This window comes from Lytechinus pictus, chromosome 13 (assembly GCF_037042905.1).
Source record: "Lytechinus pictus isolate F3 Inbred chromosome 13, Lp3.0, whole genome shotgun sequence".
Taxonomy (NCBI): Eukaryota; Metazoa; Echinodermata; class Echinoidea; order Temnopleuroida; family Toxopneustidae; genus Lytechinus; species Lytechinus pictus.
The window spans coordinates 17,406,241-17,469,113 of NC_087257.1; the positions used below are offsets into that span (position 1 = coordinate 17,406,241).

Genomic DNA, 62,873 nt, shown 5'->3' on the forward strand with positions numbered 1-62,873 from the left:
TGTTTTAATACTTCTCTGGCGTGGACATTCCGGGCTGGTGTTAAATCATTTAACATCGGAGTCTTTGCAGTGTACGAGTAAATGGATCAATCGTAAGGTATGCATCATGTTATAAGCACACACAAATCTTGATTCTGGCAAATTTTCCATATATATATATATATATATATTGTAAAGAAATGGATGAAGAGAACAAAGGTAGACGTAGCTTAAATCAAAGTTAGCAAGAGCTATCTACCCTTTGGAAAAATTGGTGATGCCCACATTGAACCATTCCGAGAAAAACCATGTTTTTTATTCTCACTTATTGCAATATTCTTATGAGAAACTAAATTGTCATGGTGTACTAACCTATCATGTGAACATATATATGGGTATAAAAGAAATCTACCTGTCTTCATTTTTTTCTATATATTCTTAAAAAAATTATCATCGTGGACCTAACCCCTTTTGCAACTAAACTGAAATGAATCCAATCTCTTTTGATTAAAAACGTGATTTTTCTTTGCCACTTTCATTCACGTTTTCATTTGAATTTGAAATTTTCTTTGGTATCATCTGAGTGACTAAAATTTAGAGGTTTAGAGACAAAAAACAATAAAAATTTATGAAAAATGGACCTAACCCCTTTTGACAAATGAGTTCTCCAGAAGACTTTAGTTGCAAAAGGGGCTAGGTCCACTCCAAGAAAATCATTTTTTTTAATTCTCCCATATTGCAATATTTCTATGCGAAACTGAATTTTCATGATATCCTAACATGGGAACATAAAATTGGGTACAAAAGAAATTTACCTGTCTTCATATTTTTTAAGATATTCTTTTCCAAAAAAATAATCTGTGTGGACCTAACCCATTTTTGCAACTAAACTGAAATGGACCTAACCCCTTTTGAAAAAAAGGGATTTTTCTTTGCCATGTTAGTTCACTTTTTAATAGAAATTTCAACTTTTCTTTGGTATCATCTTATAGAGCTACTAAGAATCTATGAGACATAAAAATCAAATTTGATGAAAAATTGACCTAACCTCTATTGCAAGTGAGCTCTTCATATACGCCTTATTTTTTCTTCATCCCCTCACGGACCTTATACATAGGCGGCGGAAGCGGGGGGGGGGGGGACAGGTCCCTCCTAAATTTGAGGTGGGGGGACGGTCACCCCCTAAATTTTTAGTTGAGAACCTTTTTTTTTTTGCTTGTCAAAAAAAATTGGTTCCTTCCCTTCCTTCCCTTTTTCATTTCTCTTCTCTTTTTTCTCTCTCTTTCAGTTCGCTCTTCCTTTTTCTCCCCTATTTCTTTTTCCTTGCCTTTGAAAAATTTTAGAGGTTCGATCGAACCCTCGACCCTCTGGCTATACCGGCTTGATTATCATGATTATTCTGCGTCATTTCTTACCTAGAGTGTGGCGTGACTTACATACTTGGGATTTTTAGAACGGAGTAATATGCAACCATCACCCCTCCACCGTATTTGGGATTTTCTCATTAATTGTAAAATCGCAATCGTTGGTCTGAATACGGTAAAACATAGGGCTTTATAAAAGAACCATATCTACTTCGTAAGTTTCATAAAACTAATTTTGATAACAAGTTTGCAACAGGTAAAAAGCTACTGAAATAATTCAGTTTGATTGGTTGATATGTGCATTTGCTATCAAAACAAGTTTTTGTGAAACATGACCCTGGATCAATTGTAATTTATCAAGCTGTTTGCAATTTACGGATGACTTACACAACCGGTGGACCTTTTTTTCTTTGGTGCTATTAGTCAATAGCGTACAAATGGAGTGGAGGGGGGGGGGGGGGGCTTGCCGAGCTGATGTACGTCCCCCTACCCAAAGTCTCATGACCAAGACAAAAAGCAAACAAAGAAAAAGGGTGAAATCTTATTTCATTTTCTAAATAGTACATCAAATCACAAAATTAAATTTTGGATAAGGTGAATCCAGTGTTTGGCTCACTCGCTTCGCCCTCTTGCAGCTTTAGAATTTTTGCCTCGTACGCCATGTCTAGACCACCTCAAATTATTTTGTTGGCTCCTTATTACCCACCCTCTGCCCTCAGATTATCCAACATTTTTATTCCCATCAGCCACAGTTAAATCCAATCTTTGAAGATACAAATTGATGTCGTTAAAGGTCAAGTCCACCCCAGAAAAATGTTGATTTGAATAGAGAAAAATCAAACCAGCATAATGCTAAAAATTTCATCAAAATCGGATGTAAAATAAGAAAGTTATGGCATTTTAAAGTTTCGCTTAATTTTCACAAAACAGTGATATGCACAACTCAAGTGTCATGCGAATGAGTCAGTCGATGACGTCCATCACTCACTATTTTATTATTTGAATTATACAATATTTCCTTTTTTACAGATTTGACAACAAGGACCAAGTTGACCGAACCATATTATAGTATTAAACAATGTTAATTCTGGGAGGAATTAATCGTTGTTTCACTTGACAATGAGGAGAAAATTTTAATATTTCATTTTTCATGTAATAAAATACAAAAGAAAAAGTGAGTCAATGACGTCACCAGTCTCCTCAATTGCATAAAGACCATGATGTGCATATAACTGTTTTGTGAAATTAAGCAAAACTTTAAAATGTCATAACTTTCTTATTTTACATCCGATTTTGATGAAATTTTCAGTGTTATGCTTGTTGGATTTTTCTCTTTTTATTCAAATCAGCTTTTTGTTGGGGTGGACTTGTCCTTTAAAAAGCATTATTTTTGTCAAAATGGGATCACAGTTACCATGGTTACACCAAAGTCACGGGCCCGTATTCTGAAGTCGGGTTTAACTTAAACTCAGGTTTAAAGTTGTGGTGTAAGTATGGACAGCCAATTGTTACATAATCACTAACAGTAAAGATATCATACTTTCAGCTCATTCAGCTCTCAAATCATTCATAATTGTGTAGGAAGTATAAATAGATGATTGTCTTCACCATCGATGAATCAGGAAAGAGCACAGTAAACATAAGAAACATACAACTTAATTAAAATTTTGATACTTTTGGCTTCCCATACTTAAACCACAACTTTAAACCTGAGTTTAAGTTAAACCCGACTTCAGAATACGGGCCATTCAGTCTTGTTGAAATGTCAGTGAAACCTCGGGTAGGGGTCTTACCTCATAAGCACAATAACAGGCCACCATTCGTGCGTATTCGTAACTTCCATTATCATGATTATATGACTACCCTGTTTGCAAATTACCGGTTTTGATTTTTACCCCGATAAGCCAAAAATGGAGAGCTTGAAAAATGTCAACTAGAAGACTAATTCATTTATTTTTAAGGAGGCTGTTTATTTGCATAATTATATTCAACAAATCATAGACAAAGCGACATTGGGAAGGCCATAAAGCTTTCAATATTGAAAAGGAACATCAAAGTCATGTTTAGTTATGTTTCATCCTTGCTATGTGTGCTAGACACATAATGCAGCTATGTTATTTTTTGTAATATTTTATCAGATTGTATGTTTTTTAAATGAATGATCAATAAAGACTCTTAAAAAGAAAATATATCTTAATAATAAAACAATGAAAAAAAAGTTTTCCATATATATTACAAGACAACATATTCGAATAGTTATTTCTAAAGTATTATGATAAAACAAACATTTTAATCACAAAATTAAACAATTAGCATATCAATGAAAAGATCTATATGCTCTCTCCTCAGGTTATAATCATTTATAATTTTAAAGAGCTTATTGAATCAAATTATAATCCAAAAGAATCTCGATCCTGGCTTCGGTGATACTTTGCTTTGATATAATATTGAGCTTTGTTTTTACCAAATGAATAGATTGTTCAGTATAGAGTCCAAGCCTTGTAAAAATCTCAGTATCGTAATCAATAATTTTACCATCAACATCTTTCTGAGTTTATATTTCCTATGAATAGAATGGCCGTTGGAATTTTCCCTCCTTCATGTTCTTTGCACATGTTTAATGAAATATTCTATTGCACCTTTAATTTTATTTGATTACAATGTAAGGGGCAGTTTTTTACGATTGATTGCATTGACTACAAATCAATCGTGAAAATCAAGCGTACGATTAATTATTGCTAACGTTTGTGTTACGGGACCCAAGAATTGTGTACAAATAATGCACAGTTGTGGTGTTCGTGACATGCATACAACATAAATTTAGATGGTATCAATGAAGATACAAGAATCACGAGGCTTTATTGCCGGGTGCATTCGCACACTCACATTGAAAATACCCAAGTCGCCTGCATCGCCACTAATATAAAACTAAAAACAAACTTCTAACGGTGAATGATTTGTTTCGTCGAAATGGGTGGAAACTATGAATAAATGGCAATTAAAGGAACGTTTGCAAATAGTTCAAATGTTTTTTTTTATGGATTTTTTCCCATCAATTTATTGCTACGTCTGTGCATCATTCAATTTAATATGAAATTTAACAGATATGTAGCACTAATGTTACTGAAGGTCGGAATTCAGTAATTACAATTATTAATTACTTTCTGTGACAGTGTTTATCTACAGACTGTTACGACATAATTGAATGGCATCATTTAGAATGAACATCAAGCGAGAAACAAGATCTATATGGACTACTTCTATTTGCTACAGATCGAATATGAATTTGCAGATGATCCAACTCTTGTTTAATAGCCTCCATGAACAATGTCGAATCACGTCTTGGGCGGACAAGTCACTCTCCTACTTGCGGTAGCTGCCCTTGGTTCCGAGGGACTGCAGCCGGGAGACGAGACCTCCCTTTGGAACTGACCCGCCGTGTCTCTTGGCGGTGGATGACATGTGACCAGCCGCGAAAGTACCGGATTTGACCCCTCTCGGGGTGTAGCCCAAGCGGTTGGCTCCTGCGCTGACCTGTGAACTCGGTTGGCTTCCAGGAGGCATATTTGTATCTGTCGAAATAATTTCAAGAAAATTAATTAATTAGACCTGTAGTCAGTGGCGTACCTAGGATTTTCCACAGGGGGGGCAAAACCGTCCGCCAAAAAATTTGACAAGCAAAAAAAAAAAAAAAAAAAAAAAAAAAAAGGTCTTCGATCACAAATAAAGGATTTCGTACCAGAAAAAAATTGACAAGCAAAAAAAAAAGAAAAAAAAAAAAAGAAAAAAAAAAAAAAAAAAAGGTCTTCGATCACAAATTAAGGATTTCGTACCAGAAAAAAATTGACAAGCAAAAAAAAAAAAAAAAAAAAAAAAGGTCTTCAAGCTCGTCAGGGGGGCATTGAAGGTCTTAAAGCTCGTCAGGGGGGGCAAAAAAGTTTTTTTCAAGCCCGTCAGGGGGGGGCAAAGATACGTTTTTGCATGGGTTGTGACTCGTCAGGGGGGGGGGGCAGAGTGCCCCCCCTGCCCCCCCCCCCCCCCGTAGGTACGCTAGTGCCTGTAGTGTTGCTTGGCCAGCTCGGGGAGGTACATTTTAGTACTAGGTTTGCTAATTCTCCCGGGGGGGAGTTGATTCCAGCGCGACCATGGGGTCTCGAAAAGCTGCGCAGCACCCTAAACACGTAATTTCCATATTCTGAAATTGCACCCCTTAATAAGTACTGGTGTGTGAAACCCTACCCTTAACAAGTATTGGAAACAAAACGATACTCTTGACAAAGGCCTGAAATGAACCCCTAAAGCAAGGTTTCCACTTTGGCGAGTTAACATCGCGAGTTATGGCGAGTTATAGCGAGTTGCCAAAATGAGGCACTCGCGATAACTCGCATAAAGCTCACCATGAAACTCGGGATAACTCGCGACAACTCGGCATGGCTCGGCGGAGCTCGTTCAAGCTCGGGACAATTAACTCTCCTTGAAGTCATGAGCAGTTTCAAAATTTTTGAACATGTTCAAAAATGCATGTTTGCAATGAATCACAATTGGTTTCCAAGCAATAGATCTCGGTGGATCATTATTATTTAAAATTTTGGTTACGTTCTAAAATTGCTCTTGCGAGTGAGCGAAGGGAGCCAGTAAACTTACCATATTTTATTAATGATTTTTTTTCTTTCGAGCACTCAACGATTTTCTAAATCAAATATTTTGGTCATGCACCGTCGTATAAGTTACTAAATAAGAACCTGTTGTGTGCCTGGCATTCCAGTTACTAAGTTTCATCAAAATCAACAATGGTTGTATTAGATATCCAAATTGCATATTAGCTCCTTTAAATGAATAATAACAATACTTTGGTAATTTTGCCATGACTACCCTGAACTTGCTTGGGTGCTGTGCTGAGACCATTATCATTTTCATGGTGGTTGCCATGTTTGGCTTTACTTGCTTCCTTCTCTCGTTTAAAAATCTAAGAACATTCTCCACAAACTCCCCAGCAATTACTATACATAGATGTTTCAGTAAAGGTTGAAACTACTCAAAGACTGCTTTTATTAGAGACAATTGCTAGACCTTTGTCTGTGTTTAGTAAATTTCTTGTAAAAAAAAAAAAAAAAAAAAAATATTTTGATTACGATACTCAGATATCAGAAAATGTAGCAGAATTAACAGATTTTAGGCATTGATTATTCATGTTACTTTCGCTCTATTTGATTTAATTTCCACATTCCAATAATAAAAGACAAGTATAATAATTTTTTCAGCATTACATAACAATAAGCAAATAATATAATGAATAACATATACATATATAACATTATTCCAACTAAAATATAATATATTTGAAAATTTCCTTTTTTTTAATTATTGAAACATGTAGCAGATAAAATATAAATATCGACACAAAACATTCTGAAATGTGGAAGACTGTCGTAATATTAATAATAATGATGATAATATTAATAGGCACTTATAAATAATACTTTAGAAATAACTATTCGAATATGTTGTATTGTAATATATATGGAAAACGTTTTTATTTCATTGTTTGACATGAAGGAGGGAACGGCCATTCTATTCATAGGAAATATAAACTCAGAAAGATTTTGATGATAAATCATTAATTACGATACTGAGATTTTTACAAGGCTTGGACTCTATTCTGAACAATCTATTCATTTGGTAAAAAACAAAGCTCAATATTATATCAAAGCAAAGTATCACCGAAGCCAGGATCGAGATTCTTTTGGATTATAATTTGATTCAATAAGCTCTTTAAAATTATAAATAATTATAACCTGAGGAGAGAGCATATAGATCTTTTCATTGATATGCTAATTGTTTAATTTTGTGATTAAAATGTTTGTTTTATCATAATACTTTAGAAATAACTATTCGATTATGTTGTCTTGTAATATATATGGAAAACTTTTTTTTTCATTGTTTTATTATTAAGATATATTTTCTTTTTAATAGTCTTTATTGATCATTCATTTAAAAAACATACAATCTGATAAAATATTACAAAAAATAACATAGCTGCATTATGTGTCAGGCACACATAGCAAGGATGAAACATAACTAACCATGACTTTGATATTCCTTTTCAATAAGTGGAAGCTTTATGGCGTTCCCAATGTCGCTTTGTCTATGATTTGTTGAATATAATTATGCAAATAAACAGCCTTCTTAAAATAAATGAAATCTTCTAGTTGACATTTTTCAAGCTCTCCATTTTTTGCCTTATCGGGGTAAAAATCAAAACCAGTAATTTGCAAACAGGGTAGTCAATTCTTAATGGAAGTTACGAATTACGAATACGCAAGAATGGTGGCCTGTTATTGTGCTTATGAGGTAAGACCCCTACCCGAGGTTTCACTGGCATTTCAACAAGACTGAATGACTTTGGTGTAATCACGGTAACTGCGATCCTATTTTGACAAAAATAATGCTTTTTAACGACATTATAATTTGCATCTTCAAAGATTGGATTTAACTGTGGCTGATGGGAATAAAAATGTTGGATAATCTGAGGGCAGGGTAATAATGAGCCAACAAAAATAATTTGAGGTGGCTAGACATGGCGTACGAGGTTAAAAATTCTGAAGCTGCAAGAGGGCGAAGCGAGTGAGCCAAACATTTAATTCACCTTATTTATCCAAAATTTAATTTTGTGATTTGATGTACTATTTAGAAAATGAAATGATACTTCACCCTTTTTCTTTGTTTACTTTTTGTCCAAAGAACAATGTAAGTCATCCGTAAATTGCAAACAGCTTGATAAATTACAATTGATCCAGGGTCATGTTTCACAAAAACTTGTTTTGATAGCAAATGCACATATCAACCAATCAAACTGAATTATTTCAGTAGCTTTTAACTTGTTGCAAACTTGTTATCAAAATTAGTTTTATGAAATTAACTTACGAAGTAAATGGTTCTTGTATAAAGCCCTATGTTTTACCGTATTCAGACCAACGATTTCGATTTTACAATTGATGAGAACATCCCAAATACGGTGGAGGGGTGATGGTTGCCTATTGCTCCGTTCTAAAAATCCCAAGTATGTAAATTGATGTCACGTACGCCACACTCTAGGTAAGAAATGACGCAGAAGCCATGTTTTCAATCCGAGTTTAATCTAGACTAGTTTTGAGTACGGTATGATGATTTCCATTCTCCTCGCGCGAATTTTTTTTACCGTGCGAGCGATTTTTATTTCTCTGGAGGAAGAGTAAGGACGATAATAAGACCTGTATTAAAACTGGAAACGAAAGGGATTCATATGACATATACGACTTATGATATACTGGAATATTGGTATGATAATTCTGTCTGATTTGCATTTTTTTTTCCTTTCGAAGAAGAAAATACCGTAGACCTTAGAACTTGTTTGTTACCAATAACTTCAGTTCAGTACCTCACGATCGAAATCGAGTGAGAGAGAAGTACATGTTGGAGTAAATGGGAGATAACGATGTGGGATTTACATACAATTCAACAAAAATCAAGTCAAATATGTGGAATGTGATTATGTTAAAACAGAAGTCAAAATTCGCTTATGTTAAAAGAGTAGTCCAGTACATTTTATTTAAGGCACTTGCCGGCTTAAAAACTCAAATTTCAATTTCATTTTATTTTCCCAGCATGTTTATCCCATTGAAGACATTGTTAGAAAAAATAATCGCATCGAAATAAAAAAAAAAATCGCCCAAAATCCAAAACCCGAGTGATTACGCACGCGCACGCGACCCGACTGATTAGTGTAAACCTTCTAAATTGACAAACATGTACACATGATTGGCAATTTTCTTTGTTGTTTGTTGTTGTTTCTTTGTTTTTTTTTACTCAAAAGAAAAAGATGTTATGAACTTTATAACATCAAAACAAGAATAAATCCTTGATATCTACTCAGAGCAATTAAAATCGAGTCTGATCAATAAAATCAGGTTAATCTTGCAAAACAATAATAAAGTATGTTCATGTAGCCTATAAGCGGTTAAACACCTATACCATAAGTGGACGTACAACATTTTCCCTGTGATTTTTTTCTTTGTTGATTGTAAAACAAGGTGTGTTTTATTTCTTAATGCCAAAATCCAAGTGTTTTTAGAGGACAGTTTTTAAGAAAATATAAAAGTAACAGGTCATTGGCAGTTCTTCTATTGTGATCATTCACATGAACTAATACATATTGCTCTACAACACCAACAACTTGTTCGTATCATATCCATAGCAACGGCACTTCTGAACCAAAAATATGTAAAAATTGGAAAGGAGGAATTTAAAAAAGAAACCCTGAACTTCGGCTGAATTCCATGAAAGATTTTTCGCAGAGTGGGTTTGAAACAAAGCCTGTTCAGACTTTTTGTATATGATTGTGATTCATTTAGCAGGTACCCTGATCAAGTTTCAGTAATACATGTATATACATAACAAAAAATGTATACATACAGGGGCCGCGGAACGGTTTTCAAAGTGGGGGGGGGGGGGGCTGAGTTAAAAGTGGGGGCTGACCATGCAGAAAAATCACAATCATATGGTCATTTTTGCGTTTTTGTACACGGTTTTGGAAAAAAGTGGGGGCTGAAGCCCCCCAGCCCCCCCCCCCCGCTTCCGCGGCCCCTGCATGCTCTTGGCAAAGGACACTAAATCATGACAACCACTGCCCTCTGCCAAAAGTGAGCATTTAGTTTTGTACATGTATTTCTCAGTGAATATGTTGAATTGAATGCAATATACAGTATTTGTCATTTTTTCAAGCAATCTGCTTATAATGACAATCCTCCTGCAAACTGTGAATGTTAATTTTTTTGTAGTAGTAGATCATATATTTGTTTAAATTTACTTTTTATTTATTCATTTTTTGTCTTTATGATTCATGCCAAAAAGCAATAGCCAATATATGTTTATCATGGAATGAAAAACGTATTATATACGAATGTTATGAATGCAGAAGAAATCAATCAATCAAATCAAATCAAATCAAATCAAATGATACATAAAATCTTCATTGGGTGATTTCAAGTCCGGTGATGGCCTTGGTGTTGGTGTTAGTGTTGAAATTTAGTTTGCTTCCCCTAGCTCCAAAACTAATTCAGAGTTTGTAAAACTTATCCAGATCACTTGATTGACATCTCAACAACGAGTGAGTGACTTTTCGGGACCGTCCTCATGTTATTTTTGGTGTTATAATCGTGTAAAAATTGACCTAACACCAACACCAAAACGTCAACACTGAACTTGAAATCACCCATTGTCACTGCATGGCAACCCATAGTTTAACATTTTATTATTTTACATGTATTTAAATACATAGGCCTACACTCTAGTACTGTTGTAGCTGTAGAACCTGTTTTCTTATTTTTTAGCAAAACTGCTAACTGTCAAATACATGTTCTAATATTCAGGGTTATACTAAAATAAATCATTCAAACAACTTGCAACTTTCCCCCCAGTCGGTCAGAGCTTTGCAGGTCAATACCTTGAAACAGTCAGAGTTCCAACTATATGGCTCAAAGAACAAAGGAGGTGTAACAAAAAAAATACAGGTTTCTTAAACATATGATCTTCAGTCGTGGGCTTGAAAAAAGGGTTTTTATATGAGAATGTGAGTCTATAGGCGTCTGTAGAAGTCATGGAATTCTTCAAAAGAAACCGATCCTCATTTCATGTTAAGAGCTTTGAATAGGAACACCAACTATGCAGCATTAGCTGTACCAAGATAGTTCATCATCTTGGATTGTCAGTACACACTTAAAATGTTGGGCAACATACTGTCCACTGTGTTGGGTAGTGTAGGTTGGTAAATATATATATATATATATATATACAGTATATATATTTTGGGAAATTATTATCCAATTGAGCAAATCTATCAACCAATTTTTAGTTTTTATTACCCAATTTGGACAGATCTTAACCAATAGGTGTGTGGACAGTGTGTTGCCCATGCAGGTTTGCTTAAAAGCAATTTCTACACAAGAGGATGCAGACACAGCAGAAAATATCAGCATCTTCATGACGTTAATATTTTCTTTAAATTCAATTTTGACTTTTGACTATTTTGAGTGAATCATGAAATAAAAAGCCAAGAATAATTTTAGTAGTGAAATGAATTATTTTAAAATTTATGTTAGTGTAAAGGACTATATTTTGGCTGTTTGCGCTTTGTAAAATTGTAAAAAAATAAAAATAATCTGATTTAAATCAAATAAATCTGATTTTTTGTTTAATAAAAAAAAAAATAAAAAAAAATCGACAACGCTGATAATTATCTCGGCAACAAGTTTACTGGTAGAATAGTTCTCCTTAACCCCCCCCCCCCAAGATCATATAATGCAGAGTCTCGAGAACATAATCTTACTGCATTAAAGGTAATTTCAGATGAATATTGTAAAATTACAGAAAATTAATTTGGTATTTCGTTTATGAAAGTTTGCAAATTGCCTGTAATACATCCCTTTTTTCTTTTTTAAAAGAGACCTTTTTTGTTAAATTGCTGAAAATTTCCTGTTTCAAGAATTTACAAAACGATTCGGTTATTGTTCTGTAAAATGTTCTGTCTCTAACTTTGTGATGGGCCTGAGAAAAGAAAACAAAATAGGGTTAAGATGAAAAATAATAAAATGGTAAAAGAAAGAACAGGAAAGGAAAGTAAATATTTATTACGTACGTCTTCTGTTCTTTCGCTCCAATCATTTATGTACTTTAGCCTTTATTTTCATTTTATTATAATTTTAAGTTTTTTCCAACCTTACACCACCCTTCTCCCACTATTTATTTTATCATATTTTTATTTCTGCCGACAGGCCAATTGCGGGGTGTCACACCCTAACCTCCACGGCCCCTCTCGAGTTGCCCCTGTCTATGTTACCTGCTCCAAAAAAAATGCCAAAAATTTCTTACCTGTTCAAACAACTTGCTCCAGATTATGCCACAGAAATCTAATAAGACTTCTTTTCTTTCAAAATAAGTTCAGTATTGTTGGTAGCTTAAAAATAATTTCTTAAGAGACGAAACGGCTGATATTGGCAAAGCTGTAACTTCGTAAACTTGCGAACTGTCAAACTAGTTTGTTCAACAGAATATGTTGAACACATGCACTAGTTTGATGTAGATTTACATCTTTATAGGTGATCTGTCTGAAACGCCACGCCCACTCCTGGGGAATTCCAGCCTAACCTGGCCAATAAAAATGACTTACGTACATGAAACAGGCTGTTGCTGCGCTAATCGAGAATTGCCCCACCAATGAGAAAGCTTGTTTCGTCAACACGTGATCACCTGATTATGACGTCATTCTGGAGAGAATGATGTGATTGCATGGAGCGGCGCTGTTATCATGGCTGACATTAGTCGATTGCCCAATCGATAGTGAAAGTCCCTGCTGCCAAATCAAGATTTCAACATGTCTCTTAATCATTCGGGGTTTGTGTTGCAATGAAAATTATTACCCCCCCCCCCCATCCTCTAATATTCAATTCAACCATCTTATATGATGAATAAGAATAAGGCCCCTTATGATGTGATATGCGTCGAGTCTGAAGGATGGAGGTGGATAGAATAAGTTATCTAGAGCAAGTGGCGTAAATCCGGTCCGAGCAGGGGGGGGGGGGGGTGATAGCAATATATTGACCTGAAAATTTAAACATTTTGGGACACCCAAACAATGATGGTACATAACTATATAACCGTATACATAATTCTACTATCTATCAGTCAAAGGCCTATCACGATATTTTGTCGTTGGCTATATTCAATTTATTATAATGATTTTATGTCATATAAGCTATACTAGCTGAATTACACTTAAAGGAGAATGAAACTCTTTGAGCAAGTAAGCTTTTGTGAAAGCAGAAAAATCAAAGAATAAGATCAACAAAAGTTTGAGTAAAATAGGACTAGCAATAGAAGAGTTATGAGCATTTGAATGTCGAGATCACTAATGCTATGGAGATCCTCCCATTGGCAATGCAACCAAGATCCATGATATCACAGATGAACAACTCTCCCCTTTTGGACACTGAAAATATACCCCAAAACATCTCTTTTTGCTCTTTCTAATCATATGACAAACGATTCATCAATGATATAATGTTGTGAAACCTCTGTACTTGTCCTCTCATAAAGAGAACACCTCACCTTGTGATAGATTCTATAAAAGTGAGAATATAAGTGAAATAAGTACTAAAGCAATGAGGGAGTTGTACGTGTGTGACATCACAGATCTTGGTCGCATTGCCAATGGGAGGATCTACATGGCACAGTGATCTCAATATTCAAATGCTCATAACTTTCTTATTATTCATTCAATCTTCCTCAAACTTTCAACAATATGTTTCTTTGATTTTTCTCTTTGATATGGATTCAGCTGGTTTCAAGGGTTTCATTCTCCTTTAACATCAATATGCGAGAAACAGAAGCAAGCGAGCAATTTTTCAGTAGTTGGAAGACAAATTGGTGTCCAAAAACCTCTTGCAAGTGGTGTGTAATCATCGCATCAAGGGCTATGTATGCGGGGTATATAAAAATGTACATGATACTACCATCTATATCACCTGTATCACTTTTGATGATGACAGTTAAAAGCCTATTACGATTTTTTTTCGATGACTATTGTAATGGTTTTGTAATATAAACTAATGATTTAAGATCAATATCCTCATGTGAGCTACCAAATTTTTAGTAGGAAGACAGAATGAAAACAAAAATGTCTTTCAAGGGGTGTTCAATTAAGGGAAATGCGGTGAGCGAGCGCAGTGAGCAAGCCTTGAAAATGTTGCTTCAGCGGTTTCAGAAAAAGTGCATATAGCATATAATACGTGCATATAACGTATTCATAACGGATACAGCGGACAAGCAAAATTTCGGGGTGGCTCCACCCGTTTCATCCGCTCCAGACAATGGACAAAATGGGCAAACAATGAAATCACAGTGGAGGAATGCTCGATGGATGTAGACAATGGCAGCGAAAGCCCCAAAAACTAGGGGGGGGGGGACCAGCAAAATTTTTTGACAAGCAAAAAAAAAAAGGTTATCAACCAAAATTTTAGGGGGGACCAACAAAAAACTTTGACAAGCAAAAAAAAAAAAAGTTGTCAACTAAAATTTTAGGGGGGATCGTCCCCCCACCTCAAATTTAGGGGGGGGGGGGGCAATGCCCCCCCGTCCCCCCCCCCCCGCTTCCGCCGCCTATGGATGTAGAGCGTATGAAACATGAATGCACAGGTCCGTATTCTGAAGTCAGGTTTAACTTAGACCATGGTCTAACTTTGTGCTAAAATTATGGGAAGCCAAAAGTGTCAAATTTTTCATTAAGTTGTATGTTTCTTATGTTTACTGTGCTCTCTCCTGATTCATCGATGGTGAAGACAATCATCTATTTACAATGCCTAGACAATTATGAATAATTTGAGAGCCAAATGAGCTGAAATATGATATACCCATACCGTTATAGAATTATGTAACAGTTGGCTATCCATACTTAAACCACAACTTTAAACCTGAGTTTAAGTTAAACCCAACTTCAGAATACGGGCCAAAGAGTACACAACGGATACACTATGTTTAATTTCCAACGGATGGCAAGATTCTTTTCCGTTTTACATCCTCTCTGCATCCGTAAGTGCAGTGGGACCGATAAGTGTTTCATTAACACGGTATTTTGATCAATGTCATTCGTTATAGGCAGTATATATATATCCATTTTTCAGATGGGGGGGGGGGGAGCTGGGGCAAATCATGAATCAACGTTCCAAAGGCGTTCGATCACACAAAACAAACAAACTCTTGCACGTACATAAAATCAGGCTGTTGCTGCATATAATCGAGAATTGCCCCACCAATGAGAAAGCTTGTTTCGTCAACACGTGATCACCCGATTATGATGTCATTCTGGAGAGAAGCTTAGATGTGATTGTATGGAGCGGCTGATCAGTCGATTGCCCAATCGATAGTGAAATTCCCTGCTGCCAAGACAAGATTGCAACCCCGATTTCAACATGTCTCTTCATTTTTTGTTTTTGTTGCAATGAAAATTATTACCCCCCACTCCTCTTATTTTCAATTCAACCATCTTATATGATGAATAAGAATATACGTAGGGTCTGAAGGATGGAGGTGGATACAAAAAGTTATCTAGAGCAAGTGGCGTAAATCCGGTCCGAGCAGGGGGGGGGGGGAGTGATAGCAATCAGGGGCGTCGATCCATTTTTCAGATTGGGGGGGCAAAATCATTAACGTTCCAAAGGCGCTCGATCGTACAAAACACCCACCCACCCACACACACACACACACACACACAAACATATATATATATATATATATATTATACACACACACATATATATATATATATATATATATAATTATATATATATGACTCATGAGACACAGACACGTATCTCACCAACAAATTAATGCGAGCGCGAAGCGCGAGCTGATTTTTTTTAGTATACTGACAGGAAAAGCGTGCCTGTTTAGGACTGTTTGTAGTAACTCATGAGGAGGATACATATCTCACTACACAGATAGTACGAGTGCCGAGAGTGCGGCTCAAATTTCTTTATATTCTGAGCTGAAAACGTGATATTCTAAGCATTTTTGGTACCAATGATTAAGATTTGTATCTAAAAGAAGAATAGATGCGAGTGCGAAGCGCGAGCTGAAAATTTTGATATTTCGATCTGAAAAAAATGACAGTTTACTGGACGTTTTTGATAAAGAACAAGCTATATATCCAAGAAAAGATGATTGCAAATTGAAGCAGTTCTTTTGAGGCTTAGAACTGAAAACGGGACATTTACATTCACCAATTTAATCATGAAAAGTATGGGTTTTTGCTACAGAAATAATGCGAGCGCGAAGCGCGAGCTGAAAATTGTTATATTCCAAATCTGAAAAGCGGGCATTTTGAGCACGATTTTAAATAAAGAACGAGTTGTGTATCTCAATCTCGCTTGCTGAACATTACAATCTTGTTTTTTTTTTATGCATATCCGGAATTATTGGGGGGGGGGGGTAAAATGATATGTTTGCCCCCCCAATATTTTCATTGGTGGGGCGATCGCCCCCCCTGCCCCCCCCCCCAGGATCGACGCCTCTGATAGCAATATATTGACCTGAAAATTTAAACATTTTGGGACACCCAAACAATGATGGTACATAACTATATAACCGTATACATAATTCTACTATCTATCAGTCAAAGGCCTATCACGATATTTTGTCGTTGGCTATATTCAATTTATTATAATGATTTTATGTGATAAAAGCTATACTAGCTAAATTACACTTAACATCAATATGCGAGAAACAGAAGCAAGCGAGCAATTTTTCAGTAGTTGGAAGACAAATTGGTGTCCAAAAACCTCTTGCAAGTGGTGTGTAATCATCGCATCAAGGGCTATGTATGCGGGGTATATAAAAATGTACATAATACTACCATCTATATCACCTGTATCACTTTTGATGATGACAGTTAAAAGCCTATTACGATTTTTTTTTCGATGACTATTGTAATGGTTTTGTAATATAAACTAATGATTTAAGATCAATATCCTCATGTGAGCTACCAAATTTTTAGTAGGAAGACAGAATGAAAACAAAAATGTCTTTCAAGGGGTGTTCAATTAAGGGAAAATGCGGTGAGCGAGCGCAGTGAGCAAGCCTTGCAAATGTTGCTTCAGCGGTTTCAGATAAAGTGCATAATACGTGCATAACGGATACAGCGGACAAGCAAAATTTCGGGGTGGCTCCACCCGTTTCATCCGCTCCAGACAATGGACAAACAATGAAATCACAGTGGAGGAATGCTCGATGGATGTAGACAATGGCGGCGGAAGCCCAAAAAGTTAGGGGGGGGGACCAGCAAAATTTTTTGACAAGCAAAAAAAAAAAAAGTTATCAACTAAAATTTTAGGGGAGGTCGTCCCCCCACCTCAAATTTAGGGGGGGGGGGGACATGCCCCCGTCCCCCCGCTTCCGCCTCCTATGGATGTAGAGCGTATGAAACATGAATGCAGAGAGTATACACAACGGATACACTATGTTTAATTTCCAACGGATGGCAAGATTCTTTTCCGTTTTATCCGTAAGTCCAGTGGGACCGATAAGTGTTTCATTAACACGGTATTTTGATCAATGTCATTCGTTATAGGCAGTATATACATGTATATATATATCCATTTTTCAGATGGGGGGGGGGGGGGGAGTTGGCGGGCAAATCATGAATCAACGTTCCAAAGGCGCTCGATCACACAAAACAAACAAACTCACACACACACACACAAATAGGCCTATATATATATATATGTGTGTGTGTGTGTGTACGACCCATGAGAATTATAGAGACACATATCTCACCAACAATTAATAATGCGAGTGCGCGAAGCGCGAGCGATCGAGCTGAAATATAACATGAAAAATGTTCTTGTTTAGGACTGTTTGACGTCGTACCTCATGAGGAGGACATATATGTCATTACACAGATAATGCGAGTGCCGAGAGCGAGCTGAAATTTCTTTATATTCTGACTAGCTGAGTTTGATATTCTAAGCATTTTTTGGTACGTTGATTGAGATGGTGCGCGAAGCGCGCGAGCTGAAATGTTGATATTACGATCTGAAAAAATTGACAGTTTTTGACGTTTTTAATAACGAACAAGATATATCCAACAAAAGATTATTTGCAAATCAAAGCAGGAGTTCATTTGGCATAATGAGCAAAAAAAAAATAATAATGAGGAGGCGAGATATGGCGTATCGTCAGGCAAAATTTTGACATTTTTATAACCAAAAAAAAAAATCAAATTTTGTGATAGATTTTGACTTAATATTTAGAAAATAATGTCAAATTTAACCCTTCTCTCCTTCATTTCCTTTCATTTTTTTTCTTGGTTTTGATTAGCCCCCCCCCCCCATCTGTGCGCCACTGTAGAGTAGGCCTATAGTTTTTGTATATAATTAACCCCGCTTCCACAAAGATAAAGATATGACAACCCCTCCACCGCCGGGAAACACTTGCCATAACAATGAACTCAAGACTGTAAGCAACAAGGCGCGGGAAGACAAGTCAAAATAATGAAAGTTTTTCCAGAATATCGCCGTGCATAGTCTAGCGCCCATTGGAGCGTATGCAGTGGCGTACCTATAGGATTTTCCAAAAGGGGGGGGGGCAAATTCGTCCGCCGAAAATTTTGACAAGCAAAAAAAAAAAAAAAAGTCTTCAACCACAAGTAAAGGACATTTCGCACCAGAAAAAAAATTGACTAGCAAAAAAAAAAAAAAAAAAAGTCTTCAAGTTCAATTAAGGAGGGGGCTACTTGTTGCTCGTCAGTTTTGGGATCAGTTTTGACTCGTCAGGGGGGGGGGGGCAGGGATACGTCCTTTGCATGAGTTGTGACTCGTCAGGGGGGCGTATGGGCTAGACTATCATCTCAGAGTAGTAGGTCACCGCGGGGGGGGGGGGGCACTTCCATTGACAATTGGATACCATGCGCGACCATGGGGTCTCGGAAAGCACCCTAAACACGTATTTTCCATATTCTGAAATGCACCCCTTAACAATTGGCGTGTGAAACCCTACCCTTAACAAGTATTGGAAACAAAACGATACTCTTATTGGCAAGTATTCCCTGAATTGAACCCCTATATAAACGTGTACAGCGATATTGTTATGTCACAGACGTCGGTCGGTTTTACCTTCACCTATATCGCTACATCATTTGGTTTAGTACGGCCCCACCTCCCACACCTCGCGCAAATCGTACTCTAAACACGTATCGTTGACTGTTGGGGCAAGTTAAAGTACATCCTTAATTTATAAAACATTTTTTATACCCTCGCAAATTTGACCCTAAAAATACGTAGAGCTCCCTAGCGAAATAGATACCCTTTAAAAAGTGTTTTTGACATCCCTATATTACTTTACGTACGTAACGTGCCCTATATTGAAAAAGATATCCTTTTTATGTGTTTTTTGGGTCGCGCATATCCACTCGTCAGTGGCCCCCCCCCTCCCGGTCAAATATATTGCTGTACACACGCGTGACCAAAAAGGGTATGTTTTTTCCCCGGGGTCATATTCTGGCGACAACTTGTTTAGGGGCCAAAATGTGTAAATAAAGCCCGCGAAAAACTTGATTAGGGGGCTGTTTTGCACACAGAGAAGAACTCGTTTAGGGGGTTTTTGGAAATAATTTGGCCATGCGTGTGTACAGCAATACATTTGACTGCCCCCCCCCCCCCCGGGCTCTGGCATTCACAAACCATATATTCAATTATCTATTTTTGAGTTTTTAATTCATAGTAAAGTATTTATTCAGTTGATATGCTAGTGATATCTGAATGTTAGCTAGGCTGATTAAGAATTAAATGATAAATGATGCAGGCACAGGGAGAGAGAGGGAGAGAAGAAAAAGAGAGGGGGGGGGGGACTGAGGGGGAAGTGGGTGGGATGACATTATTATCATAGTCAGTCATCCAAGTTTTAAATCCAGCTTTTAGTCTCCAACTACAGGGGTGGCCGGATTCACCTCACAGTCAGAGATCACCCTTTCACTCTCCTCCACCACTTGCTCTTTCCATGTCTTCTTCAGTCGCCCCCTTCCTCTCTAGCAAAACTTAATACCCCCGCCCTCCCAAAAGCAAAACAAGCACAAACATGCACGCTGATGCACACACACACAAGTAAATAATAGAGTAGGTTTCAGTCTACTTTATTGCATTTCAAAATTGTGAATTGGCAGCCAGCTGCCAGGTGGGGGAAAAGGTTAACTTTTCCTGGTAAAAAAAATACATCTATAATATTCCAGACAATATATTAGATGAATGTCCACATGCAATTACATTTATAACAAACTATTAGCTCATATCCACATGGTTTATGAATTAATTTGTATTCCTATCATCATTTCTTTAACAGTTCAGAAAATACTGGTACATTAAATTGTTTTAATTTAATAGCAACATGCAAGAGTGTACAAGATTTTTTTCCCTGGAGGGGGGGGGGGGAGGGTGAGGAATGAAATATTACTTAAATCATGGACCCAATGCAGAATGATCCACGATTACATACTAGTATTTGAGACATGCTACCAAGCAGAACAACCGTAAGAGGGGCTTTTATATTTTAGGGTTAAGAATTGCAAAATACGGCACAAGCTTTGGTTTGAATGATTTTGAAAATGCAAAGTAAGATTTGCTTTCCTCAGATTCAAGAATGTTAACTAGTGTAGAGTCCCTCCCCCCCCCCCAAAAAAAAGGGGGGGGGTCACTGCTCCCTGCCTCATCTCAGCACTGTTTTATGGATGAATTTTATAAATTTCAATGACTTTTCATGTTGACATTTTTCCAATTCAGCCTTGGTCTTTAAATGTTGTGTTGGAAAGGAGAAAAATTAACAAAACAGAATGGTGAAAATTTGACAGAAATTTGACAAGCAATAAGAAATTATGACTGCTTTAAATTTGAGATTCCTATTATATGTAGATTTCAAATTGGCAAGTGGGTACGTAAATTATGACAAGGGGCAAGGAAAACTTATCCAAAGGCCATGTACTTAAAGGGATGGTCCGGGCTGAAAATATTTATATCTAAATACATAGAGTACAATTCACTGAGCAAAATGCCGAAACTTTCATCAAAATCGGAAAACAAATAATAAAGTTATTGAAGTTTAAAGTTTAGCAATATTTTGCAAAAAAGACTCGTCATGAATATTCATTAGGTGGGCTGATGATGTCACATCTCCACTTTCCGTTTTCTTATGTTATTACATAAAACCATATTTTTTTCATTATTTCATACTTGTGTGAATAATGTCTCCCTTATAATGAAATAAGTTGCAGCAATGAATATCTAATGCACTATTCAGTTGTCAATCCAATTTTTCTAGTTCTTGGAGGAACAAATTTGAATAAACCTAATTTCATATAATAAAATACAAAGGAACAAGTGGAGATGTGACATCATCAGCCCATCTAATGAATATTCATGACGACTGTTTTCACAAAATATTGCTAAATATTGCTTAACTTTAAAATTCAATAACTTTGTTATTAGTTGTCCGATTTTGATGAAATTTTCGGCATTTTGCTCAGTGAATTCTAATCTATTTATTAAGCTATACATACTTTCAGCCTGGACCATCCCTTTAATTATCAGGGATTTGTGGTTTTCTCATAAAGTACACTTTCCCCTGGGGCAGCAATCTAAATATAACCCAGGTAGTATATTGTTTTATGTCCTCATGAAAGAAAATATAATTTGAAGACTTTTGAAAAAAAAAATGAAATTTTAGTCATTTTATTTATAGGAATACATGGAAGAGCAGTCCTTGCCTTACATTACTATGACATCACATATGCAGAAAATTTGAAGTCTCCATGGGCACAGTGACTACCAATTTTTACAACTTAAAAAAAAAATCATAACTTTCTTATTGTTTGTCCGAGGTTGTTCAAACTTTCAACGATCACCTTCTCTGATTTTTCTATTTCCTCTGGAAACAAGTTTTTATTTAGGTTAGATTCCACTTTAATGCTTCCAGAACAAAACTTGTAACATTCATAAGAACTAGCACATTTTTTTTCATGAATGTGTAGATTTAACTATATATCATGGAATAAACTAGCAAAATAACATAATGTCTGTGCATTCATGAAACATTTGTTTAATGATTAATGTTAACGTTTCTTTAATGATTAATTCAAGAAATTAAAGTATTGAGGATGAAAACACCAGATAAATGGAAAATAGCTATCGAAGATCATTCTGACAATTGGGGAAAACCATAACCCTCATTGTACATATTTGTAAATTGCTTACAGACGTTGTTCAGTGCTATAAAAAGCAGATTATTGTTATCATCATTGTCATTATTAAACATATGAATGAGGTTGGATTACCTTTGTGACGCACCCCAATCCCAAAGTGGGTTTTAAATTGAATTACCTGGGCAAGCATGTTATCAGGGTTCCGTCTTACAGAGAATTACGATTGATCGAATTAATCTAATCTGTACGGAAACCCATCCATACCATAATTTTTTTTTACAGAAAATTTGCACAAATTCCGTAGTAAACAAAGAGAATCACACTGAATCTTCAAGAGAACGATGAAAGTATGAATATACATCATATCTGGAAAATATTTTAAACAAACATGCACTTTAGATGTCGACGTTGCTGGCTTTCCTTAGTTGTTGTTGATTGGATCAATCATATCTATTTGTAAGACGGGGCCTTGGTATTATATTTGTCATTAAGAAATCCAATTCATTGGACCTGTGTGAAATTAGTAGGGGAAGGCGGGGTAAGTTGAGCATAGGGGCAAGTTGAGCCACCAGCCCCAGGCCAATAATGAATGAGTCAGACATTATGGTGGTGTCATGTATTGATGACCCATTACATAACCCTTAACCCCACCACATTGCTTTCAACTTTGAAACAAAAAGTACTTTTTTAGAGGGAAAAATACAAATTTCAGCCAAAAAAGTAAAAAGGGTGTGAAATAGATAAGTGTGTTTTACACACATACGTCTTTATATATAATAAAGACATAAGAACAACATTGTTAGTCCAGGTATGGATCTTCATTCTTGTCACAGTCTTTTACATGATGGATGCATAAGAAATGTGTGGATGCAAAATTATCGCATAACGTTCGGACTGGGGTAAGTTGAGCCAGCCAACATGGGGCAAGTTGAGCCATGGTAATTCTTATGGTAATGTAAATTAAAAAAAAAAATCAAACCTTAAAAAGCCATTGATATGCAGGCAGAAAAGAGCAAATTCACATGACAGTTCTTTTCCTTTTAGAAAATGTTAGTATTTATAGAGAATTAGCAAGTGAAAAAGACTTTAAATAAAATATTGACATGCTGGTTCTTCCCGCATTCATTTTGTACATAGTTTTTGTGGCTCAACTTACCCCACAGATGGGGCAAGTTGTGCCACTTGACATCGTTTTTTTCAAAGGTCACAACAACTTTCAGAGTGGGGGTAGAAAATTGTATATAGGTGAAAAAGATTTCCCAATAATCATATTTAAAGGCAAGGTACTTATTTCTAAAATATTATTAGTCATATCAATTCTATCATGCAAAATGCAAAAAGTGTCACAACTTACCCCGCCTTCCCCTATCCTTCTTCTCTCAAGTGGATCAATAAAGAACATTGCAAAACAAATGATGCACAGTGACAAAGTGTACAGGAAGTATCTAACCATGACCAACATTGAGAGAATACAGGTAAAAAAATGAAAATGTATCATGTTCATTCAAATATGACGAACACTCTTTCATGCATTACAATTTATATGGATTAGTATGTTAATTTACAAGTAGGTAAAAAGTGCATATGCCTTCTTGATGTTAAATTATGGCACCAAAGGCCCTTCATAATAGAGATGAGATTGATTTGAAGAGTCACAACTCTTAGTAATGCTACGGTCACTAATACCTTTAGAAAAACCGTACTACAATTCTTATACACAGCAATAAACCACATAAAATCATTCATACGGTGAGGTGTTTTTGTTAATGTCCATTGGCAAGAGAATTACAATCAAACACAACTCCAAAGAATCGAACTAAACCTGTTTCAACCGATCATTAGCATCCACTTGCATTTGATCTGTTGAAATGCAATCAAACAATTCTTTTCGCAAAACACCCTGGATCTTGTTGAACTAAACTGACAGTGAGTGTTTGTCACAGATCATGAAAAACAAATCTTGCTTTCACCAACAGATGATCTGAGGGAAAGATCTGGTTAGGGCAGGCCCAGTAGGGGGCAATCACTTCCTTCCCGACGACTTCCTCTACCCCGAGGCACCTAAGCTTCTCCGATGAATACCAGATGTAATCTAAGGTCTTTATGCTGCGGGGTGGGGCAATGCTTCTGTTGAGATTTGAATCCATGACCTTCAAGGGAAAGTGCCTTGGTGTTGGGGAATCGGTGGCTTCTTCTTGCTGATGAGCAAGAGCAAAAATACAGTGATTAGTAGTGCTTACTGGATTCCTATACAGTATGTGTAATACTCACTTGGTCTACTAGGAGATGGTCTAATTCTTAGAAATCATCAACTTGCGCTCGCGTACACATGGGGGGGGGCGGGGGGCATGGACAATCTAAATAGAGTACATAAAGAACATAAAGGGAAAAAAGGGAAGAAAATGAGAGTAAAAGGAGAGAAATATAATATTTTTTAACTAATATGTCAAAAATGTTGGGGGTTGTGGTCTAGAGGTTACAACTTGTCTTTCAATCAGAAGGACATTGGTTCAAATCTCAACTATGGCATGTTTTCCTTCAGCAAGAAATTTACCCACATGGTGCTGCACTCAACCCAGGTAAGGTGAATGGGTACCCGGCAGGATTAATTCCTTGAATGCACCAAGCGCCTTTAGCAGCTGGAGCTAAAGCCAGGGTAATATATAGTGCGCAATTGAATAGGCAACTAAATAATCTGCGCCCCATAAATGATATATTTTATTATTATTATTAAAATCCTTCAGAAAATTAGATTTGTTAATACAAAAGTTTACAAATTTTGCTCGCTCGCTTTGCTCAGTACACAGCTTTTCAGAAACTTTGCCCCAAATGCCTCGTCTGGCCCCCTCAAAATTTTTGGCTCGCTTCACCATGATCCACACATGGTCCAGTTGCTACTTGGTCTCACCATCACTACGTCCAATATCATTTAGTCTAATGCCTAAAGGTCTCATTTTAACTTGTCTACTTACTTGTTCACACTTGTCATATGAATATCTGGTTTATAAACAGTTCATCTGGTCATACAAAGTGGTGTTAGACCATAGACGAAATGGGAATAGCCTAAGCTTTAAATTCAATTCATTTTAATGTAATATGATACATATACACAGAAACATTTCCTCCAAATAATACTGAACTAATAATAAGTCAGCAATAATGAATTTTTATATTCCAATATTTTGCAAAATCTGATAATTACCTGTTAAATGCTATATAACTTGGCAATATTGATCGACTAGATCAAATACATGTATGCACTACACAACTAGACTGAGGGAAATGGTACTAACCTCTCCTAAAAATCCTTCCAATTTGTTGTGTTTTGTGTATGCTTCTATCCACTTAAGTCCATAGTCATCTGTGTAGCAAGTGAATGGTGGTTCCTTTCCCTGCAAAAAATTAAGTGGAAAGATATCAAAGAATATTGCACCAGATAAATACGCATGAAAGCTGAATACTACGAGTCACAAATATGAATATGCATCTACATAGTTATGGTATTATTAATGGGATGGATGATTAAATGAATATTTAAGTTTGTACCCAAATTTTAGTGGAAATTACATTATCTTTATCAAGACATATCCTTTCCAAACCTTCACCTCTCTTCCACAATTAAGTGAGTGCACTGCACCATACCAAAGGGAAGATGACCAATATCTTAAGAAAATTTTGTTGTTTGAGCAAAACAATATAAACAGTGAAACATTCCGAAGATACGATTTGCACTTACCCGAATCTCTGCATATGAACTCTTCAAATTCTTGAAGCTATGGCAAAACCAGTGAGGAAGGACGTCAACCAGACAAGATTCCTAAACAAATAACAATTTGAAAATAAATTGTAAGGGCAATTGCATAAAATGAGTAGGTCTGCCCCCTCAACTTGGGATCTTCAAGAAATGATTTGTGTCCGTTTTCCAGCTCATAAGAAAATGTGTTAACGTTGGGTTATTAATAAGCTACAAAGCCTCCCAAACCCTGCCACACTAATATCTATTTATGTAAAAACAGAAGTGTGGCGATTCAAGGTATGTACAATGTATGATCAAGTCATCTTGGTCAGAGTATAGAGTCTAGTTCATGACAAGTTAAAATTTAGAAAAATTGAGGCTGGACATACAAATAAGTTGACTCAAGGAATTAAGGGTGTGAAAATTATGGCAAGTCAGAATCTCAATCAAAGCGTCTACTGGTTACTTGAAACTTGACCTATCGACCAGATGGCGCCTGAAACACAGAATTAAGTAGTCAACAGATTAACCCATTGCCTCCTTAAGCACCAGCACCAGTGACCCCTATAGAGGGTTCCATCATGATGCCACAAGCAGCCATCGTAGAGGACAGAACAATGGGACACATGTGCATTAGATCTTAAAAACAATGATTGATCATGGTTTGATGCAAAGGTTTTCATTATTTGTTCTCCAACATGGCTACCTGAGGGAACCATGCATCAATATAAAGAAAAAACTGGATAAAGCATCAACACGCTCATTTGAGGCAACAGGAAACACTACTCTTTTCTCTCGGGTGCATGTGTGAGTGTTGTTTCTTATGTAATGGTATAGCCCCATGTACTATAAATTATGTCATGGAGTACTTTTCCTATAGTTTCAAGGTCATGTGTGCAGCAGCATACAACAAGTGCTATCGATTTTTTTTATATCGGTGGTGGGAGCCCTCTATATGGAGGCGACTGTACTGCTATACCACACAGCGACTTTACCTTTTCATGTCCTTCATCATTGGTCTTTGAATGGAATGGATATTTCCTTAGATCCATGCGACTCTTGTCGTCTAGGCGACCGTCTCTGACGAGTTGATAGCCGGGCATGTCCGGCCGATGATTGAAATCACCGCACATGATGCAAGCGCCCTCTGGTGGTGAGAATTCTTGAAGTCTTTGAACAGCAAGAGCAGCCTGTAAATGTGGGATAATATCACATATAAATCTCATTTTAAAAAATCCCCAAAACATTCGACACATATTAACGAAAAAATTAAATCTTCATCAGAAAATAGACCAAGATATCAACTGAAAGATAAGTAAAATTATTTACTCAGGTCAATTAAAGGTTCAGCAATCTCCATTCAAAAGAGATGATCAAAAAAATAAATTTGGAAAAGTTGTGATCAAACAGATAAACAAGAGGACATTCTCCTGTGTGATCAAACTTTTGAGTTTTCATTCCATGGGAGAAATGAAGCAATTAATTGAATTATACAAAGTACATAGCCAAAAAATCATCAATTTTGTTGAAATGCATGGTACCTGCAAACTACTTGCCACATCACTTTTCCTGAAGGCAGTCGAGAATGCTGTTAAACAAAGCTTAGCAATTTATCATACAGCCAATTTCTGCAATCGATTGCATTAAATATTGTACGTGATCAGTTGTAAATATCAGCCCAATGATCAATTGCTTAGTTTGATATTACAGGGAGAAATTTATGCATATAGGCCCGAATTCACAGAGGTGGTTTTGAAAACCCATGATTGAGTCCATAGTTTATGCAGATTTTCTGTATAAATTACGCTTACTCACTGCGTATATTAGAAAATGTCCAATGCTGATGCGCGCTTTTGTCACAGTGCGCCAAATCGACGCCTGTTTCCGTGGTTATCCACGCTATTTCATTCATGAGTCCACTCTTCAAGCAGTGGACTCATGAATAAAATAGCGTATCTTACCATGGTAACAGGCGTCAATTTGGCGCACTGTGAAAAAAGCGCGCATCAGCATTGGACATGTTTTATACAACCGGCTGATACGCACTAAATTAAGAGTAATTTACACAGGAAAATCTGCATTAACCATGGATTCACCTGTGGGTTTTCAAAACCACCCTTGTGAATTCGGGCCATAATTCTTAAGATATTCCATATCATCTTGCTACTTTCATTCTACAGGTGTGCACCTAAGTCCAAATATAGGCTTCTGAAGGTTTCCATGGTGAAGAAGAATAGCGTAGTAGGTTTCACGGTACATCATGTATCTTTCTTGGGCATTTGTTGGTCCTGAAAAGGACCATCCAAACTCAATGTTTCAACAAGGGGGTTTTTGTCGTCTTCAAAGAATGAGCAAGGTATGTAAAAGCAGGCCTTATATATAGTCCGGGTTATAATTGAGCAAGGTGCCACAAGAAAAAGGAGAAATTTTCATATAGTGCTTCTAGACCAGTTTTTTACGCTGAATATGAATATATGAGGTAACCAGGCTGTATCCTGAAAATTAACCCGTGAGGGCGCTTTTTTCAAAATGGCCGCCAAATTTTCAGAACATTTGAATTTTCGTACATAGATTTTGACATAAATATTCCATTGCCACAAAATTAGTGTCATATGAAAGACAAATAAATTTTATACAATTTGGTACTATTTATAGGGGATAAGTAGGTCATTTGGCTGAGATTTTAAGTAGAAAACTGCATTTTTTGTCATTTTTTCCCCAAAATTGAAAATTTTGCAAATACATGATTTTACATAATTCTGAGAAAAATGAATGAATTACCTTGAAATGTTCCAGAAAACTTTATTGATATACTATTATCATGTGGATGAAATTCCAACTCTGTATCATTCTTCTTAGCAAATTTATAAGGTATCAAACTTGAATACTTCAATTTCAGAAATGTCGCTTTTTGTATGCATTTCCATAGACTAATACGTATAACATGTACTGTACATGTATAATATGTATAATGTATAGTTTAATAAAATTTAAATGCAATTATCTCCGCTATTTAACCACTTGGAGAGTTAAGAGTAGGCTTTTCTCTATCAGCTACATAAAACAAAATGTTGGCACATCAAGGCCTGACCCTCTCATGGGGTGGGGGTGTCGAAGTCACCCCCCCCCTTGCCCTTGGCTATATCATGTTGTTGTATATTGCCTATTTGTTGGAAAAATCACTATTTTTTGAAGCACCCATTGAGGCAAAATGCATTTCTGCTATACAGTACAGCCACTTTAATTACTTTGAAACCACTTGGAGAGGAAAAGAGTAAGCTTTGTCATGTTTGTTCTACCAGCTATATCAAAAGAAGTGGCACGTACATCGAAGCCAACCCCTCTCGGGGGGGGGGGGGGAGGGCGCTGGGGAAGTCACCCCTCCCCCTTTTGCTTATTGCCAATGAATTTGGAAATTCACCATTTTGGACCCAACATTGAGGCAAAAAAGCGTTTGTGCTTAAATAGTATTTTATTAATTTGAGAGAGTAGAGTTTGTTCTACCAGCTACATAAATAAGCGCTAGCACATCGAACCCTAGCCCTCTCAGGGGCTGTCTAAGTCACCCCCTCCTCTATATCATGTATGTTGCCTATTTATTGGAAATTTCACCATTTTGGATCACCCATTGTGGCATAAGGGCGTTTCTATATCATACAGCCAATTTTATTTTCTTGCAATTACTTTGAGAGAAAAGCGTAGGCTTTGCTCTATCAGCTACAAATTATTAAGAAGCGCTGGCACATCGAAAAATATCCCTCTCAGGGGCTGTCTAAGTCAACCCCTCCCCCTCTATATCATGTATATTGCCTATTTATTGGAAATTACACCATTTTGAATCACCCATTGAGGCAAAAGTGCGTTTCTACTATATAGCCAATTTCATTTTCTTGCAATGACTTGGAGAGGAAAGAGTAGGCTTTGCTCTATCAGCTGCATATAAACAAGTGCTGGCAAAGAAAAGCCTACCCCTTCCGGGATGCTGTTGAAATCACCCCATCCCTTTTGCATTATTGCCTATTTATTGGAAAATTCACTATTTTGGAGCCCCCATTTAGGAAAAAAGGCATTTCTGATATAGTTCTGCCACTATTACTGCCTTGAAACCACTTAGGGAGTAAAGAATAGGTTTCGCTTTATCAGCTACATAAAAAGATGTGCTGGCAAATAAAAGCCTACTCCCTTTAGGGGACTGTCGAAATTACCCCCCCCCCTTGAAATTCACCATTTTGGAGCCTCCATTGAGGAAAAAGGGCGTTTCTGATATATAGTTCTGCCACTTTTAAATCCTTGAAACCACTTAGGGAGGAAAGAATAGGTTTTGCTTTATCAGCCACATATAAAGAAGTGCAGGCAGACAGCAGGAGGCTGTCGAAATCACCCATCCCTTTTGCATTATTGCCTATTTATTGAAAAAATAACCACTTTGGAGCCCCCATTGGGACAGATAGTCATTTCTGATTATGTTTCTGCCTTTTTTCACCCTTGAAAACTCCTGGAGAGAAAAACTAGGCTTTGCTTTAACAGCTACATATAAAGACATGCTCGCAAATAAAAGCCTATCCCCATCAGAGGGCTGTTGAAATCACCCCACCCCTTTTTCATTATTGCTTATTTATTGGAAAATTCACCATTTTGGAGCCCCATTAAGGCAAAAAGGCGGTTCTGATATATAGTTCTACCACTATTACCGCCTTGAAACTACTTGGAGAGGAAAGAGTAGGCTTTCCTCTAACAGCTACATATAAAGAAGTGGCTCTACTATATACCAGAAACACTTTTTTGCCTCAATGGGGCTCCAAAATGGCGAGTTTTCCAATGAATTGGAAAAAATCGTTAAAAAGGTGGGGTAACATCTATATAGTCCCCTAAAGTGGGTCAGGTTTCGATATGGCAGCAATTCGTTATATATAGCTGAAAGATGGGAACCTACTCTTTCCTCTCCAAGTGGTTTCAAGAAAATGAAATTGGGTGTTTTATACAGCAGAAGTGCATATCGCCTCAATGGGGGCTCAAAAATTGTGAATTTTCAAATAATTAGGCAATAATGCAAGAGGGGTGGGGTGATTTGACAGCCGCCAAGATAGGTAAGCTTCAATGTGCCAGCACTTCTTTGTAGAGCAAAGCATATTCTTTCCTCCTTAATTGGTTTCAAGGCAGTAAAAGTGGCAGAACTTTATATCAGAGATGTCTTTTTACCTCAATGGGGGCTCAAAAAAGGTGAATTTCCAATAAATAGGTAATAACGCAAAGGGGTGAGGGGGTGATTTCGACAGCCCCCAGAAGGGGGTAGGCTTTTATTTGCCAGCACAAAATTATGTAGCTGATAGAGCAAAGCCTATTCTTTCCTCTCTAAGTGGTTTCAAGGCAATAAAAGTGGCAGAACTATATATCAGAGACGCCTGTTTGCTTCAATGGGGGCTCCAAAATGGTGACTTTTCAACAAATAGCCAAAAACCGAAAATTAGTGGGGTAACTTCTACAGCCGCTTGAAGGAGATACGCTTTGATTTGCCAACACTTCTTTATGTAGCTTATAGAACAAAGCCTACTCTTTCCTCTCCAAGTCATTGCTAGAAAAGAAATTTGCTGTACTATGTAGTAGAAACGCCCTTTGCCTCAATGGGTGATGCAAATTGTGACTGTCCAATAGATAGTCAATTACCGAAAATTGGTGGGGTAAATTCTACAGCCCCCTGAACATTCTGAAGGGGATATGCTTTGATTTGCCAACACTTTTTGATATGTAGCTGATAGAGCAAAGCCTAATCTTTCCTCTCCAATTCATTGCAAGAAAATAAAATTGGCTGTACTATATAGTAGGAACGCGCTTTTGCCTGAATGGGTGATCCAAAATGGAGAAATATCCAATAAATCGGCAATATACGCATGATATAGAGGGGGGGGGGGTGACTTAGACAGCCCATGAGAGGGCTAGGGTTCAATGTGCCAGTGCTTATTTATATGTAGCTGGTAGAACAAACTCTACTCTTTCCTCTCTAAGTGGTTTCAAATCAATAAAATGGGGTGTACAACAAAGCACAAACGATTTTTGGCCTCAATGTTGGGTCCAAAATTGTGAATTTTCAAATAAATTGGCAATATTAAGCAAACCACCCCCCCCCCCCCCGAGAGTGGTAGGCTTCGATGTGCCACTTTGTATGTAGCTGGTAGAACAAAGCCTATATACTCATTCCTCTCCAAGTGGTTTCAAAGCAATCAAAGTGACTGTACTGTATAGCAGAAATGCCTGTTTTTGCTTCAATGGGTGCTCCAAAAAACAGAGATTTTTCCAACAAATAGGCAATATACAACAACAAAAATGATATAGCCAAGGGCAAGGGGGGGGGGTGACTTCGACACCCCCACCCCATGAGAGGGTCAGGCCTTGATGTGCCAACATTTTGTTTTATGTAGCTGATAGAGAAAAGCCTACTCTTAACTCTCCAAGTGGTTAAATAGCGGAGATAATTGCATTTAAATTTTATTAAACTATACATTATACATATTATACATGTACAGTACATGTTATACGTATTAGTCTATGGAAATGCATACAAAAAGCGACATTTCTGAAATTGAAGTATTCAAGTTTGATACCTTATAAATTTGCTAAGAAGAATGATACAGAGTTGGAATTTCATCCACATGATAATAGTATATCAATAAAGTTTTCTGGAACATTTCAAGGTAATTCATTCATTTTTCTCAGAATTATGTAAAATCATGTATTTGCAAAATTTTCAATTTTGGGGAAAAAATGACAAAAAATGCGGTTTTCTACTTAAAATCTCAGCCAAATGACCTACTTATCCCCTATAAATAGTACCAAATTGTATAAAATTTATTTGTCTTTCATATGACACTAATTTTGTGGCAATGGAATATTTATGTCAAAATCTATGTACGAAAATTCAAATGTTCTGAAAATTTGGCGGCCATTTTGAAAAAAGCGCCCTCACGGGTTAATTTTCAGGATACAGCCTGGTTACCTCATATATTCATATTCAGCGTAAAAAACTGGTCTAGAAGCACTATATGAAAATTTCTCCTTTTTCTTGTGGCACCTTGCTCAATTATAACCCGGACTAATACTCTGTCCAAATGCAACAACACAAGTAAATGTACATGTATTCGATGGTGCATCATATATTGAGCAAATTCATTTCTCCGCCCATTTAAACAAACCTGCATTGCATTAAGGTCCGGTACAATACTGGTCTGCCACACTAGGTGAACATTTGCGACTGTGAGAGGGCGCCCTGTATTCAGACAGGTGACGGATGTAAGCAAGATGGGGGTCTCATACTCAGCACGACTCTCGATAGCTTCACAAAGATCTCCGTCAATCTCTTCTACTTCCAGTTTCTAAATTGCATGGAATACAAGTGAAAATAAATATTGTTTATTTTAACCCTATCTAGGCCTCCGAGGCCCCCCCCTCAACGAGTCGCGCGATATTTTCGCCGCGCAAATTTTTTTGACCGCGCTACTCGCTGACTTTTTACTTTCAAGTCTTGCGCAACTTTTGAGACCAATTTTGCGTCACCCGGGTACTCGGTTCCGAAATTATGCAACGTTATATAAGTGCATGTCAGACCAAAAACTGCTCAAAAACGTGATTTCGTGTACAAATCAATGTAAATTGTGTTTTCAACCAAAAATCATAAATGTATGATTATTTTTAGTTTTGCTGGTCTAAATGTATGTATTTTATGCTGTTAATGATCTTAGAAGAGTCCCCAATGAATTTCATTGAAAAAACAATGAAAAACAAAGGGTCCAAAAAACAAAGAAATACATAAGAAATTGCAAAAAAACAATATAATACATAAGAAATTGATCTGATGTCACAATTTTTTTCATATAAACTTGCTAAGAACACCACAAAGAGTTTCTATGCCAAAAATTAGAACATTTGGAGCTTTATTTAAGGAGTTAGAGGAAAAAGTATGATTTCGCATACTAATTACGCATAAATTAGCATAATTACTTAATAACAATTCGCATGAAATAAATTACTATACAATTTTGTAGATTATATCCCAGACTACCTGGGTGCCAATTTTCGGCGCGGTCGAGATCTTAAGGGGAGGCCTGGGAGGCCCCCCCCCCCCCCCGGCCATATGAACTCCCAAAATACCCCGGCCTAGATAGGGTTAACAGAAAATGGAGTTTAGTATTTCCAATCATAATATTGTGAATGCTGCTCTCACCAAAACGTTAAGGTCACATTTTCATCAGATGCCGGTGCGGATCCAGGGGGGGGGGGGGCACGTGCCCCCCCCTTTTGAGAACCAAAGTTAAAATTTGTAATGTAAAAATGCCATTAAAACAGAGGTAAGACCTTTTTTTTTGGCTTGTCAAATTTTTTCTGGTACGAAATATCCTTTATTTGTGGTTGAAAACCTTTTTTGGGGGGCTTGTAAAAATTTTCCTCCGAAAAATTTGCCCCCCCCTTTGGAAAATCCTGGATCCGCCCCTGATCAGATGGAGGTCAAAACATGAATGTTTATTCATAGAGAGGTAGTCGCTAACACTGGTTTGACTGAGTGTACTTGGTAGGGAAATGCTCCCTTTATCTCACCTGAGCTATCCAGTCTTTGAAATGAGCAGCCTCTTGTTTCTCAAGCCTGAACCTTTCTGAGCGGTAGAAGGTGGCCACACCCTCTCGTACTCCCAATGCCTTCTGATGGTGAACACCATGGTAACCCAGACTCTGCAGTTCTGGAAGTAATGTCTGGTGGTAATAATCGGTCTCTACCTGAAATAAACAAGCAAACATATCAATATAAACTGTTATCGCAGAAATAATTATTACAGTTAATAGAAGTGATGTGACAATATCAAATGTCATTTTATAAATAATTAAGTGATGATGACAGGGCAGACTATATTTCTAGGTGCTTTGGATTATCAAGCTATTTTCCAAGATGAAGCACAGGACGATAACAACATCTACATTCAAAAACGTGATAGTTTCCGTTACCTACAGACACAAAACGATGATCATTTGCTTTATATTTCATATTGGAAACAATATAATCTTAGAAAAAAGGGAAGCAAGGATAAATCCTGGCATAGCTATTATCAAGAAGTACAACCTTTCATGGAAGGGTGCCGTTTGCTCTCAGTGGGCATCAGTCTTTGCTTTATCATGCTTTATCTACATAAATCTTCCTAAGATTCAAAATAAAAATACAACTATCCAAAATTTCAACAATGAAGGGTTACTGAGATATCATCCAGTTCAAAATGAAATTTGAATAAATATATTCTTGGTATATCTATGAAAGATATTGGAATCCACCATGATTATGAATATGGATGAAACTGAAAGGTAAAAAGCCACAAACCCATACATACATCAATTTTTATTATTGTAGATCTACCTCTTGTAAGCAAATGATGTCTGCATCGCCATGGATACGAAGTTCAACCATCAACTGGTGATGCCTTTCAATCGTCTCCCGGTGTCCTGTCGGACAGAACGGGTATCCCCGCGGCTTGATGTGGATGGATGCTAGGATGTTGTAAGAAACGACGGTAACCGCTGCAGCACCTGTTGATGCGTCTAATGGGGGTAATGATGTCTTCCGGTCAATCTGGGAATGATGCATGCTGTTCTGAAGTTCTTGGCTTGCCATGCTTTGAAATCTGCCTATCATAATTAAAGAAATGAAAGGTCATTTGACCAAAATTGTCCATGAAGTAAATGAACTACGAACTGGTCTATTGACAAGTTTTATTTTAATTTATGTTCTTATTTTCTGTTCATTCCACTGTTATATTATCATTTTCTTTGATTTTATTTTCATTAAATTATTTTTTCTTATTTCATTTTATTTTATTTCTTATTGAATCTTAAGGGACTTGTTTGTTGATTTCATTAAGCATTACATTGGTTTACATTATATGATCTTTTTCAGAAGATGTTAATTAGTGGATTCATTCATTTGTTCATTCATTGCACTTGTTAAGTGCTTTTTTCCCATTATATATTATTCTTTAATATTCTATTTATTCTATTTTTGTTTTTCTTCTTGTATATTAACATTTATTTTCTTTGGCAAATATTATCATTCAATTATTTTGTATTTATTTACTTGTTATTATTTAGTAGAGCGGATTAGCCGAACAATTGTGCAAATTATGACTAAAGCATGAAACTTTCACAAGTGTTAGTATATGCCGTAAGATTTATTTTAAAGATGGGAGGTAAATTTTAAAATGCCTTTTTCGGCGGTTGCCATGGCAACGGATTAATTTCTCCAAAATAACAAACATCCCCATGTAAATGGTAAATAAACATGATATAGATGACCAAAATGATGATTTTCAGGCTCCCAAGTGAATACATATGATATTTAGAAATATTCAAGATCACCAAGATAGTTCCAATTGGTCCGTTGCCATGGCAACGGCTTGTTTTTCCCCAGAAAAATAAAAATTTTGATTAAAAAAACGTTGTAGAATATGATATATCTTTAATTTCCCCTAATATTACAGTGCAAAACAAAGATATTTTGGTTGCTAAATGTGTAAATTACATCTCAAGCCATTGCCATGGCAACCAAATAACATCTAATTTACAAAAACAACATGGTTGACAAGACAATGGACAGGTGGAAAATACAATTGGAATTGACCTAATCTGTATGCTTAAGTTTTGACCCCCTCATTTGAACAAAAAATACCGAAAATGTTCTGCAGGAGTTCTTTATAAAGATAAAAAATTATGTTGCATTGGTAATGCTTGAATTAAATTAAAAAAGAAGCAATTTTTCAAAGGGCCCGTTGCCATGGCAACAGCTTATTTCCCTCTAGAAAGGTAAAAATATTGATAAAAATGTAGAATACATGTATGATCATCATTCCATTTCCCCTCATTTTAAGGTACTAATCGAAATTTGTTTGTGACTAAATTTATAAATTTAACATCTTAAGCCATTGCCATGGCAACCAGAAAACATCTAATAAAAAAAAAACATGGATGACAAGGTTATGGACAGGTGAAAATACAATGAAAATTAACTTGATGCATGTAATGTACTTAATGTATAATGTAATGCATAAGGTGTGACCTACTCAATTAATTTAGGGGAAATAATACTGTGAGTGTTCTGTATGAACTAATTACAATGATAAACATTGGTGTTGCCTTGGTAATACTTGAATTCAATGATAAATATCAATGTTCCAAATGGCCTGTTGCCATAGCAACGGCTCATTTACCCAAGAAAGGTACCAGTTTTGAAAAAAAAAAGGACTGTATAGTCTGATTTTTCTTTCATTTCCCCTAACTTTAGGGTAAGAATGGTTATGTTTACTGTTAACATGCAAATAACATCTAAAGCCATTGTCATGGCAACCAAATAACATCTAATTCGAAAAAAATAACATGATAATGGACAGGTGAAAAATTCAATTTATAACAATTAACCCAAGGTTTGATCCAGCCATTTAAGTTTGAACAAAGATTAGTGTTTCGCATTAGTTTATTAGAATGATGAAATTTTAGGTTGCATTACGGTAATGCGTGAATTTAATGATATAAATGTTGCATATGGCCCGTTGCCATGGCAACGATTCCTTTTTTCCCAAGAAAAGTACCAAATTTGATCGAAAAACAGTTTAGAATCTGCATTTTGTCATAAATTTCCCCTAATTTTAGAGTGCCAAGCATAGATATGTTTGCTGTTGATATACAAATAACTTAAGCCATTGCCATGAAAACCAAATAAAATCTAATTTCACTGAGTGGCTTAGTTTGGTTTCTATGCAATGGTTTTAAGGGTGAAGTAGTACATTGGGACTAGTTACAAAGACAGCCAGTGGTCTGATGTGTCCAAAACCCTAAGACGGCTTCCAAAAATGGAGTTTGAAATGGCTGTTGATATATAAATGGACATAGCTCATTTCATATCCGTCTGGGATACATGATTTTGGTGTCTAGACCATGGTTTCAATGGTCAAATAATACACTATGACAAGTTAAACGGACAGTCAGTTGTCCAATATATCAAAATATCCAAGATGGCTTCCAAAAATGGAGTCTAAAATTGCTGTTGCTGCATTAAAAACGTAGTTTGTTTAATATCCTGGAATATGTTTATGCCATGGTTAAATGGGTCAAATAATACATTAGGACAAGTTACAAGGACAGTCAGTTGAATATAAAATAGCCCCTGTTACTAAAAAATTGACATATTTCGTGTAATATCTGCCAAGGGCATATTATTTTGATATCTAAACCATGGTTTTAAAATTCAGTAAATTAATCATGTACATTGGAACAAGTTACAATGACAGTCAATAATCAAGATGGCTTTCAACAATTGGAGTCTAATCGGAGTCTGTTACTTAAAAATTGACATAGTTCATTTCAAATCCACCAAGGAAAAATGATTTTGGTGTTCACACTTTGGTTTCAAGGTTTAAAAAATATGTTTAGACTGGTTACAATAATATCCAGTTGTCCATTTTTCCTTTAAAAAATCCAAGAGGGTTTTCAAAATGGCATCTAAAATGACTTCTATCACTAAAAAATTATCAGAGTTCATACAACATCCACCTGTGAGAAACAATTTTGCTGTCTACACTGTGGTATGAAGGGTCCACTATTTCATTAGGACAAGTAACAAGGATGGTTAGTTTTCAAATTTTTCCAAAATCCAAGGTAGATTATAAAATTACATCAAAATGGGTGCTGTTACCAACTCTTATCTGCTTGCATTTTGAATGTAGGCACCAAAATTATTTCTCACAAGTGGATATTGTATCCACTTCAAAGTAACAGTCGTCATTTTAGAACCCATTTATGGAAGCCATATTGAATTTTCAGGTAAAATGGACAATTGTAACCAGTCCCAAAGTATAATTTGATCCTTGAAACCCTATATAGTGAAGACACCAAAAAAATTTTTTTTAATGTACTATGTCCACTTTTAAGTAACATTAAAACCCCCATTTTTCAAGCCATCTTTGAATTTTTGGACACAATTGACACCTGACTGTCCTTTCAACTTGACCAAATGTACAGTATCACTTGACCCTTTAAATACTAGTGTAGACACCAAAATCATATCCCCAATGTATATTATTAATGAACTATATGTCCTTATTGAAGTAACAACAGTCAATTTAGACCCCATTTTGGAGGCCATCTTGGATTTTTTAACATACCAGATTATACCTAGATTATGGTTTAGACATCAAAATCATATTCCCAAGACAGATATTGAACAAACTATGGCCTACGTTAGTCTTGAAACTATGGTTTAGACACCAGAATCAAATTACAGGCGGATATAGAATGAGCTATGTCAATTTTTAAGTAACAACAGTCAATTTTAGACCCCATTATACTGTCCTTGTAACTTGTCCTAATGCATTACTTGACCCTTTAAGCTATGGTTTAGACACCAAAATTATATTCCCCAGACAGATATTGAACAAACATTAGACACTGTTTTACACCTTTTTTGGAAGCCATCTTGGAATTTTGGACATACTAGACCACTGACTGTCCGTGTAGCTTGTCCTAATGTATTATTGGCCTTTGAAATCGTAGTTTAGATACCAAATTCACACCCCAGGCAAATATGAGCTACGTCCTCTTTAGGTATCAGCAACCATTTTAGATTCAAATTTTTTAAGCCATCTTGGATTTTTGGACATTCCAGACCACTGGCTGTCCCTGTAACTTGGCCCAATGTACAGCTTGATCCTTAAAACCAATGAATAGAAACCACATTAAAGCCATTTTATCAAGTAATGGATGAATTGTGGAATTTTAGCCTCCGGCAGCCAGTGAGGGCACCATCTTGGATTTTCTTGTAACCCTGGAGTGCTTAAAGAAAAAGTCCACCCCAACCAAAATTTCTTTTGAATAAAAAGATACAAATCCAACAAGCATAACACTGAAATTTTCATCAAAATCGGATGTAAAATAAGAAAACTGTGACATTTTAAAATTTCGCTTAACTTCACAAAACAGTTATATGCGCTTCCTGGTCTGTATGCAAATGAGGGTTCTGATGACGTAAGCCACTCACTATTTCTTTTGTATTTTATTATGTGAAATATAATATATTCAAAATTTTCCCTCATTGTCATGTGAAAGAAAGTTTTATTCCTCTCTGAACGTGTGGAAGTGCCATTTTTAAAACATTTTATGGTTCAGTCAAGTGTGTCCTTATTGCCAAAATTGTGAAAAGTGAAATATTTTATTGACTTGTGTATTCCAAACAATAAAAAACAAAAGAAATAGTGAGTGAGGGACATCATCGACTCTCTCATTTGCATGTCACTGACTTGTTCATATAATTATTTTTGTGCAAAATAAGCGAAACTTTAAAATGTTCTTATTTTAATCCGATTTTGATGAAATTTTCAGCGTTTTATTGTTTTATTTGTTGGATTTTCTCTATTGATTCAAATCAACATTCATCTGGGGTGGAATTGACTTTTGAATTCTTTTCAACCTTTTAAACAGTAAGGGCATTTTGATCGTATATTGACCAGTCTACTTATCATGTAAAATAACCAGTGAGTAGATCACACTTCAGGTTGAATAGATTCACATGTTACTTTAAAATTATCACAGTATTTCAAAATTTTCTTCGTCAAAATCAGTAGTGTAATTTTGAGGGGGCAAAATATGACGTATCGAGCAAAATTTATTTTAAAAAGTTGTCAGCAAGCCAGCGAGAGAGCAAAACTTTCGAAATTTTTCATTAGAAAAAAAAATTTGTAAAAGATTTTGGGTATAGTATTCATAAAATAATCATATTTCACCCATCTCTCTTTCACTTTCTCTATATTTTTTCTTGGTAATGATTTTTTTTTGGGGGGAGTAGGGTTGCAAAATTCCAGGGAATTTTCTTAATGGAAACTTTCCATGGGAATAAACGGGAATTTGTGGGAATCTTTTGAATTTTCAGGAATTTTCAAGAAATGATGGAAATTTTCAAAAAAGTAAAAATTTTCTGATATTTATATGCAGGAATGGAAAGGCGTACCCTGTCAGATGATGCTTGATAGTGCTTTGCCATCAAATTATAAGCCAAGTATTATTCTAAAACAGTCAGACATGGAAAATGTTTAATGATTTCCAAGTAAAAGTTGATTTACTGTATTTACTTTGATTAGGAGTTCAAGACTATGTCAACTCCTCAAATAGACTTAAGATTTTGATTTATCAACCCCTATAATCCCCTTATATATTGATATGATGAACGGCTTTAAAGCAAAAATCACCCCAAGACGCTTTCTTCAAAATAACCGCCTGCGAATACTTTGAACGAAATTGTCCAGCATCGAAATTAGAGTTTTGGGAATTTATTTGAATCCCAAAAAGTCTGATATGATTTTTTTAGGTCTTATTTCGATGCCATGTATAATGAAATAAGATGGTGCTTATCATTTAGTATATTTATGTTCAGCACCCTCAAATAAAGGAAAAGTAAATGAAATAAACAATTTTTTATCAAAATTTGTACTTTTCTGGGGCCATTGGCCACATTGATATTAATCATTATGTTCAAGCATTACCAAATCAACATCCTAATGAAATCATGCATAACTTTTAATGTAACTCTTGTTCAAAATTAAAAGAGTAGGTCAAATCTTATGCATTTTCCGCCTGTCCATTATCTTGTCAGCCATGTTATTTTTTGATGAATGATATTTTATTGCCATGGCAATGCCTTAAAATGTTATTGTAACATTTAACATCAAACATGTATGTTGGCAGCCAGTGGCGTACCTAGGATTTTCCACAGGGGGGGCAAAACCGTCCGCCAAAAAAATTGACAAGCAAAAAAAAAAAAAAAAGGTCTTCGATCACAAATAAAGGATTTCGTACCAGAAAAAAATTGACAAGCAAAAAAAATAAAATAAAAAAATAAAAATAAAAAGGTCTTCGATCACCACAAATAAAGGATTTCGTACCAGAAAAAAATTGACAAGCAAAAAAAAAAAAAAAAAAAAAAAAAAAAAAAAAAGGTCTTCGATGACAAATAAAGGATTTCGTACCAGAAAAAATTGACCAGCAAAAAAAAAAAAAAAAAAAAAAAAAAAAAGGTCTTCAAGTTCGTCAGGGGGCATTGAAGGTCTTAAAGCTCGTCAGGGGGGGCAAAAAAGGTTTTTCAAGCCCATCAGGGGGGGCAAAGATACGTTTTTGCATGGGTTTTGACTCGTCAGGGGGGGGCAGAGTGCCCCCCCTGCCCCCCCCCGTAGGTACGCTAGTGTTGGCAGCCTAAACTTAGTGGAAATGAGTAAAAAAATAAGATTCTACAAGGTATTTTTTTATCAAAGATGGTATTTTCTGGGGAATGAAATGATCCGTTGCCATGGCAACAGAACACACATTTGCAAACATTGATGTCATTAAATTCAAGCATCACCAAGGCAACATCAGTTTTTATCATGCTAATGAACCCATGCGGAACACTTACTGTAATTTTTGTTCAAAACTTAATGACTGGTCAAACCTTATGTAGATTAAGTAAATCTTTACTTTACATTCCACCTGTCCATTATCATTTCAACTGTGTTATTTTTTTGTTTTAAAAATTATATCTTAATTGGTTGCCATGGCAATGGCTGAAGATGTTATTTATGTATTAACAGCAAGCATATATATGGTTAGCACCCTAAAATTAGGGGAAATGAAAGAAAAATCAGAAATTACAATGTTTTTGTTTATCAAAGCTGATACTTTTCTGGGAGGAAATGAGCTGTTGCCATGGCAAGGGGACATTTGAAACACTAATATTTATCATAAAATTCAAGTATTATCAAGGCAACATCATTTTATTATTCTAATGAACTCATGCAGAACAATTTTTGTTGAAAATTAAATGACTGGCAAAACCTTTCGCATATTGAGTTATTTGTAATTGTATTTTCTACCTGTCCATAATCTTGTCATCCAAATTATTAATTTTCGTAAATTAGATATTATTTGGTTGCCATGGCAATAGCTTCAGATGTTATACATTTTGCATCGAACATATCTATGTTTAGCACACTAAGATTAGGGGAAATGCAATAAAATTCAGATTCTACAGTCCTATTTTAATCAAAACTTTTAATCAAAACTAAATGATCCGTTGCTATGGCAACAGGCCATTTGGAACATTGATATTAATCGTTGAATTCAAGTATTACCAAGGCAACATCAATGTTTATCATTCTAATTAGTTCATACAGAACACTCACTGTATTATTTCCTCCTAAATTAATTGAGTAGGTCAAACCTTATGCATGTAAATTAAGTTAATTTTCTTTGTATTTTCCCCTGTCCATAACCTTGTCATCCATGTTTTTTGTTTAATTAGATGTTTTCTGGTTGCCATGGCAATGGCTTAAGATGTTAAATTTATAAATTTAGTCACAAACAAATTTCGATTAGTACCTTAAAATGAGGGGAAATGGAATGATGATCATACATGTATTCTACATTTTTATCAATATTTTTACCTTTCTAGAGGGAAATAAGCTGTTGCCATGGCAACGGGCCCTTTGAAAAATTGCTTCTTTTTAAATTTAATTCAAGCATTACCAATGCAACATAATTTTTTATCTTTATAAAGAACTCCTGCAGAACATTTTCGGTATTTTTTGTTCAAATGAGGGGGTCAAAACTTAAGCATACAGATTAGGTCAATTCCAATTGTATTTTCCACCTGTCCATTGTCTTGTCAACCATGTTGTTTTTGTAAATTAGATGTTATTTGGTTGCCATGGCAATGGCTTGAGATGTAATTTACACATTTAGCAACCAAAATATCTTTGTTTTGCACTGTAATATTAGGGGAAATTAAAGATATATCATATTCTACAACGTTTTTTTAATCAAAATTTTTATTTTTCTGGGGGAAAACAAGCCGTTGCCATGGCAACGGACCAATTGGAACTATCTCGGTGATCTTGAATATTTCTAAATTTCATATGTATTCAATTGGGAGCCTGAAAATTATCATTTTGGTCATCTATATCATGTTTATTTACCATTTACATGGGGATGTTTGTTATTTTGGAGAAATTAATCCGTTGCCATGGCAACCGCCGAAAAAGGCATTTTTTAATTTACCTCCCATCTTTAAAATAAATCTTACGGCATATACTAACACTTGTGAAAGTTTCATGCTTTAGTCAAAATTTGCACAATTGTTGTGATTTTTGGAGCTAATCCGCTCTACTATATTGGACAAATATAAAGGGACTTCTTTTGAGAATGTTTATTTCATATTAAAGTATTACATTGATTTAATTCTCATGAAGTGAAGGTATTTTCCAATTCTAGTGCACTGTTAGCATCTTTTATTTATTTTCAGAAAAATATCACCCCTGTACAGTGTATTGCACAAAATTCACGTCCTGGGCGATTCCAAGAATGGAACCTTCTTGGTAAGGATGTTAGAAATTCCAAAGACAAACTCAAACTTGAAAGTTTGGATATCAACACCCTTGTGTCAAAACGAAAGCACGTTATTAAAACCCAAATTAACTATGTTTAGTGCTTGACCCCTAAATCCAAAGGTACATGACAACCAGAATACCAGATGCTGGTGAGTGAATGTATGGCAGTGTATCCTATTGCCGGACACCTTTATTTCAGTGCTTTAAAAATGACAACTAGAGGAAATACAATCAAGAAAAATTCGCACTTGCTATTCCAAATATTATGAAAATTGTGAATATGGTAAAAATATTTTATATTTACCAACAATTTTCTTTGCATCGCACTTGCTGCATACCCCTCCACGAAAAACAATTATTTTCGTGCGTGACAAATTACATCATGATTCCGGACGCGCGCCGGACGGTTAAAGATATTCTTGATTATAATGATGTAAGAACAAATTTGTGTGATTTTTTCGTCTTATATCATATCATGAGTAAATCCTAAGTTTTTGTTTGCTGTTTTTATATTGATTCTGAGCAGATGTTGGTAATAGATTCGTGTTTGACAAATTATTTTATTTTTTCTTGTTAGCTGCATGTTTCATGGAACTTTCCAATATTATGCTCGTTCGTATCGTGACGCTCATCAAGTTCTATCGATGCGCTGCCGATGGTCGACGGCTCTATACTCACGTAAACCTCGCGCACGGGTACCTTGAGAACTAGCCGTCGACGATCACCCACAATACACCACACCTCATCGTTCTATCGAAGGAGCGGACGAAATTGAAATTCGGCAGATCAGACCCATATTTCTGTTAGAAAATATATCAATTGTTAATGCAAAACTATGTTATTTGATATTTTAAGCATTTTCTGTCATTTTAGAGATAAATAAGGTAAAGGTTGGATTTTTTCGCCTTGTTTTTGCAATCCTGTTCTATGTATTGCTCTGTGAAATTGAATTGCGGAAGTCTTACGGTACAAAATTGTTTTCGTACGCAGTAATATGAGCGTCCGGAATCATGATAGTGTCCGGTAATACAATACGTCACTATACGTCAACGGACAGATACATACAGATTATTAATGTTTTTACGTTTGTAACTTGTCATGCTTGTGAAAGTAACGTGTTATCCTCTTCTCTTTTTTGGGTCAAAATTATATCTTTTCTCCATCCATGTTATTGAATTGGAATAACATTTTTGGTAGACCACCAATGACCAAGCAACATTCAAGAGAAAGAAATTAAGTTACTGAATATTGGAAATCTCACACTCCCACGACGATATCCGGCGATTTACATCATGCGCAATACAAATATGACAGCACAGAAACGTGATGATCTAAATGCGACAAACGTGCAAAAGAATCGCAGTATCGGCGGTATAAGGCGTGGCTGCCATTGCACTGCTTCCTAAATGAGATTTGACAGCTCTAAATTACGGTAATATTAATTATAAAGCATTCATATTGAGTATTGTTGAGTTACTTACCAGAAATTAACTTCGGAGATTCTTAATCATTATTCAAGTGGTCAACGGAAGATATTTTCTTGGGAAGAAGTCGCAGGCTCGTAGCAGAAGAGATGGCAGTGAGATGGGCTGGACGGGCGGTATCAATACACACATATCACATAAAAGCGCATAAAATAGCTCGGGGTGGGGGGGGGGGGGGGTGGGGTACACCATAGGTAAAGGGGGAAGGGGTAGGAAAAGGTTTAGATTAGGTTTAAAGGAACAAATATGCACAGACTCTATGCCTATTGCTTGAAAAAAAAGAGAAATATAGGCTTACCTTTAGAATCCAATGTCATGAATCGATTACAAAAATCTCTAGATTTTAAAACGAGAAAACAACGGATACGACGTACCGGTACTTGTTAACTTTTTTAGAAATTACGTTTTTGAGATAAAAGCGGATACATGGATACTAAGATACGTGGATACACATGGATACGAGGATACGTGGATACTGGGATACGTGGATACTACTACCGTACTGATAAATGGATACATGGATACGAAGATACGTGGATACGCGGATACGTGGATACTACTACCGTACTGATAACTGGATACATGGATACGAGGATACGTGGATACGCGGATACGTGGATACTACTACCGTACTGATAACTGGATACATGGATACGAAGATACGCGGATACGTGGATACGAGGATACGGGCAGCTGGGATAATGTTTGTGGATACGGGGGAGGGGGTACAGGGGAGTATCCAGCTTTCGCCAAAGGGGGGGGGGGGTGGAAGGAGGGAGAGTCGTGGGGGTATGTTATACAGGGGAGGATCCATGCACCTTTCGCGAAAAGGGGGAAAAGAAGGGAGAATCAGAAAATATTTTCATCCACATTTCAGTCGGTCGATCTGTCGTTAACTAAAAGTAGAATTTTGTTGGTTTATATTCTTTTCTTAATTGGTTTAACATGGCCCAGTGCAGTACGTGTCTCAGTCATCTTATTTAAAAAAAATCATTTTCAAGACAATACAGGCATATAGCTCATTTTTTTTGTCCTTGTTTAAACACTTTTCCTTTTCCTTTACGTTGTTTTTCTCCTTTCTTTTCTTCTTTTTTTTTAAATATATTTTTCTTTTCTCTTTTATATTCTTCCTTTCTTGTCCATTCTATTTTTGTTTCTTTTTTAATAAAAAAAAAATTGTACAGGCCTACCTATTTTTTTTTAAATCAAATTCTTGTGATTTTCACAGTAAATTATAAGACAGAAAACTGGACTTTTGGTTCGTATGATTAAAATAATATATACATGTATATACCCTTCTTTTTAGAATTGTAGAGCAATATTTTTGCTGTTTTTTCTCTATAAATCTAGAGATTATGATGAATATGACATGGATTCTGAATGTTTAGGAGGATAAATATGAAGCGATTCGTATATAGGCATAGCTCATTTTCTGTCCTTGTTTGAACCCCGCGGGGGGGGGGGGCACTTACATTGACGAGTGGATACCATGCGCGACAAAAAAAAAAAAAACACGTAAAAAGGATGTCTTTTTCACGATAGGGCACGTTATGTACGTAACGTGATAAGGGTGTCAAAAACACAAAAATAATGAAAAAAGGGTATCTATTTCGCTAGAAAAATTACGCGTTTAGGGTCGAATTCGCGGGGACGATAAAACAAAATTAAAATGTTTTATAAAGGATGTCCTTTTTGCCCCAACACTTCGTATTTAGAGTCACGATTTGCGAGAGGTGTAGAAGGTGGGGTCGTACTAAACCAAATAAGGTAAAGCCGACGACCGAAGGACCCGTAACAATAAAACAATCCTGTACTTGTTTAGGGGTTCATTTCAGGGAACATTTGCCAAGAGTATCGTTTTGTTACCAATTCTTGTTAAGGGTAGGGTTTCACGCGCCAATACTTGTTAAGGGGCGCATTTTCAGAATATGGAAATTACGTGTTTAGGGTGCTTTTCGAGACCCCATGGTCGCGCATGGTATCCACTCGTGAATGGAAGTGGCTCGCGCTTCGCGCTCGCATTGCCTTTGTAATGATTCCCATTCAAGAGAATTAAATGACATTTCATATATCCAGTTCTGAAATCAATTTGCACACAATGTTTTAGCTCGCACCTCAAGCTTTCATTATTTTGTTTCATTTACACAAATTGTTATATAAAAGTTTCCAGCTCGCGCTGCGCACTCGCATTGTTTGATTTGTGAGATACCTATCCTCTTTGGAAATTCTTTCAAAAATTTGTCAAAATGCTCCTTTATCATGTCAATATACAAAAAATTAAGCTCGTGCTTCGCGCTCACATTTAATTGTTTGAGACACACAGCTTGTTTTTTTTAAGGCGGTTTTCCACTAGGGCGCGGACAAGACCAGGAAGGGTTGCGGAAGCTACTTTTGTCATTTCGGCATGCTGTCCGCAACCAAATTCCGTAAAAGATTATGCAAATGATCTTGTCCTAGGACACGACCAGGACTGTCTGCGTATTGTCGTAGGACATTCCTGGAACTGTCCTGGGACAAGATTATCTAAATCAATTTGTCGGCGTTCGGCGCGGACAGCATGCAGATCGTATTAGGACAGAACCGGAGACATTTAGGACAACGTCACGAGTGGTAAATTTAAGGACGAGGACAATAAGAATAATTTTCGGACAAATTGCGAATACTCCAAGAAAATTATCGTTCATATATTTTTTTTTAATGAATTTAGGGGTGTTATTTGGGGTTTGGGGTGCGGTTTTTTTTAAAGAAACATTGATTTTCTTATTAAATCCGATTTAGGAGCAGGCGAGAATGAAGTAATTCGTCATGAAAGTACGCTATTAAAAAAAAAAAAAATCGACTACAAAGACGATGTAGGGTTTTCTTTTATTTCAAATCAAATTGCATACATTGGTGGAAATCCCTGGGGGACAGGGAGACGCTTCCCCTCACTTTTTGGAATTTGATATCAAATGCCCCCCCCCCCCACTTTTTGGAACGAGCAAACAAGAAAAAATGGAAAGAGAGGAAAAAGAAGAGAAAAGAGAATAGAAAATGAAGAGGGAAAATAAGAGGAGTAAGACGAGTGAATAAAATAAGATGAGGGGGGGGGGGAGGGATTTCATGTCACTATTTTAAATTTTCGCTCGCTTTGTGCTCACATTGCCTAATCTATGATATACATAACTTGCTCAATAGGCTTATATTGAGCTTAAAATATCAAGTTTTGAAGTAAATATATGAAATATTTCTCGGACACTGAGTTTTCAATTTGTTTGATTTACAAATATATTTTATAGTTTTCTGTAAAATGACTATATTTTATGGTCTAAATATCGACATTTTCCGCTCGCGCTGCGCACTAGCATTATTTAATTCGTCAAGTAACTATTCTCTTCGTGTATTCCATATTTTTTTGAAAAATATCCCTTTTTAGGCTTATCTGATTCTGAATAGTATCAGCTAAAGCTGCGCACTTGCATTTTCATTGGGGAGTAATGTATACCTATATCAATTGTAACAAATTATTTTAAATTCCTCTTTCTTGACAGTTTATCAAAATTTTCGGCTTGCAATTTGCGCTCGCATTATTTTTAAAGTATTCTTTAAAGTATATTAACCCATGCATCCTTTTCATGATTACAAAATATCCAGTTTTTTTACCTTGATATTAATTTCGCGACCTCATTGGGCTTATTAGATTAATAGGTAAGATAATAATATTTTCATTATTTCCTAATAATCATTGTCCGGTTTTTTTTTCAGAACGGAATATCGACAAGTTTCATCTCTCGACAAAAACAAAAATGTCCTTAAAATTTCCCGGTCGCAACTGGAAATATATGTATTGATAAAAATATCAACTTGCGCTTTGACTCGCATCATTTATTAAGCACGATCCATATCCAATTCGTAATTGCGCTTAAATTAACTTTTTTTTTGGGATCGGAAAATCAAATATCTTTAGCTCGCGGATCGCGCTCTTATTATTGATATTATGATAAAGAATGTAATTAGAATGTCCAGATTCTAGGTTTGAATCTAAACACACGCACGCATATTTATTTAGATACGAATCTTGTTCCAGTTTCAGATCAGATTATCAAATTATTAATGCAGGAATGTTGTCCATTTATCCACTTATCCATCCTTTTCATGATTTACAAAACGTGAGATGTCGAATTTCATTTCGGCTCGCGCTTCGCGATCACATCAAGTGTATAGTCATACCCCTATCCTGTTCGTGATTTTAAAAGGTGCTTAGAATGCCCTGTATATAGCTGGGAATGTAAGAAATATTCAGCTCGCGCTTTGCGCTCACATTATTTGATTGTTGAAATATGTAGGCTAAAAACAATTGTGTTTGTCGGTGTAATAGTATTCACTTTTTGAAAGCAGATTTTGTGCATTTTATACATGACAATAAATTATCTCGGATCTAAGGTAACTTTAAAAAGACTGCATATGTTAATAGCAAAGTCGAGGCTCCCTTTATAACATTACTTTCTAATAGTTTTTTCCACAAATTAATACATATATTACAAAAGAGGAAGAAAACGGGAAGTTAGGATGCAAATTGCATTCGACAGGCACATGCAGACCAAGGGGCGAGGTGGTCTTGCTTACCCCTTTAAAAAAAGTACAAACAGAAGAAATATAAGTAAAATGGAAAGGGAAACTTAAAAAATGATATGGTGGAAAAGAAAAACAAAGGGGGAATGTCGTGCTAATACGGCCCTCCTCTCCCTGCTGCTGGCTTATCCCTCCCAGTATTACAGAGATATACAAACAGCACTAAAGAAATAGGAATTACAGGGGCCGCGGAACCGGGGGGGGGGGCTTCAGCCCCCTCCCCCACTTTTGGCTCAGCCCCCCCCCCCCCCCACTTTGAAAACCGTTCCGCGGCCCCTGGATAAACAAAGGAGATGAATGAAATGAGGTGAAATAGAATCAAGTAGGAAAAAAAATCGCGATAATGAACAGAAAATAATTGGCCAAGATTGTGAATGTGTAAGATTAGAAATATCAGTTTTAATTTTTGGACGAACTTGTGAATCCAGTGTCTAATCGCCTTTGCCTCCTCTTGTACCAATTAAAATATAGACTAAAAAAGAAAATGTAAATGGGCAATTCCAGGAGGCCGAATGCGATCTCTACGCCCTATATTGGCTGCGTTAAAAGGAAAAATTGAATAAATGCAAAGAAGAGTGGAAAAGAAGAAAAAGAGTGAAGAAATTTACAGACGGGAAGATATCAGTGTTTCAGCTAGGTCAATTTGTTAAAATTATTGGTTCATTTCGCTCTTCATGCTTTTAATACTTTAATTAAGAAGATTGTGCACGCTATTCATTTTTAAGAAAAATACTTAGGTCTTTTCGTCCTTGATGTTTGAAAGAAGTTCGCGCTCATATTTTATGTTTATGAGAAACATGTTCTGTGCACGACTTTTTCAGGAAGGCCTTTTTTTTAAGAGTCGTGGCGTATAGTGGTTCTGACTCCCGCCTTGTAAACGGAGAGTCGTGTGTTCGATTCTCACCGCGGTCTATATACCGTCCTTTGGTAAGACGTATTGCCGGCACACCTTGCCACTCTCGACCCAGGTGCTAAATGGGTACCCGGTTAGATGCGAAAGTTATTGTATGCTTGAATTTGCAAGCGCCATTTCGATGCTGCGATGAATGCAAGGAATGCTTCCCAAGATGTGGAAATTGTGCACTTTTCATGCGGGATTGAAATGAATCATGGGACAATAATATGCTGTAAATCGTTTTGAGCCGTTCTGAGAAAAGCGATATTTATAAACATGCTATCATTTATTATTATTTCTTATTAATAAAATATCATTCACGATCAAACAAAGTGCTTAAAATGCATTAGGAATATAAACTTGAATTTCTGTTTTTTCTTATATTCCTTTTTCACATTTTTTTCTCTTTTTTTATTTCATCTTTCTTTCCTCGTCTCATGCCGGTCTCACGTTCATGCCGGTCATTAACTTCAATAGATTACGTAATCACTATTAAATCTTAATCCCTCCTTTCAAGAATTTGGGGTATTAATCTTACACGGTATCCCTATAGTCTCAAAGGCATTCACAGGTGGTTCTTTATCAATGAACTGAAGGAATTCTGAAGTGACATTTTTTAACATAATTAAATCGAATTACATGTGTTGTGCAAGCACGTCATATTTCAAAATTTCCAATTGTTGAAAATAAGCGTATCTTTAAATGTCATAACTTTCTTATTTTATATTCGATTTTGATAAATTTTCAGTATACTGCATTCGAGCAAGACAGTATCTAATTACCAGTTTATCAATAAGGTGATGTTGTAACTGTAGGTATGTCGTGTATGCATTTTTCGTTACAGCATAATCGTAGATGATAATAAATATTGGCAATTAAACACATTATTTAACGTAAATTACTAAAGAATTTTTAATGCATACAACAAGACCCCCCCCCCAAAAAGCAAGGAATGTCCGTTTTTAGGTCTAAATTTATGTACAAAACGTACTTAAAATATGAAGTTTCCGATCGCAATAGGCCCTATAACATATTTTAAATCGCGCTTCGCACTCGAATCAGTAATATTGTTTAGTCAGATATAACATTCCTGTTCACCATTTCAAAAAACGCTAAGAAAGTCATGTCTTTTCATAAACCGGTCAACTTATTCAATTTTTAACTAGGTCTAAATTCATAAAATATTCATTAAAAAAAAAAAATCATTTTTGATAAAAATTTAGATATAGAACGAATCATATAGGACTAATACTTATCCGTATTTATAATCAGAACGAGACATTCACATTACAACCCACCAATTAAAGTTTAATCCAATTTATGCTTAAAACGAGATATTATATCATAGGCGTCATTGCATGCCGATGTTCTGTTACAATTGCAGTTCTCCGTGCTCTCTTGATAGTCTTCTGGATGTATAAGTAGGAAGATAATTTTTGAAAAGAAGTAAATTATATGCCAATAATGCAATATATCATTAACAAAACTTTGTATTGCACTCCCTTACTTCATATTCCTATTTTTCTTCATTCTCCTCCTCCGTCTTCTCCTTTTATCCTATTTTCCCCCTTCTGTAATTCCTCTTCTATTTCTCTTCATCAAGTTCACTCTTTCTATAATTTTTGAAAAGAAGTAAATTATATGCCAATAATTATAAATAGAACGAGTCATATGAGATAATTTATAATCAGAACGAGACATTCACATAACAAGACATAGGAATGAAATTAATTTCTTTAAAAAAAGGATTGTGATATTGGCCCGATGATGTGTCTCGTTGCAATTACCAACAGGAGTGAGTGAAATTAATTGTCGAATTGTAACCAATGTTTTGAAATTGATTGGTCATTTTAATATAACCAAAACGTATATCGTTCTTATTATCCCCTTACTTAACTATTTTGTTGTTCTCTGTTGCTCGTGTCTTATTACTTATCACTGAGTTGTACATGATTGTAATTGTTTTGCGAAATATAAGCGAAAAACTTCCAAATGTCATAACTTTCTTATTTTACATACGTTTTTTGATGAAATTGGCTTGTTTCTTATTTCTCTATTGATTCAAATCAATAACTTTTTGGGTAGACTTGACCTTTAAGCTGCATATTCGTACATGTTATTATATTAGCCTTCTTTTATGTTGACTGAAAAATCTATAATAATCCAAATAGTTTATTTATATTTTGTTTACTGAAATCAACTTAATTAAATAAAATCAATCCTAAAAAGGATTAAGATTAATTGGTCAAATTGTAATCATATGGGCTTAGGGAATTGATATATGTCTCGCTATAATTATAAAGAGAGCAGCCAATTTTTAACGATTCACTGATGAAAGTAGCCTTTTCTATCTTTTCTCTCAAGAAAAATACAGATTAAAAGTGACGATGTCAATTATCTGAAAATAAGGTAATTAGGGTCTGTGATGCTTCGTTCTAAAAGTACACTTAGTATCATGCACTTCTTCATGTGTTTTCCATGTTCCAGAGTATCAAAAACTCCTTGATGTTCTTATCCAAGTATCTATGTATCTAAGTTTTCATGTAGGCATGTGCCCGTAGCCGCGTATCCAAGTATCCATGTAACCAAAGGTATCTAAGATCCCCGTATCCACGTATCCGCGTATCCACGTATCCAAGTATCCAAGTCTCCAATAGTATCCAAGTATCCACGTATCCACGTATCCGCGTATCCACGTATCCAAGTATCCAATAGTATCAAAGTATCCACGTATCCACGTATCCGCGTATCCACGTATCCACGTATCCAAGTATCCAATAGTATCCAAGTATCCACGTATCCACGTATCCGCGTATCCACGTATCCAAGTATCCAAGTATCCAACAGTATCCAAGTATCCACGTATCCACGTATCCGCGTATCCACGTATCCACGTATCCAAGTATCCAAGTATCCAAGTCTCCAATAGTATCCAAGTATCCACGTATCCACGTATCCGCGTATCCACGTATCCACGTATCCACGTATCCAAGTATCCAATAGTATCCGCGTATCCACGTATCCACGTATCCGCGTATCCACGTATCCAAGTATCCAAGTATCCAATAGTATCCAAGTATCCACGTATCCACGTATCCGCGTATCCACGTATCCAAGTATCCAAGTATCCAACAGTATCCAAGTATCCACGTATCCACGTATCCAAGTATCCAATAGTATCCAAGTATCCACGTATCCGCGTATCCACGTATCCAAGTATCCAAGTATCCAATAGTATCCAAGTATCCACGTATCCATGTATTCATATCCATACATGTTTTAATATAATAGTATCCAAGTATTCTGTATCCATATATAGATATCAACGTATATCATTCCTTAAACAACATCATCAACATAATTATATACCATTGCACGTGTCCTCGATCACGCGCCCCCTCTTTGATCCCTTCATATATATCATCCCTTTTTAAGTCCTCTGATTATTATATCACCTGCCATTACTTCACTCTCTCCTACTACATCCACCACATTGGACAAGTCGTGTACTCCCTCTACGGGGCCATCCCCCCTCCCCCCATCCTTTATCCATCTCCCGATCCGATTCCTGCTTGTCGCCGGGGACTCTTAATTCACTCACGAACGTAGAGGGCGACAAAACTGATATCGCACCACACCGGCAGCAGCAATTAGTAGGTAATTGCTCTTTTGTAATCGATTCATGACATTGGATTCTAAAGGTACTCCGAAATATACTGTACAAACTTTTTACCTGAGAAAACTCAGGTTGTTTGTACCGGCGGAGTTTTTGTTAATAAAATCAATGGCAGAAATCAGACTAGCTATAACCTTTAAGTTTTCAGTTTTTACCAGAGTTTTATCAGGTAAAAAGTTTTATGCAACAGGCAGGGATTTTTTTCTTCAAAACTGTGTGGAAATTACCTGAGAAAATGTAGCCTGCATGGGGAGATGATTAAAGTTTCCTCTTTATCCTACTTGTGACTTAAAAAGGGCCTTTCCGCACTTGCTTTGATGAGCTCTCATATGCCGTTCACACTTTGAAAGGGGAAAAAACTGTATGGCGAAGCACCTTCCTTTAATTCTTTTAAAAAATGGCAGCTAGGACACTATTTGTGTTTTTCTTTACGTTGTTGGGGTGATATATCTCAAAATTAACCGAATAATAAAAGAAGGCGGCTCCCAAAAAGAAGCAAGCAAAGAACATGTAATATGTCCATTCCTTTTCCCTTTCCTCTATTCCTCTTCTTCCCCCCCCCTTATTTTCCTATGCCAAAAACAAACATAACACATGAATGAAGATCACTGAAAATGATAATCTCCTACTATTTTTTTTTGTGGGGCTAAATATGGAAAGACAAAAAAGAAGAGGAACAAGGAAAAAGGCAAACAAAATGGAAAGGAGATCAAGGATTATTTTTTCAATCAGAGAGAATTGTTTTTCTTCCTTTTTTACCCCCTCCCTTTCCCAATGGCCAATTTCCTGACAAGAGGAAAACTTAGAACCTCACAAAGTCACACAAACCAATAGTCAATACACCAACTTTCATCAACAGAAACATTCAAGTCCGGACTGAAAACCTTACTCATCTCTTATTAACAATTTAATAGTGAGGCTGTGTTCAGAATTCAAATTTTTATTATTTTTTATGAATTTTCAGGAAATAGCAGTCTGTAACCAATACATCCTCAATTAAGTTAAATATACTCAAGGATATTACGTGTTACAGGCTGTTGTGTTATACAAGTGTGGTTTGATAGATGTAATAAATAAAACAGGGTTGAATTACAATTAATCCAGAAAAAAATGTTCCAGCAGGTCGCAACATTTTCTTTTTACTTGTTTGTTCTCGGCCCATTTACCATTTGTCATTTGTCTAATGTTCACTTGGTCTATACCAGTCAGATAATATGATTAAAAGACAGGTCCACCCCAACAAAAAGTCGAATTGAATAAAAAAGAGACAAACCCAACAAGCATAGAACTGAAAAAATTTCATCAAAATCCATTGTAAAATAAGAAAGTTATGACATTTTAAAATTTTACTTGATTTCACAAAACATTTATATGCACATCCTTCGGCAAGCAAATGAGGAGACTGATTACGTCATCCACTCACTATTTCTTTTGTACTTTATTATATGAAATATTCTAATTTTCTCCCATTGTCATGTGAAACAAAGTTTTATTCCTCTCTGAACATGTATAATTACTATTGTTTCAACATTTTATGGTTCAGTAAAGTTGGTCCTTATATTGTCAAATCTGTAAAAAATGAAATATTGTGCAATTGAAAAAAAAAAGTGAGCGAAGGACATCACCGACTGTCTAATTTGCATGTCACTGAATTGTGCATATCACTGTTTTGTGAAAAATAAGCGGAACTTTAAATGTCATAACTTTCTTATATTACAAGTGATGTTGATATGAAATTTTCCCTGTCATGCTATTTGATTTTTCTTTATTTATTCAAATCAACATTTTTCTAGGGTGAATATAACCTTTAAATGAACTTTTAATAGACCAATTCTCATTTGACAAATGCCAAAATAACATTTATTAGGCCATTAGTGATGGTCGTATCGAATGGTGGTTCAACCAAATAGCCATGATGGTTTTAGACAATCTGAAAATTATACTAGATTCCGAGAGCCAAAAGGATATAAACAGGACTATAATAGCAATTTCAGATATATATGATGGCATGTAACATTGGCATTTGCTCTGGCAACAATTGCTCCGCTCTTAATTCCACACACTAATCAAATGACCAACTTCAACCCTGGGTCTAACAATATACGCTACCCTAAACCTAACCTTTAAACCTAACATAAAATCCTATTGCAACCATAACCCTACACTCTTAAAACAAATCAGTCAAATCGACTAGACCCATCATATTTCCTTTATTATTATGTTTATTTTATCAGTACAAGTCTTGAATTTTATATTTTACTGTATATAGGGACTGCCTCGACAGAACCTTTGCTTTGTTCTTTTGCAGCTTCCAATTTCATGCTCATTTTAATGCATGTACTGTAAATAGCCTTGTACAGTCTTAGCCTTTTTTAAAAATCTCACTTGCATCTTACTATGTATCTTTGTATCTTTGTATCTTTTTTTTTCTTTTTGTATTTCTGTTATATTTAATATGCTCAATGTCTCTTAATAGACTTGAATAATCAATAAATAAATACAAAAGTAGTCAGCTAGGGGCAACTGATATGACAATCACTGATAATTACTGACATATTCTAGTCAAAAATAAATATTTTCTAGTAAAAATAGTCAAATATGACTAGAATAACAGTTGCACCCAGCTGACCCGATTAACTAGTCATTTTTGACTGATTTGTTTTTAGAGTGTACATCTTACACAAAATTAAGCCGGGAGCAATTGTTACCAGAGCAAAATGTCATCACCGATAAAATAGTTCACCATTCAGGAATGAATCCTAAAATAATTAGCAAAATAATATCTGTAACAAAATAAAAAAAGGCCAGAACACACTGGGAATACAAAAGGATACCGACCAAAATTGTTTCATTGTATTCTTAGGATCCAGTGTTGTGCCTTTCTTATCATATCTGACACTGTTGTTGAGATATTAATTTCTGAAGGGGGGGGGGGGGGCGGGGCGGGGGTTGAGGAACTTGAGGTGGTCATGGACATTTTCTGCGAGCATCACACAACTGCTTTAATTGTTGGCGTACAGGAAGCAGTTATATATTCAATATACAGGGGGGGGGGCATTTTACTGTCTTCCTTATTTGCAACACAAGAATATAAAAAAGCAGTTCAACCCCCCTACATGCCCTAGTGCCGACTTTGTCATGTATAAATGGGGAGGGTGCTTATCAAAATAGCACAAATGAAAGTTAGGAAAACATTACAGAAATAATTGCTTTTCATCATAAAAATTTGTTTCTGATTTATCACACAAATGTAATAACACAATTGACAAACAACACTAACAAAATCATGTGATATTTTTATTAATTCAGATTTTAATATAAATAACTTACATTCATATTTATATAGTATATTGATGGAAATAAGTAAATTCAAATGCATCTTTGGTAAGAAAGACGTGTGGTATTGTTTTTTTTTCTTTTAAATAACATTGCAAATAATCACAAACTAGATATCATCGATCATAAATCAGTTAATGGAATGAAAAGTGCACAAATATGACATAAGAAAAAGAACCTTTCTCACAACAGATGAATGATAAAAATAATCAAACTAATTGAACACTCGTCACACTCATCCCAGAATGCTACCACATCCCATGTTCTTTCTTTCATAATATTATAAAATGGGGCAAAATAGTAATTCTAATTTGAACAGAATACTAGTATGGCATGCAAATGTTTTGATGAAGATGTGCAAATTCCCACTGACATTCATCATTCTCAGAACCGCTGTCACTTTTCTATGAAGCTTTAATTTTCAAATTTTCCAAAGTTACCATATTTGGGTGATGGAAGACAGAAAATGCAAATTGGCCATTAACTTAATGAATTATTTTACTCTAAACTGCAATTACATGTAGATTTAAATCTATACATTCCCATTTTATGTTACAATTTTGACCTGGGGCTCTTAGAACTTAAATTCATTGCTTCTTGTCCAACTACCATAACAACAAGGATACAAGTTAGAAGCTAATCAAGTTTTCCGATGGGAGTTACCATAATGACACTTACCATATGGTAGAAGTTGGAACAAAACTGGGACCCAATCAATATATTTTTGTTTTAAATCTGTACCCACTGGATCGATCCTGTCAATTTATCAAAGACATTTAAAAACATACAGAAATGTATTTTTTGTACACTAATACATGACAAGAAAAGATCCAGTTGGAAGTCTAAATTTATCACTGATGAACTTCTGTGCTAGGCTATTCCACACATTCACTTAAAGGGAGCATCGTACAAAATTATGATGCACAATAGGAAAATCTTTCAGAGAAATATCACTACTTTAGGGCTTAAATACTGAGAAAATGGGAGCCATACCAGTCTGTAAGAATCACCTTGAGTAATATGAGGGAGTCGTTGTTCTATCATGGTTATCAGATTCAGATGCATAATAATTCATTGAATTCATTGAGTCCATAGAGGTAATTTGTTTTGTTGACAGCTAGTACAGACAAGAGTATACAGCGGTGCTAAAAAGTTAGTGTACCCCACCAGAAAATGCACTCCTTCATGCTGAGTGCTGAATGTAGACAACGATGCTACAATGTCCGGCGAGCCAAGAGAAACAAGCAACATACTGAATGGAATATTCTATCACCCAACTTCACAATCAAATTTCTCAAAGATGGCAAAATCTATAATTAGTATAAAACACTTTTAATTAGAATTTTCTGGTGGGGTTCACTAACTTTTTAGCACCACTGATATTAGAGCATACATACATGTACATCATACATATTACATACTGGATGAGAAAAAATGAACATGTCAAATGAGTTAACAAATCATATAAATCAATAAACCTCCAATATTGAAAAGAATGATTGGGATGATTTGACAATCAAATTTGTGACAAATTACCATTATTTAATGGTTACAAGCTCCTGACATAGCTTGCAAATACATGACAAAAACTTGTCAAGAAATCTCTAAATAACAGACAACAAATTTAACCTCACAAAGTTCTGTCAATTTTTTGTTGTCTCCCCAACAATCCTGTAACATATAAATTATATAGATAAAATCATAAAATTGAGTGCAACTGCAAGTCAATGGAAAATCACCATGCACAAAGAGTTATGATTGATTGTAAATGGAGTGGTTGTATTGATACCTCTACCTTTTTTATAAATTGATTGAAAATATTTTACTGGTTGGAAGTGTATCGAAAATTTGAATGTAAGTGATGGCAACTTGGTCTTCATAAGAAAATCATTTTTACTATAATAATCCCTTCGTTAATGGAAAAGGTTGCCTCTTACTAGTGGAATAACAGTTGTAGAATGTAGCGGCCGGAACAATCTATAAATTGGCATATCTCAGGAGAACATGATGAAAATATTGCATTCTAATTTCAAGGAACTATGGATAAAGAAATCGTGAACAAGGAATCCCACAACTGTCAGGAATCATGAATAAAGAATAGCAGAAGTGTATGGAAATGCGAATAAATAAGGAATCAGCAAGGAATCGTGAACAAGAGAATGATGGAATCAAGGAATGTTAAGAGTTAACAGGGGAATTTAAGGAATTGTAAAGCATGTAAGTCCTGATACCTGTTTTATTTTGCTCAGAAGAGAATATCTACAGTATCTCGTGTGAGGAATTTATAGTGGTGAATCATATCTATAATTCTCACAAGGCCTCTGTGCTTTTCCTCAAAATCCCTTTCACAGGCAATGCTTTGTTCATTATGATATGTTATTTTGCATTATTTCATACACTTCTAATTGTTTGCATTGTACATATATGTTTTTGAATTTATTTGAATGAATAAAGAAATGAAATGAATTTACTATTTTTCCAAAGAGCTTTCGTTACATGTGTATAATTGTATTTTCATTGTACACAGTTTCATTAATTTGTTATAATAACATAATCTTTATCCTTTTGATGTGACATTGGGAATAGCAACATTCCAAAATATTTGACAAACACTGACTCTAACCAGAATTACCAGATTCTTAATGCTGATTTAAAATTGACCATGATGAAAATTAAACCACCTTAACAACTTAAGACAAAGTCATTGACATTGACAATTCCAAAGAATAATGAGCTAGATAAAGATTAACCAAGTTAATGTAACATGTGATATTTCATTATTTCTCAAACAACATTTGGATGTGATGTAATCAAGGTAGATGATATTAAGAAGCAAAAATGTTTTATATTTCAATCAAAATCATGATGATGTTGTATTTGGTTAACATTAAAGCAAAGCATTTTCCAGTGTACTGGACTACACATAGGCCGAATATGTTAAGGAATACATTTTTATTTTGGTTTTTATTATTTTCTTTTAGTATTTTGCCACTTTGTGTATAGCATGAAATTTTTCAAGTTTGAATCATAGAGATGTATACTAACTTAAACTACGCTAGAGTGCGGAGTCGCCATAGGCGCGCGTACTTAACGTCTGTGATTGTGTGGAGCGTGGCGGCCATTGCTCGATAGGTATAGATTCGCAAAAGTACCCGGATGTACCCATAGCTCGTGCGTTGTAACGCTGTGAAAAGGGGTGCCGTCTCCGGCCTTTTTCTTGAAGAAAAGAACACAACCTCATAAAAATCGAAAATATGAATGACAAATTGCATCTCAATACACTATTAGAGTGATTACATGGGGATTATGCTATCAATTTGGCATTTTAAAAACCTGATTTCTCGGGATGAAATTCTAAATAATTTGCATTTACCTGTCCGTTTATAGGCCTGTAATAGATAACAATGTTGATATACTATCATATAAACAATCATATAAAAATAAAAACATACAGCGGACATTAATAGAAAGATTGACAATTAATTAAAAAGACTGCAGTGAATTAGCCCTTCTCTGGATTTCCCTACCTTTAACTGCATCGTCCTCCTTCCATCCTTCCCACATTTACGTCCTTTGATTCTATGTTTATGTTGGATATAATTTTGTAATTTCTATATAGGCCTACATGATATGTAACTTGCTTTAATTTGTATGAAATATAGGCCTATCATTTTCATATATTAAGTTGTACAATAATTCTGTATAAGTTAGTGTTTTGATCTACATGCGCTATTAAAGGGCATCTCATTATTGTTCTTGGTGAGCCTCCCGTTACACCATCAATGTTGAAATTTGTGTTATTTGGTGAACGTGCTGATTTTGTTCTTATAGGAACATAATAAATTGCCCAAAATCTGCAGGCCTATATGGCCCGAAAATAAAATATTGATTTAAAATGTCGAGAATATAGCCTAATTTGTTCAAACTTTTCAAAAATGACAGTTTTAATTCCCTTCACTTTAAGTTAGATTTGTTTTAATTCGCTTTTTAGGGGCCGTGTGTGCAATTAAAATAACAAACACACCTAAGCAAATTCGCTTTAACATACTGATCAAAATAAAATACAGGGGGCGCGACCGGACCCCTCCCTGAAATGAAAATGAACATTACACATAATAAATGATTGTGATTTTATGCACCCCATCACTTTCAAAATCATTCCGCGACGCCGTAATTAAAGGACAAGTCCACCCCAACAAAAAGTTGATTTGAACAAATAGAGAAAAATCCAAGAAGCATAACACTGAAAATTTCATCAAAATCGGATGTAAAATAGGAAAGTTATGACATTTTAAAGTTTCGCTTAATTTCACAAAACATTTATATGCACATCCTGGTCGGTATGCAAATGAGGATACTGATGACGTTACTCACTCACTATTTCTTTTGTATTCTATTAAATGATATATAAAATATTTTAATTTTCTCCTCATTGGAAGGTGAAACAAGTTTTCTTCCTCCATGTACATGGGGAATTACAATTATTCTAACATTTTATGGTTCAGTAAAGTTGGTCATTATTGTCAAATCTGTAAAAATGGAAATATTGTATAATTCAAACAATAAAAAACAAAAGAAATAGTGAGTGAGG

General features: G+C 35.7%; 1 protein-coding gene and 1 long non-coding RNA gene across 4 annotated transcripts; both read right to left on the bottom strand.

Moving 5' to 3' along the window:
- Positions 1-3,292: 3,292 nt before the first annotated feature.
- LOC135156292 (uncharacterized) lies at positions 3,293-12,488 on the bottom strand. The gene is made up of 2 exons (XR_010295402.1): positions 12,249-12,488; positions 3,293-4,915 (listed from the first exon to the last, which is right to left on the bottom strand). It is a non-coding gene; the product is annotated as an uncharacterized LOC135156292 (long non-coding RNA).
- Positions 12,489-20,042: 7,554 nt separating this feature from the next.
- LOC129275081 (uncharacterized) lies at positions 20,043-46,536 on the bottom strand. 3 transcript variants are annotated; one of them, XM_064108182.1, is made up of 10 exons: positions 46,063-46,536; positions 45,762-45,869; positions 44,959-45,080; positions 35,244-35,512; positions 34,439-34,615; positions 33,040-33,219; positions 26,848-27,042; positions 25,853-25,933; positions 25,410-25,508; positions 20,043-24,473 (listed from the first exon to the last, which is right to left on the bottom strand). In XM_064108182.1, exons 4-10 carry the CDS (start codon positions 35,496-35,498, stop codon positions 24,408-24,410), a joined length of 1,053 nt encoding a protein of 350 aa, XP_063964252.1. In that variant the 5' UTR covers positions 35,499-35,512; positions 44,959-45,080; positions 45,762-45,869; positions 46,063-46,536; the 3' UTR covers positions 20,043-24,407. The 3 variants fall into 3 exon arrangements, with proteins under 3 accessions (XP_063964252.1, XP_063964251.1, XP_063964250.1); XM_064108181.1 differs by having other exon boundaries at positions 20,043-24,314; positions 44,980-45,080; positions 46,063-46,535; XM_064108180.1 differs by having other exon boundaries at positions 20,043-24,314; positions 46,063-46,535.
- Between the last annotated feature and the right edge of the window lie 16,337 nt (positions 46,537-62,873).

Bases quoted from the DNA above. Each gene is read 5' to 3' on its own strand.
- LOC129275081 (XM_064108181.1), bottom strand. From the start codon at position 35,498: ATGGCAAGCCAAGAACTTCAGAACAGCATGCATCATTCCCAGATTGAC. The intron at 34,616-35,243 runs GTAGATCTACAA...TGTTTATTTCAG, and splicing joins ACATCATTTGCTTACAAGAG to GTAGAGACCGATTATTACCA. The intron at 33,220-34,438 runs GTGAGATAAAGG...CATGCAATTTAG, and splicing joins TCAAAGACTGGATAGCTCAG to AAACTGGAAGTAGAAGAGAT.